This window comes from Notothenia rossii (genome assembly GCF_949606895.1).
Source record: "Notothenia rossii genome assembly, chromosome: 2".
NCBI classification, from domain to species: Eukaryota; Metazoa; Chordata; class Actinopteri; order Perciformes; family Nototheniidae; genus Notothenia; species Notothenia rossii.
Genome location: NC_136904.1, coordinates 7,792,626 through 7,849,630, shown reverse-complemented (window position 1 = coordinate 7,849,630; position 57,005 = coordinate 7,792,626). Strand labels below are relative to the sequence as shown.

At 40.0% G+C, this 57,005-nt stretch overlaps 2 protein-coding genes across 5 annotated transcripts; both read right to left on the bottom strand.

Annotated features, from left to right (window-relative positions):
- Positions 1-17,081: 17,081 nt before the first annotated feature.
- cyld (cylindromatosis (turban tumor syndrome)) lies at positions 17,082-48,226 on the bottom strand. Of its 4 annotated transcripts, XM_079666150.1 has the most exons (17): positions 47,892-48,226; positions 46,139-46,674; positions 43,010-43,321; positions 40,443-40,548; positions 39,078-39,179; positions 38,419-38,535; positions 33,871-34,259; positions 31,969-32,134; positions 30,314-30,455; positions 29,322-29,444; positions 28,605-28,696; positions 28,169-28,235; positions 25,647-25,779; positions 22,904-23,012; positions 22,580-22,698; positions 20,412-20,628; positions 17,082-19,037 (listed from the first exon to the last, which is right to left on the bottom strand). In XM_079666150.1, exons 2-17 carry the CDS (start codon positions 46,628-46,630, stop codon positions 18,853-18,855), a joined length of 2,871 nt encoding a protein of 956 aa, XP_079522276.1. In that variant the 5' UTR covers positions 46,631-46,674; positions 47,892-48,226; the 3' UTR covers positions 17,082-18,852. The 4 variants fall into 4 exon arrangements, with proteins under 4 accessions (XP_079522276.1, XP_079522278.1, XP_079522277.1 ...); XM_079666152.1 differs by lacking the exon at positions 38,419-38,535; XM_079666151.1 differs by lacking the exon at positions 39,078-39,179.
- A 965-nt stretch (positions 48,227-49,191) lies between these two features.
- Positions 49,192-56,770, bottom strand: nod2 (nucleotide-binding oligomerization domain containing 2; the record flags this gene model as incomplete). Its single annotated transcript, XM_079666552.1, is given in 11 exon segments — positions 49,192-49,454; positions 49,704-49,787; positions 49,918-50,001; positions 50,604-50,687; positions 50,769-50,852; positions 50,957-51,040; positions 51,120-51,203; positions 51,784-53,560; positions 54,461-54,587; positions 56,262-56,740; positions 56,743-56,770. Coding segments are annotated over 11 exon segments (2,988 nt in total). The 3' UTR covers positions 49,192-49,381.
- Between the last annotated feature and the right edge of the window lie 235 nt (positions 56,771-57,005).

Here is a 57,005-nt window from a genome sequence, read left to right as displayed (position 1 = left end):
ATTATGTTTCTGAGATGAGTTTTATTTTCCCTCACCATGTCTCATCCTAAATGAATCATCAATTGTCTCGTGTCTCTGTCTTTATCTAAATTGTATTATAAACTCAAAACGCAGCACTATACATCTTCAGCACTGCTATCACTGCGAGTAATTGAACATATCAGTTCACAGAAGCTAATAAGCCCCAGTTTTTTTAATGTAGGAAGTGTACATTGACAAACGGAGTGCATTTATTTCTTCCTGCCTTGCTTATTATCAGTAACTTGTAATATAAATATGCAAATCCGCTGTTTGAACTTTACAATCCTCCGCTGAGGCTATTCATCTCCTTTAAAGTGTTCATTTACATGTGGAGAGCCCCCATGCATCAAGCCGTGTCATTTTGAAAGCAAATATTAATCAATTTTGCATTGTGGATTGCCCCGGAGCAGTGTGTAATACATGCGGTGTCTTTGCAGGGATGGATGTGTGCAGACTGCTGGTGATAACTGGAGAGGCTTCACTGTTACGAGGAGAATCACTAAGCTTTATCATATTAGGAGCACACATGCCCTCGTGTGACCCACTCAGACGCCCCTTTCTCATATCTTTATTTACTCAGAGAACGTCTCTAAGCTAATTCCCCTTATCCATTTAGATGCACCCAATACATTCGGTTTTTATCATATTCAATTTAACATTTAAATAGATTTATTTCTGCATTTACCTGCATATTATTCTCATTCGCAAAATTCTCTTGCACTATTTTACATCTTATGTTTTAAATATATTATATGTTGTAGTGTTGGATGAGCCTTGGCCTTAACCCTTAGATGCCCGAGTGACTGGACCCCACACACTTCCATAAGTGGGTCAAAAAGGACCTGTATTAGAATAATATGTGTTTTTATGCCATTTGTCATTTTGGTTAAGAAAAATCAATGTATAATATTTAGTATTATATTTTGGTTCACACTAGAAATATTTTATATTTAATTTTTCACTTTTTATAATTTTATAATTCTTTTTTACATTTTGAAAAAAAAAATAGATTCCATAGAAAATGCATGCGGGTCATTTTTGACCAACTTATGGAAGCCTGGGGTAGTAATACAAAAACTACAGTTTCTTAAAATGTAAATAAAAAATTTGACTGGCATGATATCCAAAACATGTTTTTTGAGGAATAGCTGGAATATGAAATGATACAAAAAATTTATTACAAAGATACTTCAAGAAAACCACCTCACCAGGTCAAAAAAGACCCACTTATGCATATGGGTTAAAGGAGCCCTCCTTTCTACTAACCCTAACCCTAATTTAAATCACAACAGAGCTGGTCAGCTAACCAATCAGAGCAGACTGGGCTCTGGTATCAGACAGAGGGTGAAAAGAGCAGCACAGGCCGTATGAGAAAAATAAAGATCGTTTTGAACATCAAAGCATGGAGACGTGTTACAATAGAGACACTAAATATCAGAGGTGGGAGTAAGTCCTACATGTGCAAGTCATGAGCAGCAAGTCTCAAGTCTTGACCAACAAGTATCAAGCAAGTCCCAAGTCACTGTGGTGAGAGTCAAGCAAGTCAAGTCAAGTCATTTCTCAGGTCAAGCAAGTCAAGTCAAGTCATACGAAATTCTGATGAATAAGCCCAGTTTCCGCATTTAAATCAGTTAAAAGACAGTGGTCATGAAAATGGATTCAACCCACACTATGATCTTCATTACATACACAGTTAATCATTTGAAATCTAATTTAGACCGATGACAATCATATTAGATTCATATTAACCCCAGAACTGTAGACAATATAGCTAGGACTCAAAAAGTTAGTTAAAAAAGGCAGAATTCCAGGTAAGCAAATCATATATGGCATTTGCCATTACACATATTTAATTTAAATTTCTGTTAACACTAGAACCGCGAACAGTGTCAGCACCTACATAGAGATCATTTTCAAACCATTTAATTTGTTCCTCTTCATAATTTCCTTATAAACTAAGCAGGACGATTTAAAACTCACTTAATTGGGTTAATTTAGAAATGGCTTCAGTTTATCATCATAACAGATCAAAAAGTTCAGATTCATTTTACAATAAATCAAGGAATGATGGACTTCTACAAACAAAAACAACATAATTAAAACATTTAAACAAGCTACTAAAAGTAGATGAACTACATTATTCAAAGGTTTCCAGTAACTTCTGATAATAACAAAGGGGAAATAAACGAGGCATCTCTTTTCCTCTCTCTCTCTCTCCTGACAGCCCGTCAGTATCAGGGTTAGTCAAAAATGAATCCCTTGGCGGTTCTAGTGTTCATTTACCCCGTTTTGTCTTCTCTTTGCTTAATCGATTTGAAACCAAGTCTAACGTAGCTTAAACTTAACGTTAGCTTTCTAGCTAACACAACACAGTCACGTAGCCTACCTTTCTCTGTGGGTTTTTTTTGTAGTGACGAATGAAGTTGGATGTTGTGGTGGTCCTGTCACTGATCTTTATGCTGCAGACCCTGCATACCGCTGTTCCCTTCATATTAGCGTCATCGACAAAATAATCCTTGAATCCATAACTATTTTTGGAGTAAAGCTAGCCGCTGCCATGTTAATTGAGACTCCTGCCTTCTAGTGGGTTGCCAGGTTTGCGCGCATGGCATTATAATCACGTTTTTGGAAAAAACTAAACGTAATATCCCACTACAAAAACAAACGCAAATATTTAATTTTAAACAGTCAAGTCCTTTCAAGTCATCTGTCTCAAGCTTAAGTCAAGTCTCAAGTCATGAATACCAAGTCAAAGTCAAGTCAAGTCTTTTATCAATGTTAGTCAAGCAAGTCTCAAGTCCAAAAATATGCGACTCGAGTCTGACTCGAGTCAAGTCATGTGACTCGAGTCCCCACCTCTGCTAAATACTAACATGAACCTGAACGTTAGCAGGATAGGGCCTCTTTATTATATTAATTTGCGAACTATGCTGTAGCCAGAGGGGGAAGAACTACACACATTCTTTACTTAATAAAAGTAGAAAACACTATGGTCTTAAAATATGTAATCACAAGTAAAAGTCCTGAATTGAAAATGTGACTAAGGTAGAATTGCAGAAATATTATCAGATAAATGTACCAAAAGTAAAATGATGCTGCACAGTGGCAACATTTCTATAGGATATGGATTTTTTTTGTTTTTATCAACAACAAATGAATGGAAAATCATTTAAATGTGTAATGTTGTTTGTACATTTTGAGCCTTAAAAAAATAATACTGGGTAGATAAGGTGTACGGTACTGCATCGTATTTATCCTGTGTTTTTTCATGTATGAAGTAACTAGTAACAAGCAGGGGCGGACTCGGACTTAAAAAATCAGCCCGGGAAACTCGGTACCGCAAGTCAATTGTCAACGGGGGGGGGGTATGTGCTAGTGAATTGTCCGACCGGCCCACCGGTAAAACTCCCGGTATTCCCAATGGCCAGTCCGCCCCCGGTAACAAGTAAAGAGTACAATTTTATCCTACAAACTGCATCGGAGTAGAAGTATATTTGGCACGAAATGGAAATTCTCAAGTAAAGTACAAGTATGTCTAAAACAGTACAGTACAATACTTCAGTAACTCACGACAAAACCTTTTAATCTTTCAGAGTCTTGAATCCATGTCCTGTGATTTTCCTTGTACGTTATTTGTCTTGCTCTGCACCAGGAAACGCTCTTTTAAAAAGTTCCAGATATGACTTTTCTAATGGATGTTAACAAAGAGTCTGCAGAGCCAGCTGGCCCGTCGGCTTACTGGCAGCGGCGCATGTGTCCATCCAATCATCCATATCGCCTAACCAAGACTGGCACTGCCTATAATACCTACTGAGCCACTCATGGTAATCTTTCATAAACAGGCTGAAGTTTGTCTGAGTCATGCAAACTGGTGTGTTTCAGCCGACATGGTCTGTAAATGTTAATACCAGTCAGAAGTCATTAACCTCAGTCCACTGGGCCGCAGCATGGCTATTCAGTTTCACAGGAAGCTACATCAGTTTCACTTGAGTGTAATGCGTTGGGATAATACTGTGACTTCTTGTATTCTGGCTCGTCGCCCGTGTGATTTGCCTCTCAGCGTCATAATGTTGCACTAATGAGCTCCCAATGTTGTGTCATGTTTTCATATGATGCTCATATCGTCTGCTGGAGATGGGGAGAGGCCGTCTTTGGCCTTGTTAGAGAGCTTTAGAAGCAGAGATGGATTCAAGTTTGTGTGTGTCCATCTGCTGGTGCCGTATGCACTGAGCTCCTCTGATAATGGCTTGGCTTGGAAATGTGTGAGTCAGTTTTGGGCCTATCTGTTGTGAGTTGAAAGATCTTTTGAATATGGTATTAGCACTTTTTGTGTATGTAGGGACTTCATTGTAACTACAACTTTGGCCCAGTCAGAGTATCCCAACCTCTTCAAGATGGATTTGCACCCAATTTTGTATAGAAAATCATGGTTTCCAGATTATTCATTTGACTGATTTTGGTGATCTGCTGTCTTTTTCCCACAGTGCTTCCATGAGGTTAACATTTTTGTTTTGTTGTGAAATGTCTTTTAACAACTATTGGATAAATGGTCTTGTTATTTGGTTGAATCACTCGTTCCCAAACTAATCCAATGATTGGATTACTTTTACGAAAACGTTTGATTTTGACCCAACATCGACTTAAAAAACTTTTACAAACCAAACCTCTGCAAAACTATTTACAATCCCATCAGTCTCATGTGTAACATTATCTCTGCTTAACATCCACATATTAGTCTTGTAATCGAAGCAGTCTCCTTTACTTTTTTGATGTAATTTAATTTGTTTTTCCATTCTTGAATTTCAAAATCCAGCCAAGAAAACAAGTCTTTCACTGCCTGAGTGCTAGGCATTCACCAAATGCTTTGTAATGTTAGCTGTTAAAGATACTGCACAATCACATTACCTCATTACTATATAAAAAAAACACATACAGTATTTGTTTCAACCCACATTTACATTGTACCTGTAAAGGTATTTATTTTCTGTTAAGTTTTAACCCGCAGATAATCACCTCGGTTCAAGACTAAGATCAAGAGCATGTTAGCGCGTTCACATATAGCTCCACAATTCAAGGTTACTGCATAGCTTACTTACATAGCTGACAGCTAACCTTTAACAATTAGTCACAATTTCAAACATGTTTACTTAAGGTAGAGGCCTTACTATACATAAAGAATAATATCCAAGCTGAAATAATTATGTATTTTATCTTAAAGGTGGGGTAGGTAATTTCGGAGAAACCAGCTTGAGTGCGCCAGACTTAGCAAATACACAACCGGAAAAAATCGGCCACTTCCTTCCAGAGCCCCTCCTCCAACACACACGAACGCGCACATGACCAATGAGGGCACGAGATAAGTTTGTGCACAGATGGAAGGCTGACAGGCAGGTAGGCCATCCAGTTACTTTAGCCGGGCCGGCTCAGATGATTGGTCCTGCTTTTTACAGCGTCACGGCTTCCACAGATGAAATGTTTTTATGGATCTTTTGTCAAAGCACTTCAGATATTCATTGCTATCGGGATGTTAAGAGCATTCCATGGAATATAACAAAAAGTGTATCCCGAGCCGGTTTCTCAAACTTACATACCCCACCTTTAAGCGTCTTTGAGCATTAGGAAAAGCGCTATAAAAATCCCATGTATTATTATTATTATTATTATTATTATTTAACAGTACGTATGCAACACAGCAAACAAATAACTATCATAAACACGGTTGCACTGCATGTTTGGCCAATCAAAGTGCTTTATGTTCATGTTTTCTGACTGTGTGTAAATTTGCAGCCAGGCTTCACAGAACAGCCTTGACAAGCCATCATACTGACTAATACCACACGAGTCCATGCTGCTGTTTTCATAGACAGCCGTGTAACAAACCTTACCAAGCGATTTGACAGGCTGGAACAACAACGCTGATAAAGCCAAGCTAGCAACTAAGTAAAAACTGAGCATACAGCAAATACAGCAGCCTGCCCCCATTTCCCTAAGGGCTCCCTCCTACTCAATAGCGTCAGGCGCGGCAGACAAACGATGATAAAGTGATCCTCTCATGACTCTGACAGGCCGACAGACAGCAGCAGGCCGGCCCCCGCAATAACGCCAGTCAGCCCGGCTCAGAGCAGTGGGACACGCGCCTCATCTGCAACAATGCAGTCAAAGTAAACACCTACGCTCACAGTCATGCTCCTAATTATTGCCAACAGCTTGTTAATAAATAAAGGCATATTGCTGCTGTCAGATCAGTGGCACACGCCCCGAAAAGACTTCTAGATTAACAATCCTGTGTTTATTGTGTTTGGATTTATTTAGGGTTATGAAATGCTTTTTTGATGTTCACAAACCTCAAAACCCAAATAAAATGGTTTGTTCTGGGTTCTAATCCCAAATCTTAGTTTTAAACTAATATGTCACTAAAGCAGTTACGTTGTTTTTTTATATTTTCGGTCTGATTCGAACACAAATCAGGCTTTATTTTTCTTCTTTTTGTCTGCAATTGAGAAATACAATAGGTTCTTAAATGTAATATGTCATTCTTCGACACATTTAAATGAAGGAAAGTGAAAATCTGCAGCTACAATTACACTGCGATAGTTTCAGGACAGTCTAGTTTTTCCATGGCTTTTGTTTATGATACATACAGTATATATAACGACCTTTCTTACTATGTAAATCTGACTTTTTGCTCCATTTTTTCCATGCATACTTTGAGAGGAAGCCAACAACAACAGCATAAACCAAACAGTGTTATCCAAGGTGAAAAAGAAAAATATGAAAATAGTGTTTTTGGTTCCAATCTCTGCCTCTGCTTGGCCAAGGCCACCTGAAAGCAACATATTTGATTTGAAGAGGCTCAGGAAATGTAACAAGGCCACAAGGAGACTGGTACAGCCCCAAAAAGGTCAAGCAGACAACATAAAGGAGAGGGCCACTTGTCTCCAGTGCACAATAGCCTCCAGGGGGCAAACAGCCTCCATTTCAACATGCGCCATCCATTTCTCGTTTAATTATAGTCATATTGCTGTGTCCAAGTCCAGCGTTCCTTAACATATTCTTTGTTTTGAGTCCTTTTTGTCTCAGGTAATGGAATGTCAGCTCGCTGTGATTCCCGCGTGTCGCAGAGTGTTGATCAAAGTGACCTCTGCACCCCTCTGCTCTCACAAATCAATACACACAGCCAACAGGAGCTGACAGGGCGATGCACAACATATAATAAATGACAATTCACCATCACAATGGCAAGAGCATATCTGACAACTACTGCTCATGGCAGTAATTTTCATGTGATGCCAAGCTGTTATGTTCGAAGTGGGATTCATTTGCCAGGACTGTCTCACACAGATGCTGATATTACAAGGCTGACTTGTAAGCACCTCATCCCCCAGTCATACGTTCGGACTGAAGCTGTCCCGGCCAAGTGCTGACAGAGGCTCCGGCATTACAGTTGTTTCTTTTTTATTGTTGCTGTCTGTCAAAGGGAGCTTATATTGAAAGCAATTTTCCTCTTAAGGGAGCAAATTGTTCACAGAAAATTGTAACTGCCATCGCTTGGAGATGATTGGCTGCATCTTTTGGTGCTGGCAGCCAGGGATGGAAGGATTGTATATGCGGGAGGGGGGAGGAAGACGTTAAAAAAAGGAGCAGTGCATGCATATCAAAAGATGTGTTGTGAAAAATGAGCGTGAAATCTCACACGCTCCGGATGATGGAAATGGCTGTTGTTGTGCCAGGTGGAGGGGAAATAGAAATGTGATGTGTGATGTGCAAAGAGGTAGAGGCAATGTGTTGTGAGGTTCGGAGATTTTTATTATAAGCTATACGCTGTGGGACTATCAGAAAAAACTGACACTGTCCATTTCCCTTCATGTTTGGCAGCTTTGTAAGGATCAAGAGGATTTGCTTTCTGCTGGCAGCTTGCCCGTCACCTGAAACAGAAAAGCCAACTGAAGGAGAGGGACTCGTTGGGCCTAGTCAACCGAAACCATGCCAAGTGTCAAGTGTCTGCTACTCGAGTTCAAAATCTATTAGAAAAACGTTAACTGTAGTGATAACTGTTGTTTTTAAGCTTTCTTAATTTAATATTGCGCTTATTTTCACCCAGTTGTTTGTAAATATTTCTGCTTGTCACATTATTCTGTAATTTTTCCAATGATGGCTTATGGTTATCATTTGGGTAAAAGAACATCATTATGTTAATATCTGCATAGACTGGTGTAGGAATGAGTCTTAAAGTCTAGAGCATTTGGCCCCATTTGGTTCCCTTGTCTCAAATTCAACCGTTTTTTTTGTGTGTTTTTGGTTAGATATTTTTTAAATAATATCTCACAAGCAAAATAAGTCTTCATGTTTTGTTCTACGACATAAAAATGTCAGTAAATACCTCACTGGTGAAGATCCTAAGCTTAAAGTGGGTCTTTAAAGTTACTAAATAAGACTACCCAACGTCATCACAGCGAACATTAGCCGCCTTTAGCTTAGCGTTAGCGATGCACACCCATGTGACCTCGCCTAATGTTAACTTTTTACATTTATGCTTCAACTGTTAAATTAAGTGGTGTTAATATGTGGAGATTATCCTGCTGAACAAAACGTGTAAGTGTCATAAACGCGTGATTGTTACAAATCTAATTTACTGCTAAATTCCTCAAATTAAAGGAAAAATCGTATCGCTTTGAGTCGAGGGAGTCCGAGCAATACTGCAAAGCGACGTCATCACTCTCTAACGCGCTATACTTCGGCATGAATGTGTTTGATGATACAAGTTTACCTTCCACTGCTTAAGACAGCGGGACATCACCACCACTTTTGAAATATAAGCAAAAACAAAAGAGTAAAACGAACAGTACTCTATCTGTTGCTGGAGTCTCACTGTAGTTGTTTCTGCTCCATCTCTGTCTGTTCTCCAGTAAGCCCCCCCCTCTCACCAACAGGTCCCTGCAGCTGCAGCTAATTGCCCAGAGCCTGACATTTCTCTTACTATGGACATAATGAGTTATGAGTATCAGACCTCTCTCTCTACACACACACACACACACACACACACACACACACACACACACACACACACACACACACACACACACACACACACACACACACACACACACACACACACACACACACACACACACACACACACACACACACACACACACACACACACACACACACACCTTCCAACACATCCCGATAAACCTATTTGTTTAGGGGCTGGCTTTCCCCATCCATTAGTTGATATTGTTTTTTCTAAACATGACATTGATTCAATTTACCCCCAATCAATTTCAGATGGTTCTGACATTCAGATATGACCTTAAAGCAGGCACACCAAGAACTATGATTAGGATTAAACTTTTGTTAATGAGGTGATTTCTCTTCACACAGGGGGCGTGTGACACGATTCAACAGGACTGGTCAGTAAAAATTAGATCAATTATTGTGAACGAACCCGCTTTAACTCGATTACCCTATGCACCCGCTTGTGTAATTAATAACCCCCCTCTCAGCTGCAGGGAGCAGTTTATTAATAACAGTCTATATCTGTGCTCCTTAATGAAATGGCAGGCGCCGGGCCATCCGTTCTGCAGGTAATGTCATAATCAATGGTGTCCAACACACATGTTAATTACCATAGTTATTAATTGTTACAGTTGGATCTGAATGCTACATGCTGTCAGCCCCTTTGTCGTGCTATGTATGGCAATCAGTGGATTGAAAATGGCAAATCTAATTAGCCATTCAGCGAGCAGCCTGGGAATCCAAATGAGACGGTATCAGCAGTGACAGCTGGCAGCCGAGGCGCCGCTCACACTGGGCCGCGAACAAAACCAGCATTATCCACTGCCCCGGGAACAACAGGAAAAGGCATGTATCGCAAACTAATAAATACATTCACAGCAGCGGCCTGCCATATCACACAATGGTCTAATGAAATGCCTGCTTGATGCCTTTGTTTGGGTACAAGGAGTGTTTATGCATTTATCTGTACAGGGCGCCCATCCAGCAGGCAGAGGAGAGTCATTTCAGAGAGGTGATACACATTAGAAAAAAGATTCAGGCAACACATATGTAGAGGAGTGAAATGCCTTCTTTCAATTGTTGTTATAAAATCATTTACTGGAAAAAATATCCAGATTTCTAAAAGGATGTTTAAGATATTGTAGCATCATGTTAACAAATGAACGTCATACATAAAAGTGAAATATGTGAGTATTTCTTTTAACTCTTATTCCATCTGCTTGTATATCTTGGAAGTATGAATTTATCCTGTTTTAGCATATCTCTTAAAGCAAGCTAAATAAAGCTAAAACATTCAGAATAAAATATTCCCCTCAGAATTGAACTGTCCTTTGATCCTCACATGACTTTTTGCTCCAGATAACTTCAGGTCCCTTTGAGCAGATCTGTCCAATCTGACTTTAGTTGGTTAAAGGGGGGTTTATTAAAGGTCATTGAACAGGACGTACTTTTACTTAAGCCTAATCACCCTCACGGTTGTTTTGTACTCATTACCGGGGACTATAATAAAGAGTACAACATTTAGCTTAAATGTCAAAGGTCACATACTGGAAAGATTTTATCTGGACTTAGTATTTCTGTGTACATTAAGCGCTGCATGATATCCCAGCTGCCATGGGATCTACAGCATTAGGACATCAAATAATTGACTATTCATAGGTAGAAGTTCCCTGTGCTGTACAGCCTGTAGAGAGTGCAGCACACACACACACACACACACACACACACACACACACACACACACACACACACACACACACACACACACACACACACACACACACACACACACACACACACACACACACACACACACACACACACACACACACACACACACACACACACACACACATACACATACCATGTATACATCACTTCAGGGGACATTACATTGACTTACATGCATTTCCTGGAGACTTAACCTAACCTTAACCATAACCAACACATGCATAACCCTAACCCTAACCCTAACCAAGTCTTCACCCTAAAATTAATGATTCCCCTCATGGGGACCTCCATTTTGTCCCCACAAGGGAGGCGAGTCCCCACACGTGACTGTGTTAACAGATTTAGGTCCCCACAAGTATAGTAATGCTAGGCCACACACACACACACACACACACACACACACACACACACACACACACACACACACACACACACACACACACACTAAAATAGGTTTGTTTTCAACTTTGTGAAGCTACACTTTCTTCAAATAAGTAAATGCCTTTTATTTGCTAAACTTGAGAAAAAGTATGGAACTTTAATAACATTCATTCTACCTGTGAGTATGTGTTGTTTATTTTAAACCTGCCTCTTCAGGGCAGGATAAACAAGTGGTGAACACAACAGTTACTTCTTTTACATCCAGCAGTTACAGAGCAACATTATCATTCATTCAGAGTTGTGTTTGTGTCCATCTGCTGAATATAATTCCTGTGTTCACTTATTTGTAGCTCTGTCTTTGGTCTCCACCGGCTCCTGAGGGATACATGTGGCTCTTTAGGTGATTAATGCTCCACTGTGTTCTCAGGCTCGTCTCTAACTGTGCCTGTCTGACGCTTGGAGTGGTGTACAGTGTTTCAAGAGTTTTAATCAGAAAACAGTTGCTTCTCTTAGGTTTCACATTTGTCCCATTTTACGATATACTGTAATAGTTGATTAGGGCTTTTTTCTTCAGAACCGGTTTATGGTGAAATCTTCATGTTTTATTCTTAGATTGTGTTGAAATGTTTTGGATTTTCAGGATAGTTTTAGATTTGAATCTTAAATATCTTACCTCCAACATCTTGTGGGAAATAAATGTTCACTTTGACATCCTATTCTTTAAATACTTTTGTTTCTTTGTAGGATAATCCAGACATAAATACAATCAATATTGTGTTTATAAAAACATGAATAATAACCATTGTAAAACGCAATATTAGTAGCATGTTAGCTAACATACCCTAGCTAAGCTAATTTGATGACTACTACCAATCATCTGTGCTCATCTATTACAAACGCTACAAACACACTCAAATATATCCCTATGCTGTATCTGTAAATGCATGTTTGAAAACTGATTGGCAATACCAAATCACAAAGTTAGTCTTAATAACAACATTAAATTAAAAGATAGATGTTGTCATTTCTGTTGCTTGGAAACACTTCACCCATGTTGAATTCAATCTTGATGGGGTTTATTTTCCACACAAACTCACAATTACGGCTTGACGTTTATCTACTTCAGAGTCGGGTTTAGAAAAATAAAGTTTTTATTAGTGGAAAATGTCTTAGTTAGAATGGAAGGCTAATCTGCAAACACACACACACACACACACACACACACACACACACACACACACACACACACACACACACACACACACACACACACACACACACACACACACACACACACACACACACACACACACACACACACACACACACACACACACACACACACACAACCATCCATATTTAAATCAGACAGCAGCTTGTGTCTCCATCCAGAGAGCACCTGTAAATAATGCAGTGTTAAAGGTGGCAGCCAGGAGAGAATTAGAGGGCGAACAGGTGGAGATGGGACCCCTCCAACTCCACCCCCCCCCCCCCCCCCCCACACACACACACACACACACGCACACACTCTCTTCCTCCTGTGCACCCACCCACCACGACACACACTCCAATGCCAAGTCTCTCAGTCCTCCGCAGTGTGAACACCACAGGTGCTGAGCCGCAGCGGGCCCTGGGGGGCAGCCGGCCTTTCCTCTCGCCATACTCAAAGCAGTGATGGGCAATAAAAACACTTCACACCTTAAGTGAAAGATACGACTTTAAATATTTTACACACATTCTGCATATGCAATTTATCCACACCTGGCTCTTAGCAGCAACAACATCTGCTAGCTGTTGCTTTAGAGGCAATTAATTTCTCATCCGAGCGGCCAGGGTCCTCTCGGAGAATCTGGGAGAAGGACTTATGGTTTCCTTACTGTAGATGAGCACAAATGTAAAGATTACAATGCAGTTAGGACTCGGTTCCCACGGGACAAACCAAACCAAACTTTTGGCATTAACATTTAGTTTTACAGCAGAAAGTGTTCCACTGTGTCATTCAAATGTATACATATTTATAACTTTTCTTTTAATATCTTATTCAAATGCATTTCTTTACATTTAGAGGGTACAATGAAGTAAAGGAAGTGTCTTGGTGGATGTGGCTCAGTGGAATAGTGCACCGATCTTTGGATCAGGGGAGAGCAAGTTCGAGTCCCACTGCAGTCAGCATGATGTTGTGTCCATGGTTATAGACAAATTGCTCCCGTTGGGATGACCAGAGTACTGAATGGATGTTAGTCACCTTGGCTAAAAGCTTCTAACAAGTGACACGTCTTACTGTATCTGAGTACTATTGCATATAAACACATCAGAATGCTTTCCTACCTGTTACTTAATTATATGTTAACCTGAGTTTTATTTCACAAAAAAATTGAAAAATATCATTGAATATTATTATAAATCGATCAAATATGAATTATTGTATATTTTTGCTGGCTTCTTGGATTGATAACATCTATGGATGCCTGCACACACAGATTTAAAAAAAGTGAGCGACAACAATGACAGCAGACAGAAATGCTGATTTTGTGTCCTGACATCGTTAAGGCCAGAAGCATTTGTGTCCCCTTTACTGATGAATTGGGCAGAAAGCTAAATCTGTGTGTGAATGTAATTTTGGACGGGCATCTGTCCGGGGAAATAAGACGGATCTGGGTAATGATGAGAAACAATTGTCTGCTGAAGCCTGCAGAGAGAAACTTTTGATTATCAGATCGCTCACAGTGACTGAGTAACTGCTGAGTTAATACTTTTGGCTATAAACATTTAGGTTGATTACACTACTTTGACTTCATCAGAAACTGACCTTTGAAGACAGTAAATACGACTGGTTATCATGATGGAGTTAAAACAACACCTAAGTAGTATATTGAGTTAGGACTGATTTGCTTAAGAGCGTTTATTCTCCACTCTTTTTCATCTTCAGTGCCGGAAATCACTGCCTTCCTGTTGTCTTAATGACCTCAGACATTTACCTCCCCTCCGCACTGATACGATTCCTTTGTTTAGTGCCGTCGTTTCCCATGGGAATGAAAGTAGGTGAGAAACTGTCCTGCATTCTCATAGTGGGACACCATATCAGTCTCTAAAAACAGTTGCCTCTCTCTCTAGTTTCATTCAAGCAACCAGTCGTGGGAAGTAAATAAAGTACATTTACACAAGTCTTAATGTTTTGACATATTTGTACTTTAAACTTCTACTCCAGTACATTTCAGAGGCAAATATTGTACTTTTAACTCCACTACATCTACTCACACTAAAAACACACAATATGCTATTGTTTTGTATTATACACAGTTTGTGGTGAATTTTGGGGGGATTTCAGGGTTGATTGTTTAATATCTCAAAAGGCATTCATCTGGGGAGATCTGCTTTTTTAAGTCACTTTGAAAAACCTTATTGTTTAAGAAATGCTTATATAAGATATTATTTATGTTTTATTATTTCTTATTTATTTTAATGTGTATTTGATTTGTTTAGACACTCTTGTTCGGTTATTTTGTTCTTATTTTTTGGAGTAACTATGTTTAAAAGGTGCTATATAAAAACATTTATTATAATTATTTGAATATTTTTGTTTCTTTGTCTTAACATCCATAAATCAAATCCACAAATCTGTATTTAAAATGTTTTATGCAGCGATTAAAACCATATAACAACACAAGTAGTACATTAGTTAGCTTACCCTAGTTAAGCTAATTTGGTGAACACTTCCATTCATCTGTCCTCATCTAACACGTCATAAAAAGACCTATGAAATATATTCTTATATATTGCTGTCTTTTCCCATGGGAAGTAAGTGATAACTGTCCTGCATTCTCAAAGTGGGACACCATCATGTGTTTACTATGACCATACAGCCTGTGTCTGCTGCAGTGATGTGAGAACCACAGCAGTGAAATGTTGACAAGGATATAAAAGAACAAAACAGTCCTCTGTCAGTGGGAAAGAAGAGGGAAGTCAGACAGGGAAGTGTTTCTGTTTTGAGAGGATTTTACAGTTTAAGGTCAAGGAGGTAAAAGGTGTTGTTGTGTAGGATCAGGATGTACATTATGGAAACTCTGGGTTATAATGTACTTCCTGTCTTCTATTTGTTTGGGTTTCCCTTCTGTTTGGGTGAAAGGAGAGCGTTGCAGGTGAGGTTAAACCACTGTAATCCTGTTTCCTGTCAGAGTGTGGAGGGCGGGGTTAAGGTGTTAGATGGACACTGGTTGTGCTGGCTGTTTATCATAAACACAGCCTAGCCCAGAGAGGTCCATCTGCTTTGATTTTATTTAGTGATTCCCCCCAGGGGCCCTGAGCTGGAGCGGGAATAACAATACTGGAGCCCATCTGTTCCTGTAGAACCAGCCCCGGCTAAATTACCACACGCTACGAGCGGCTGGCATATGCTGTGGCATAAAGCTACAAGAGGGCATTGTGTGCCAGCTGTTCTGTTGACAAATACTTATCAGGCACTTCTGAAGTCAGCTTGCTAAGCTGGTTTCAAGTTTGACTCAAAACTAAACGGGGTAAGGTGTGGAGCGGGGTTCCTGTGGGGGAGACGCATGTGTATAACACACACCGATTTATCTGTCGTTGTCAAGAGATTGTCTGGGGAATTGGGTCACTGTGTGTGGATGTAATCTGGACATATAGGCCAGATACCAAGTGGTCACAACAGACCGCGGTAATCTTGCTTCCTGTAAGCATAACAGACTGGGATCATATTGTTGTTGTGTTTATAAGTCAGAGGATCATCGCCGTGTCAGGAGTATAAATTGGGCTCGATCATGGTAATCCTCTCAGGAAACAATAAGATCTGGATAACACACAGATAAACACTGACAATCACACCAAAAAGCCAGGTTTACAGGGACTTACTGCTAACGCCTCTGTGAACTCAGGAATAAGAACTACTGTATATGATCCTTATAATTATGATATTTAAAAGATGTCGTGTTATTTTTATGACATGTAATAATATGAAAAGGACACTTTTTGTTGGTAAACATTTCGGACACAGAATACTTTAGCTTTCTTTGACTTACTACAGTATATTACTTTTTATTTTAATCAGATATTTTTGACATAGTATCATGTAACTTTTTTCGACATACTATACTAGAGCCAGGGAGGCTGTGGCGCAGTGGACTAGTGCGTTGGTGTTTGGATCAGGGGTCACAGGTTCAAGCCCCACTTCAGTCAGCATGTTGTTGTGTCCCTGGGCAAGACACATCCCCCCCATGTATGTAAGTCACTTTGGATAGAAGTGACATGTAATAGCCTTTTATCTGATATTTCTGACACATAGCTTAATAATGCTTTTTTTTCCAACACTTTCAACTGTGTTGTTTTTCTCTGATCGTACATATCTTTCCGTCTTATATTTGTTTATTATCCTTCAAATCTACAGGTAACCTCATTGAGAACAGGCTCCTTTAATCAGTGGCGTTTCTAGACCAATTTGACTGCCCAGTTATTTTCCGAGGGGGGCGCTATAAATGCAGGACGAAAAAGACAAAGACAGTATGAAGTAATTGCGCATACACCTAAGAAAACAGTGCAATACAGTTATTGGTATTTGTTTCATTACACATTATTATACGCTTACCTTTGTGTGCTGTTTGGGTCTGTGGGACACGTTTCCAGTGTTTACTAAAAGAAAATGTATGCAATTTAATTATTTGAACCTGCTTTATTTGGGGGTGGACCTCCCTGCCCCCCCCCCCTAGAACCGCCCCTGCCTTTAATCAAACCTGTGAGTTAATGTTGAAGCAATATGATATGAATATATACTGCATGTAGAAGTTGTATGCTTAGCATCACACAAAAAGAGAGTTTCTAAGTTACTTTCTCTCTGGTGCCTTTAACCCTCATGTCTCAGCATGGTGTTATTTCAAATGAATGTATGAATTTCTCTCTTTCATCACACCACTCACAACGTGTACCCTTCAAAACGGGCTTTATTTTGTTAACATTTACAGGAACATCACTGACATTAATTTTCCACCTGTTAAATATGTATATACTGTACAGATGCAAGAGAAAAAGGAAATCAAAACCCCGAGGCTCCAGTCAGAGACGACATTCAGCGGAAGGAGTTCACACAGGAAGTCCCGACAGTGGAGACGACCACAGAGCAAAATGGAAGTGTCAGCTGGAACCTCATTTATTAAAAAAACGCCCGTATACTTCACACTTTTGTTTTATACTCACAACTGCTTCAATTTTCAAGTTGTGATTTGGAAAAATATATATAATGCTGATGCCAACATGTGCAGTTTCTTGGTTCAATCCAATGGTGTGTATATAAAAACAACTACTTTTCGATCCAATATGCTTTAGGTACTTTTAAATTGGATTACAATGGAATATGTAAATGTTTCTTTAAATACTTATATATATTGCGCACAAGGGTTACCAGCCTTGTGCGTCATCATTTCAATCCTTTGTTAACTTTACACTGTTCAACGTGTTACTATTAACATTCAGTAGTTGCTATGAAGAAACTACACTAACTCCTTATACTGTGAAAAGGGACAAGCAGTACCCAAAGCAGTATCACCAACCCTGTTTCATTTCCTTAAAAAAGGGATAACACACAGGTTTATATTAGGATTAGAATATAATAAATAATATTGTTTAGTTATCTGGTGCACGGCTGGAAACATTGCATGTCACATCTTCATGGAAGGCAGCAAAAGTCAATACTTGCCATGATGGGCAAAAGAAAAAAGGCTTTGTAAACATAAAATATAATTTATATTTAGTCATCAACACAATGAGTCAGACACTTAAAAACACCGCATGTGAAATTCCTCACATCATACTCCCTTAATTGAAAGAAAACAGCCAGGCTTTTTCCAGGACTTCACCTCATTGACCCCATGAGTGCATGGAGTGCTCTACAACGGCAGCCATTGTACAAGTCTCCCTTCATGCATTTATCTGGCATCTCCTCGCCATTTGCAATGCAGAGCGCTCTTTACCGGGGGAGAAGCACATTTGTATTCTGTAACACAAAACTGTGAAGTCTCCCGACCAACAAATTAGCACTCGGTGTGACTTCCAATGGGAGGAAAAAAAGAAAATGTTTCCTGATAGGTCCACTTGGGGATGGAGCAAAAAGTGCAGCATTGTTAGAGTGAGATGTGCAGTACGACACTTCTACAATGGCTACTGCTATCTGCAAAGAAACATGTACTGTAAAGACATTTACACAGCATGATTAGGGGGGGGGGGGGGGGGGTCGGGGGCTATAGTGCTGACGGTACCACCTCAGGAAATCTATGCTACTAAGAGACGTTCTTTGAGCAGAGTTGGATGAGGCCACTGTATGATGTGTGTTAGTGATTAAGAATAGCACGACTCCTATTTCCTTAAGGTAGATGAGGTGGAGGAGGTCATCCCACGAGCTCGACTTGTTTTCGTTGCACGTGTTTTTTCAGACGCGGCAACGCAAGCATGCCCAGTGCGTCTTCATAAGGCCTCGCTCCATCTTCCACCAACGACGCTCAGCAGTGAGACACAGGGAAGCTACATATGAAGAACACAACACTTCAACTAATGCACAGTGCAAATAGGCTTCTCCCCCCCTCTCGCTTTCATCTCTCCCACCTCCAGAGAGGAGAGCTGGGCTGGAGAGGGTTAACTTTGTTGGTCTTTCTGGGAATCTCCTGTCCTTGGGGAGGGGGTGTGGCTGGGGGGGGAGGTTTTCTACTTGTACAGGCTCATGGTGGGGCTCTGGTACATGCACATGTAGGCGTCGCAGAGCAGGCGGCGGGCCTGGCCCACGATGCTCTTGGGGTCCAGGGAGTGCAGCTCCTCGGGGCTCATCTTCAGGTACGCCTCCACCTCGGGGCAGGGGGACACCTGCGGGATGTTGAAGCCGTTCTGCCCTCCTGCAGAGACACGAGCACGGACATTAGATACCATGTGATCCTCTGTTACTAAGTGAAAACTATGTGAAAAGGATTTGATGCGCAAATCAAACAGAGATTGCCAATTAATTATGAATTATGAATTATGAATGCAAAATATATATATTTTTTTATAAACTCCTTTTTTCCAGAAATCATTAGTTTGTTGTCATGACGATTACCCGCCTTATTTTTAGGGAAATAAAAACAGAAACTAGAAAAGTAAAAGTATTAGTTCACGAATCTATCCAGTGGCATCACGATTGGAGGGTGTTACAACTGAACCGGTTCTCCTTTAACCTGCTTGCACACACGCACACACACACACACACACACTCACACATTTAAGTACCCAAGTATTTTAGGGTAAAATAATCTGTTGAAAACTAAATGCATTCAAAACGCTTCACCATCTATGAGTCACTCATTCGATAATCGAGTGAAAAATGTGTACGTTTTAAGCAAAAAATGCTAAATCCTAGTCCCAATGATGAATATGGGACATTTCTCTTTGTATTAACAGGACAGAAAAAGTCACTGTCATGTTTATTTTCTGACATTTCACTTGTCAGACAATTACTCCCATTATTGTTAGAAATAATGTGTATTTTATTTAGGAAAATAAGTTATAATAGCAGTTGCCCTAATGTCAGATAGGAGCTACATTTCCAGTTGTACTAAATCCTGATAAGTTGAGATATCACAGGAAGAACAAATATGTTATGCAGTCTCTCAAAGTCTTCAAATGTAACACTACGATGAATTTGGTGCTTGAATATTTCCGTGTAGTGATTCATGACTTCAGCATCTTCCTCAGCGAGGTCTTATAAAACCATCTGTGTCGCTGCGCAGTGTGAAACTGTAACAAAAATCAATGTCCTGTACATATCCACCGGGACTCGTTTCAGGGATTATATATATCAATATTCCAATTACTTGTATATAGACTATTCTGCACTATTTCTATTATATTATATTTACTTCCACTATCTTGTCTTTTGTATTGTGTTGCACTGTTGGAGGAGGAGCCTGTGACCTAAGATGTTCATTATCATAACTACACTGTAGCTATGCACGCAAGCCTTGAATTCATGACAAAGGTTTCATTTTCATACGCTCAAAAGCAGCAGTGGAGTTGTTGGCAATAGAAATGCCAACAGTGCAACATTAACACATCAAGAAAACATAAAGAAAGAAATAAGGAAGTAAAGTAATGCAACTACCTTCCTCCTTTTTCTTAGATTTATTTTAAGTGTATTTTTTTGCACCATTCTACAGACAACTAAATAACCCTGGTCTGACTAGCGATGCAAAAGAAAGAGATAACACGCGTCAGAAGGCCGTGATGACACCCACCGTCGCGGTCCGCCATGCTGTCGAAGAAGAGCCAGGAGGAGTCCGCGCTGCCGTACTTGACGAAGGCCACGTAGTGACTGGTCTCGATGCACAGCACGGCGAACAGCTCCATCCTCTGGCGGGGGAACGAGCCCTGCCGCCCCGAGCCCTCCTGCAGCTCCTTGGGGACGGACAGCTTCCCGTGCCGGTGGGCTTTCCTCCTCGGGTGGAGATGGACCTGAAATCAGTAAAAAAAAAAAGCATCACACTGTTACTGTGGCGTATCAAATCAAATCCAAATAGTATTATAGCCCCAAATCACAAGAAAGGCCTCAAAGGGCTGTACGAGCAAACACAATAGTCAGAGCATAACAATTGTTAAAACATTGTTCATCAACGTAAGTATTGCCCTGTTGAACAGTATATGAACTATACGTCTCAAAACTCACTTATTCACTCGAGCTGAACTTAACTCACACTTGGATTAGGACTACTGTTTGTGGTTCTTGTTTTCTTTGTTTCGTGTCAAGCGTTTTTTGAGCACTGGGAAAAGCGCTATAAACATTTAATGTATTATTATTATAACATGTAACAGATAGAGGCGAGGAATCACTGTAAATAAAAGCTTTGAAGTACATTCGAGGCTTCATACCACCAGATGGGCTATTAAGCTATAAATCCAACAATATTTCAGTATATTATTATCTGTTTATAAATCAAGGCAATGCATAAAAAATACATTGATCTCAGAAAGAGAGAAGATGCCAGATTTTGCTTTCCATCTGTAGTCCTTAGGCACAAAACAATAAAAAAACTGTAAAAAAAATGGTGTTGTCACGAGCACACTTAAAACATAAATGTATAAGAAATACAAAACAGATGAAAGTGCGGATGTATAAAGTATTAAAACTGGCATTATAGTGGAATAATTATAATAAAATAAGTTATTTCCACTAAAAAACTGTCAAATGTGTGATAAACAAACTGCTTAATATACTTTCCTTTGAGCTATATTGGTAGAAGAGTGCGTTCATGTTTTAAGCTCAGTTGGAAGCATATTCCGATGCTTGATGGCCGTGAATCAGAAAGCAGAATGTGTTGGCAAATAAAATGAACGCACCATGTGTTACAACCTACTGTAGAAGCTGCAACATAACTTCTGCTCTGATTCCTTTGGATTTGGCGCCCCCAAGTGGACGATTTTAACTCACACTTAAAAGGTCCCCTATTATACTGTTTCTCATCAATATATTACAGGTCTCAGATATATACAGAACATGTCTCTGATTGGCTCCAAACACCAAACAGATCATTGCAGCATTACCCATAATCCCCTCTGTTTCAGCCCTGTTTCCAAAGTGCTGATTCTCTGTCTGTTACTTTAGATCAGGGGTGTCAAACTCAAGGCCCGGGGGCCAAATCCGGCCCGCGACTTCATTTGATGTGGCCCTGCAAGAGCTTGCAAAGAATATAATACGTTTATTATACGGTTACATGCCACTTTACAGAAGCAGGATGCCCATAAACTACATGTCCCACAATGCATCTTGTTTTGTGACAGGCACACTGAAGAGACTTGCAATTATTTGCCCTGGATTTCTGCTTTCAGACGTAGTTAATTACTAAGTTGTTACCCTATCCGATAATAATCCAATTCAGATGCAATAATGTAATATAATACATTATTTTATATATATATTATATATTTATATAGTTACAACCGGCCCTTTGAGTGCAACCTTTATGTGAATGTGGCCCGCGATGAAATTGAGTTTGACACCCCTACTTTAGATGAAAATAAGGAACCCCTCCCCACGCCCCTCTGAGAGAGAATTTGGTTAAAAAGAACACAATGGTGCTCTAGGAGGAGATTCAGGTGATAAGGTGGGTGGGGGGGGGGGGTTACCTTGGTTGCTGATTGGCTAATGGCTACACAAGCCAAAACATCGTTATGACATCATAAAGTGGCCAAAATCTGATCAGCTCATTTTCGGACAGGTTTTTATAGAAATGGATCAGGACAAAAAGAGAGAGAATCTTTGTTCCTGAAACTTTCAGAGTCTCTTTCCACAGAGGGGACACATGTTGATGTAGAAGAGACATGAAGAAGTGCATTTTGCATAATAGGTGACCTTTAAAATGTTAGCTTCCGTTGAGCTGGTGTTGCAGCAATGCGCTCTGTGGCTTACCTGCGTATTGCACTTTTCACAGAACTGTTTAATCTTTCCCGCTGTGATGTCTCCGTCCTCATAACAGTCTCGACACTCGTACAGAGCCAGGCCTCCGCAGATTCGACATTCCCTCGGAGCTGGATGACAAAGACACATTTATTCTGGCTGCACAAAAGTTCTTTAAGACAGAAGAAAGAAAGAAAAGGGTTCCTTCATCTCGGGTGAGTAGCAGTGACAGCTCAGAGGGATTTCATTACCAAATGCCACGCGGCTCTGAGACACCATCGATCGGAGAAACACGTCACACTTAGACACTGGAAAAAATGATCAGCCACAACTCACTGTCTTCAAGAAGGTCTGTGATGTCTAACTCTAGAGAGGGGAAAATCTTGTTGAACATTTTGAAGTCTTTGCCAAAGCGAGGCATCTGGATGATAAGGCAGGAGGGAGCCTGAGGCCAGGAGACACAGAGAGGAGAACACTTTATTTGGACATCATCATAGTAGATTGGATATATCAGAAAAGCTCAGAGCAGAACATGTTAAACATAGGGATGTAACGATACCAAAAAACTCACGGTACGATAATATCGCAATAACAAGTCCACGGTACGATATTTATCGCGATATTGAAAAATAAAGGGGAAAAACAATTATTTTGACTTTTTTTTTTTTTTTTTTTTTTTACTTGAGCAAACGTTGTTTATTAAATAATAAATCTGATTTGTACAGCATTTTAGTAGGATAGTAATATTTTAAAGTGTCAAAAATATAATAACCAGACCCTGCAATAGAATAAATCAAGTTTCACTTTAGTTTTTCAAGTAACTCAACTCTAACTCACTCACTCAGCATCATCAAGGTTATCTTTTAGGAATATGAGCATGTCCACATCTCCAGGTAGAAGCTGGGATGTTTGGGCGTTTACAATATCCCCTGCTGTGGAAAAAACTCTTGCTTGGTACTGATGTTGCTGGGACAGAGAGATATGCTTTGGCCATGGGTGACAGCAGTGGGTCAAACTGTGCATTGTCTCTCCACCACTTCAAAAACAATACAGTTTTTGCCAAGAAGGTGAGGCTTATTGACAGGGCGAGATATAAATATACTGTTGGTACTTGTCAATGTCTCTAGGTATGTACATGTAGCCCTGTAAATACCATGTCCTTTATTGTTATCTGTTGTTTTGTGTTCATGTTGTAACCTACTTGCTGCCATGTTGGACAGGTCTCCCTTGAAAAAGAGATCGATGGTTAAATAAAAGTTTAAAATAATAATAATAATCGCAATATTCAATATATCATTACATCCCTAGTTAAACATATAACAGACCTTAACAATTAAGTCTGTTAGAGTATGACAAAAATGTGCTTGAATTTTAAACAATGTTACATGTATGGAGAAACTAACTCCATAAATAAAATAAGCTAACCTCGAGAATTAAAGGTAATGTAAATATATGTCAAAGTATTCAATTTAGGATCCATTTTTTTTTATTGCTTGCATCAATAAGTTGTCTCATCAGCAGTGGAAGCTGCTTTTGATCTAGGAAGCGACATTTCAGTCCTGCAATAGAGAGGCGAAGTCCCGCCTATCTACTTCCGACCCATGGGACCTTATTTCGGAAAAATGATGTATTGAAGTCAATGGGGAGAGAAAGATTATCTTTCGATCCCGTTTGAATTGTGCCACGAATTACACATATGATGTTTGTCAATCTTAAAAAATCATTTCCATGTCAAAAAAGTCACAGTTTGTCGCAAAACTGTTGAAATATAAGACTATGAAAAATACGCAACTAGAAAGACTACAAATCCCAGAATCCCGGTCCCGCATGCTGGCTCTTACGGAACCGACTAACTCCCCTTGTGTGTATGTACAGCTCTCAACATGCCCAGACTTGAAGTGATTTTCACCTCTTTTAATACTTTCCGCCTCATTCTGAAAGAAAGAAGTGAAATGTGCCAACGTGAGGCCGACTTGGTGTGCGGTGCGAGATGGGAGATGTAGTTCATTGAGCGGTTTCACACACAAAGAAGCGTTACTTCACAGTTTTAGGACATATTTTCATTTTTTTGACTTGCAATATTATCTTTTAAATTGAAAAACATCATATGTGTGATTCGTGGCACAATTCAAACGGGATCGAAAGATAATCTTTCTCTCTCCATTGACTTCAAAACATACTTTTTCCTAAATAAGGTCCCATGGAGGTCCACCGGAAAGGGAGGGACTTCGCCTCTCTATGTAGTTTCATTTTTTGCTCAAAATCTCTACTCCAAGTCTCTCTCAACACCAAAGGATAAATCTATTTTAATACACTTTGTTTTCAAAAAGGAACAATAACTAATGCACCCATGTACCCTGACAAAAAACTAATAACATACTATTAACACAAGGGGGAGCCATTACCTTTCCACACACTTGAAAAGATAAAAATTCCGTATGTGCATTTTAAGATGAATTAGAGGTGTAACATGTATTTAGATTTAGTTTGATAAGAGTAAGATCCCAAAGCCATCCAGAAGTTAATAGCTTATAGCACACTATGTATTTAAATATGTCAAAACCTTACACTCCATTTACATTACCAGGTCTGCTTTTATTGAATAAATACATTCAACATAATTAATACTGCAACTCATCGAACGAGACTTTGGTATTATATTCGACACACAAATGATGCCTTGAAGACATTTATTTGAAACTCTTTAAATTAAGATAATGTTATTATTACTTTATGGGACACTTAAAATCTATATTTAAATAATCTCAGTGTGTTGTGATTAATCTTGATATCATATTTTATTTTGAAGGGAACTGTTACTTTAAGTCTAACTAAACACATCAGGTATTCAAAAGGAAGCCATTTCCCCATGAAGTCATTTTGTAGCACAACAAATTGGGAACACAACCTGGGTGGTCTTAACTTTCCGTAGATTCGTTTATGCTCAGATTCTTTTTAAGGGTTAGGCACCAAACTAACAAACTGTAGCAAAGATAATCAGACAAATCACGTCACGATATCACCAATCTTTCTTCTCAAATCAAGCTAATCCGGTGGTACAAAACAAGCTGAAACTCACCTCTGCAAACTTGAGGTCGCTGTTGATGAAGGACCATTCGAGCAGCTGCTGGATTGTGGGAACTCCCACTTTGTCCTTCTTGTCCATAAAGATCTGATAGAAGTAACAGTCCTGCACCTTCTGCCCCGCTGACCTGCAGAGCAACACGAGGCTTTGTTCAAGTTCACATCCTTCTCAGTAGATTGGGATAAAATAGCAACTGTAGTCTGTGCAGATATTAAAAGCATTTCCTGTTGTAACCAAGTGATATGTAGCTCACTGGAATAAAAGCAGATCTGTTCCTAGCTTATTGTTACGTGCCGTTGTGTGTGTGTGTGTGTGTGTGTGTGTGTCTCTCTCTCCCTGATTGTCTCCAGGTGCAGCCTCTCCCTCAGGTGCTCCCAATCCCCAATCAGGGCCTCCATAAAGGACCTGAGGAAGGCTGCAGTGGCTCTCTCCTTCTCCTCTGGCTGCATGTGTGCAGCATGGTGTCTGTGTGCAGCATGGTGTCTGTGTGCAGCATGGTGTCTGTGTGCAGCATGGTGTCTGTGTCTCTGTCTCTGTGTGAGGCCTAGTTTAACGTGTGTGTTGCTCATTGTTAGGAGTAGCTGTGCCATGTTTAATGTAGTCACTTTCTGTTTAAAGAAAGTTGTTCTAGTTTATTCTGCAAGTCGGCTGGTGAGCCCTTTTTCTTTGTTTGATTAGAAGTCCATCTTGTGGCTTCACAAACCGGTTTCCTCTCCTTTTTCTCTTGCCCGGTTGTTTTTGTGTTTTGTTACTTCCCTTTGGTTCCCCTAGTCCAGTAGGGAACGTAACACTTACCTTTTGGGAATTTGATACAAAAGAGTACCCTACTGTAGCACATTTTGATAAAACCTGTAAATTAAAGAACTACTGTACAGAATTTTTCAAAAACTACATTTGTAAATAACTTGTTAGGACTTATCTATGAATTGGATATACAGTACATGATCTAACTAAATAGCTTGATTAAAAGCAATCGGGTGTTTTATTTTTTATTTTCAAGCAGTCAAAGTCAACCTCACAAAGCCTTATGATGAAAACAGGCCGAGATATGATCACCACATTTTCTGCCACATCTGCATCCTGTCACTGATAAACTGTTGCACCAAATTTCACACTGCTTTAAAAACGTGATACGTGTTTCAGAGGAGTCGTTAAATGACAGTTTTCGGCTTTGGCAAAACATAACTCCTATTAAAACACTAATGCACAACCTGTTAATTCAGTAGACCTGATTCGGCTCATCTGAATGGCAAACATCCTTAAACATGACCTTAGAGGGAGTTTTCAAAACGCGATCAAAGAAACTCCTACAGTTAAACCACACAGTCTCCATCTCCATCTGAGCTCTGCAGCAGAAGTGAAACTTAATGCCCCGGTTAATCTGCATACTGCAGATTTAAGAAAAGGTCTGGTATGGTTCTGTGGTTTAGCGCTGATGTGTTTGGAAATATATTTGCAGAGTCTGCAAAGCAGCGTAAAGCAAATATTATCTTCGTGACGCCATGAGGTACACAGGGATTGTGTGTTTCACATGGCTTCTTCTCGGTTAAATTCAACATTATTTCTCTTTTGATTTAAAAAGTGCACCTATCATGCTATTATAGGCATATATTATGGATCTCAGATATATACAAATATAATAGATATCCCTCATATCCCTCTGTTTCAGCTGTTAGAGAAACGCGGATTTTGGGTCCTTAGCTTGAAAAGAGGAGGCGGAGCTAATGCCTGATCAGAATTCTACCGGAGACAAAAAGTTAAATTCTGCTGTGATAAAACACCATCATGTTCTAAATTACATCAAGGATTATTTCTGAAACAGTATGGAGCTCAAATGCTTTTTCTCTTGCGGGTTTATCACAAGGTGAGTTCCTTTTTTTATTTCCTGCTTTTTTCTCCAGTACAGGTTAGCTCTGAGTGTTAGCGAGGCTTGCTAATGGAAACACAGACGAGATTACGTCCAAAACACGTCAGGCATTGTTTCTGATAGCAACTTTCTGTGGGTCCACCATCCGAAATTACGTTATATCGGCAGCAAATCTGTATCCGCTCGTTGTAGCCCCGTTTTTAAAAGATTTGGGTACGGAGGAAAAGAGAAAGGGTTTTATTTTCTGACGCTGCGTGAGTTCCCCGACACACCGGGGACACGTATTTATGTATACAAGACATCAAAAAGTGCATTTTTTCATGATAGGTCCCCTTTAAGACTGGGAAGATACATGGGGCAAAATCAATTGAATAAGAGGAACAAAAGATATATACTTTTGCATTTTCCCAAGAAACGTTTGCTTCCCCTTGCGAAAGACTTCAGCTAAAAATAAAATGTACGAGGTGAGGGAGAGGCTCGTTTTATGGACACATTTTATTTTGAAATTGGCCCAAGACATTAAGACATCAGTGCTTGACTTTTTCATTCCTAACCTTTGAGTTTCTTCTCCACCATGTCTGTCCCCAGGCTCGTTACTTGTGTCATTCTGCACATTATTTATAAAAGGGGATTTGAAACTAGCGCTTACCTTAGCCTGAGCAGCGGGTCCACCCTCAGTATGTGATGGAAAAGGATATTGAGGAACTCCTCAGGATCTGCAGAACAACATGAACTTAAATGAGATCTCCGTTTACATTTCGGTGTTTGAATCCAGTGCAGACCGTAGGAACTGAAAACTCAAGAGCATGAATGTGTGTGATATTTTAAAATAGCGGATTAGTTGTGTAACTCGTGACTGATAGCATTTCATTATATTTTACCGTTCCTAAAGAGTTTGTTTTATCCTCAGAAAGGTATTTTGATGTTACATGTATAGCAGATAATTCAATAAAAAGTTCAATCTAAATTCAGATTCTCATCACCAGTACACAGAAGATGAAATGTTCAAACCCAATGAGTAACGTGGAAGAGTGAGACACATGTTTAAAAAGACCACTAAACTATTTACCGTCTCGTTCTCCTACCTTTTTCTTCAGATGTAAACCCAGAAGCAGCTTCTACTTTCTCCAGGATCCTCCTCAGCTTCATCACCTTCGTGGCACAAACATACCCATGTCTGCAGGACCAACAAGAAGCAAGTTACGACTCAGCAAAATAAATGACATTTGGTTTTATAACATCAGTTCAGCATCGGATGTTACATTACATGTCACATGTTAGACGCTTTTATCCAAAGCATACATTCAGTAAAGTGGGCAAACCCCACAGGAGCGATTTGGGGTGAAGTGTCTCAGGGACACAACGACATGCTGACTGCAGTGGGACTCAAACTTGCTATCCCCTGATTCCAAGTCCAGCACACTATCCACTGAGCCACAGCCTCCCATGTTACAATCAGGGTAACATGATGAAGTAAATAATGCATCCTACAGTATTTCACGTTCTGGTTTTTTTCATTTATCTGAAAGCGTGTGCAATTTAGCATTCTAGTCTAGAACAGCTTTTAGCTAACAATAAAACAAAAACATTTAAAAATGTAAAACACAAGCTTATAACGAGCCAGACAAATCTTTTAATATATAAAAAATATTTTAGATTATATTAAGTTTAATTTATCTGATTTTATATTATGTGAAAGATCTTGTTTAAAAGTCACAGAGAAACTTAAGCTTTCTAGTTTTGACCAGTCTTAGGTATCCTGCTTGGCATCATTATGTTTGCATTAAATGACGTTGACTCACATGCGCAGCGGGTTGACGATCTCTGTGCGCAGCAGCTCTTGGGTCTCTCGGTAATATTCCACATCGGTTTTAGATCGCGGCCTCAGGAGAACCGTGTCCAGAACGGAGCTGAAGGAGAACAGACTGCAGAGCACACAACAATCAGTATTCATGTTTCTTTTATCTATCTATCCAGTGTTTCTCAAACTTTTTCATACCAAGGACCACTTAACCAATAAAAAAACACTCGCGGACCACCTAACTCCACAAATATAAAAAAACACATTGTTTTTCTAGAACAGATTACAAATCGCCTGAAAATGATACAAACAAGTGGTAACATGTGTGATGAAGGTGTTGCGCTGGGCTATATCATGCAATCGAAAGTGAAACTTAACCTCGCTCCATTGCGGAAATATTCCCGCGAGAGTGCGGAAAACTTTAATTAATTAATTAATTAATTTCAAATGTGAAATGTTAACAATATACTCACGGACCACTAGGGGGCGCTCACGGACCACCAGTGGTCCGCGGACCACACTTTGAGAAGCACTGATCTATTCTAAGATAAATTAGGATTTACTACGTTCATTGGCTTTTTTCAATGAAAACACTTATTATTGATATATTATTTTGAATATAAATCCATGCTATAACAAGGGAAGCTTCCCTGCTGATGGACGAATGAAGGATTTCTAGAGTGGTCCAATTTAAAGCTAAACAACTCCAAACTGGTGGAAGTGCCTTTAAAGTGACCTCCTGTAGTTCGGTGAAGACGTTTAGGTTGACTGCTTTGTTCAATGGCCCTTTGGCAGAGTTGGCAGTAAACAACCGATCTACCCACTGCTCTCAGCGGGAAAACACACTCCTGTGAGAGCCAGTGGGCAAAGTCAAAAACAGTTTACCAATAAGCCTCTGGGCAAACTCAGCGCTGCAGGCGGAGGAAGCGCCACAAACTCAATCAATAGAATAACACGGCATGCACTGCAGCTCATCTACTGAAATACACTGACCAGAAGAGTGTTGAATCCAGGTAGCAGGAGTTGTAGTGGCCCTGGATGCCTTTCTTTTTCCCCACCATGACATCCAGACCGTCGTTCTCTGTGCGTGGAGGCGTGTTCTCATGCACTACTTCACTGAGGTACCCCCCAAATGCTGCAAAAACAAACACAGTAGAGGTTTAAACACTTAGCCTTAAAGGGTCCCCTATCATACTGTTTTTCATCAATATATTATAGGCCTCAGATATATACAGAGCATGTCTCTGATTGGCTGAAACCCCAAACAGATCATTGCAGCATTACCCATAATCCCCTCTGTTTCAGCCCTGTTTCCAAAGTGCTGATTCTCTGTCTGTTACTTTAGATGAAAATAAGGAGCCCCTCCCCACGCCCCTCTGAGAGAGATTTGGTTTCAAAGAACACAATGGTGCTCTAGGAGGAGATTCAGGTGATAAGGGGGGGGGGGGGGGTTACCTTGGTGGTGATTGGCTAATGGTTACTCAAGACAACACATCTTTATGACATCATAAAGTGGCCAAAATCTGATCAGCTCATTTTCAGACAGGTTTTTATAGAAATGGATCAAAAAGAGAGAGAATCTTTGTTCCTGAAACTTTCAGAGTCTCTTTCCACAGAGGGGACACATGTTGATGTAGAAGACACATGGAGAAGAGGGGACACATGTTGATGTAGAAGAGACATGGAGAAGAGGGGACACATGTTGATGTAGAAGAGACATGAAGAAGAGGGGACACATGTTGATGTAGAAGAGACATGGAGAAGAGGGGACACATATTGATGTAGAAGAGACATGGAGAAGAGGGGACACATGTTGATGTAGAAGAGACACGGAGAAGAGGGGACACATGTTGATGTAGAAGAGACATGAAGAAGAGGGGACACATGTTGATGTAGAAGAGACATGACGAAGAGGGGACACATGTTGATGTAGAAGAGACATGAAGAAGAGGGGACACATGTTGATGTAGAAGAGACATGAAGAAGAGAGGACACATGTTGATGTAGAAGAGACATGAAGAAGAGGGGACACATGTTGATGTAGAAGAGACATGAAGAAGAGGGGACACATGTTGATGTAGAAGAGACATGAAGAAGAGGGGACACATGTTGATGTAGAAGAGACATGGAGAAGAGGGGACACATATTGATGTAGAAGAGACATGGAGAAGAGGGGACACATGTTGATGTAGAAGAGACACGGAGAAGAGGGGACACATGTTGATGTAGAAGAGACATGAAGAAGAGGGGACACATATTGATGTAGAAGAGACATGAAGAAGAGGGGACACATGTTGATGTAGAAGAGACATGAAGAAGAGGGGACACATGCTGATGTAGAAGAGACATGAAGAAGAGGGGACACATGTTGATGTAGAAGAGACATGGAGAAGAGGGGACACATGTTGATGTAGAAGAGACATGAAGAAGAGGGGACACATGTTGATGTAGAAGAGACATGGAGAAGAGGGGACACATGTTGATGTAGAAGAGACATGAAGAAGAGGGGACACATGCTGATGAAGAAGAGACATGAAGAAGAAGGGACACATGTTGATGTAGAAGAGACATGAAGAAGTGGATTTTGGGGGACCTTTAAGGGACACAAACAGGTGCCTTTTATCGTCTCGTTTCTGCTGCTGACTTACCGATGGAGTTGCAGCGCTCGATGGGGTTGGAGGAGTGGTGCAGGGACGGGAAGCGGGAGTCGGGCCGGCAGCACTTGAGCTTCACAAACAGAGCTTTTTTGGGAGGGCAGGTGAAGTACCGCGTACCTTTGAACGTGCCGTCAGTGCAACCAGGACACTCCTCCTCCTGCAAGAGAAAGTCAAGGTCATGTCATGTCATTACTGTAAACATTTCATATGTTGGCAGAAAGAGGCATTGACTGGAATGTATTCTGACTTTTTTCCAAATGCTTTAGGTCTAATTAAGGATACTTTGTAACTTTGTTTACCACTTTGATGAAAAGTGATTGTGAGGAATATGGTGCATTTAACTAAATCTCAGTTTCCCAAAATATAAAAAATACATTAAATGTTTTCAGAAAAATTCAGTCACACGCGATGTGAGAATGCACTGTGCATGCAGGTGGTTGTAATTTGACTGAGTTTCCTGAATTTAAACTAAACGTATATGCAGGAATACTGAAGTCAAATATAAAACCTTTTAAGACCTTTTTTTAGACCCTTTCCATACATTTTAAGACCTCATCGCCACTTTGAGTTCTAACCGGTTACCTTGGCGACGCACTTTACCTCACATTGACTATATACAGTATTGATTATCCTTCCTCCTTATCTTCCAACCATTTGGACGCAGACTTGCATTTCCCCATAACGATGTTGATTAACAACTGGCGTAAACGGACCTTCACAGGCTATCAAGCAGTGAGCGTGCGATGTCCTGTTCAGATGACATCACATCCAACGGGATGCCATAAATAAACTACACAGAATCACACTACACACCTACGCAATGATTACATTCAGGCAGACTGTAGAACACAACCTCTCTGGACCATTTATATACTTATTGATACAAGCTACAAAATGTAATACCTTGGAAAATGCAGTTTAATACTTTTTTATAGCCTTAATATTCACTAAATTGATTTATCAACTTGTAATACTTTTTAAGACCCCGCAGACACCCTGTATGAGATGTTTTCAAATGATCTGTACATGTGATGGAAGAGGCCACTGCTGAACACAAGCATGTTACAATTTAATTTAATGGGCAAACTACGGCCATGCAATAAGACCTTGTATTTTATGCATTTCTTCTGTCGAAACTATTAAAAAGATAATTTTCTGAGGGGTAAGAATCCCTGATTCCCTTGCCTTAAACTCCCTTGGAAATTTCCCAAAAATTCAAGGGACATTTAATTACTTTTGCAACCCTTTCCACCAGTCGATCAGAGTTATTAGTGGCAGCATTTAGCAGCTGTACTTCAGAAACAGAGTGAAGCCTGTGGTGGGGGGTTCAGGTTGAAAGGCTTTTTGCAATCACTGGTCAGAGAAAAGCAACCAACAACAGCAGTGATTACTAACAGAAATAGCTTGAACTGACCTTATGAAAAGAGTGGTGAGTGAGTGGCGCTGATTTAAACTGAAAATCACTTGATAATCACTTGAGACGATTGCTTATCAAGAACGCTTTGAGCACCAGGAAAAGCGCTATATAAATCAAATGTATTATTATTATTATAATAATAAGCTGTTCGCTGCGGCACCAATCACATTATGGTCCTGCTTGATTAAGAGCTCTAGAGATACGTTTAGATGTAACTGGTCAGTAGGTATCTGAAGATCAAATCAAAAAATCCTGCATCGAAAATGTTTGGAAAAACAATAACTGGCGATACTAAGTCTGTACAACCCGTCTTATGTCAATACGAAACCAAGTCAAAGTCCTCGTACGTGTCAACCTACCTGGTAATAAACCTGTTTCTGATTCTGATATCATTTATTCTATTTTTTTGATGTTCATATTGTAATTTATTACATTAACTTCTTAAGTGTATTCAATTATCCTCTTCCAATGCTCACCAGCTCCAGCCCAGCGAGCGGCTCCAGCAGGCCGGGGGGGAGGCCCACCCAGCGGATGACCCCGCACAGAGGGGGGTTCTCCTTCACCTCCACCAGAGAGCCCACCTCCAGACCGGGCTGTCCTCGGGGGGGCGTCGAGGGCCTCGGCGAGGGGGGTGCGGCGGGTGACGGGGGCTCGGGCTGCTCCCCCATCACCGACTGCACGGACAGCGACAGGGGGCCGTGGCTCATGCTGTCGATGGGGCCCGTCTTACGGTTCAGGCTGAAGGGGAGCGAGTGGAACTTGTTGTCAGTGGACAGCGTGGCGGAGGGTGGGGCTCGGGAGGGCGGGGGGGACTGGTTGAAGTCGGGGGGTGTGTCAGTGAGCGACTTGGCGGGGTCCTCCCCAACTGAAGGAGGGAAAGAAACAAGCAGAAGGTAAGGTCTATTTTTGTGTAAAGACACAGCAGGGTGTCTGGACACTGTTGTGGAGATGTTGGTATTTTAAAAAAGTTATTTAACTATAGCTTCACAATTATTTCAAACTAAATAAACACAAATATATATTACAAATGTATATATTTGATTTTTTTGGCAATACGGTTTGTCTTTATGTTCTTGACAATAAAGCTATCTGAATTTGAATTTAAGTTTAATCAAGATAAAAATCCCTATCTTACTGACATTCACCACTAGAGGTCAGCAAAACTAGATTTCCATGGCGTTTAGTTATGGTGTAAAAGGAAGAGAGGAGCCTGCACGCTTGAGGAATTTGGCTTTAAAGATTAGATATATTTAAAAAGTCTTTGTCAATGGACATCAGTTCTTCCAAACATGCATATCAGGCGGGTTCATTTTAAGAATATTCCCTGGTCTGCGTTCGTTGATGATTATTTTCCTTAATTCCTGAAGGACTCAAATATGTGGGTTAAGTGTGAAAATGCTTTTCATTGATACGAGATGTCCGTGTGCAGACTCCTTCTACCGACTGATGGTATTCTGCTAAATGCTAAAAAAAAATAGCTATGAGTACTTCCTTCAATTTACATGAAGTGTCACATTTAAATGTTGTGTACAAATCCCAAAACTCAGATTATTTCTTTTAAAACAATGTGTTAGTGAGGGGTGAGCCACTCCACCATGACATGAGTGATTTGGATACATGCTTACTCTGATCAATTTTGAGAGAAGTGTGGAGGAAAGTCTGATGGCTTTGCGACAGAAATGAAAAGCACCATAACCACACAAAACAATAACCCAAAATGTGGAAAGTGACCCTGAGGGAGATGAAAATGATTTCACATTCACAGGATGAGTAAGCAGTTGTGAAAACAGCCCATCAATTATTTATGACTGACCCCCACTAATTATTGCACTCGGGTATTTTTTTTATATTTTTTTATTTTGATATACTTTATTAATCCCCGTGGGGAAATTGTTTCTCTGCATTTGACCCATCCTAGTGTTAGGAGCAGTGGACTGCCATTTTGAACGGCGCCCGGGGAGCAGTGTAGGGAACGGTGCATTGCTCAGGGACACCTCGGTAGCACTTGGTCTTGCCGGGACTTGAACTGGTGACCTTCACGTTTTCTGTTTTGTCATAACAGGAGGCAACACAAATTAGATTCATGATGTTGAGGTATGTCTTTGTTCTGCTTCTAATTCATTGGTGGATGTGTGTCAGTAGGGCTGCTCAATTAATCGTATTTTAAATCGCGATTACGATTATGGCTTGCAACGATTACGAAAACAACGTAATCAAAATAAAACGATTTTTTTTTAAATTATTATTATTATTACTTTTTTTATAATTTTTTTTTTGGGTTTTTCAGTTGAATAATACTTAAAGTTCAGGGTAATCAACTGTTAAAAAGATAATGTTCACATTTTTTTTCCTCCAATAAATGAATGTTTTCAAAGTCAATTAATAATCGCATTTAATAATCGCAATGACAATTATTGACCCAAATAATGGAGATTATGATTTTTGCCATAATCGAGCAGCCCTAGTGTGAAGTGTGAATAGGTATGCAGTTATACATTTTTGGACGATATATATTTTTCCAGAATGTGATAACGAACAGAATAATTAGAGTTAATATCCAGAGTGCTGTGAGCCTCCACCATCTTCACTACAGGAAACATTATTATTCACAACTGGCACGTATTGGGGATGACATGAGCGAAGTGATTCCCCGCTTAAAAAGAAAGAAAAATGACACAATGGACTTACTGCACCAGTCAGGACCGACACTAGACTTAAAGGTATTTAATAATGCTTTGGCGTGCAAATAGTACTACACAGACATATTCAAACTGTGTCTGAAGCCAGTTAAGGAGCTATTTGCAGCGCTGAGCATTATTAAAAGCCTGAGGGCGACACCGATTACTCCATGCAGGTGGAACACCACAGTCAAATGGTGATGAAGCACAAGGGTGGTGGAAAGGTCTTTTAAAGCAAGCTACTGCAACAAACTACTGATCGTTGTTTTTATGCAACCCACCTATGGGGCAGACTTTTTCATTTATTGTTTCCCACAATACAGTAATTACAGTACATAACGTACATATACTACACATGCTTTCAGTACGTTTACTTATGTATGGAACTCTATTTCTACCACTTGGTAAAAAATAAAGGGAAATTCAAAATACAAAAACACTCTTTAATGGTAGCTAATTATAAAAATCATATTTATACTAATCTCCCATAAACCACTTCTGTAAGCTACTGAGAAAGTGTCTCTGTTCACAGATCAGATCAGTTGTGTTGGTGGTATTTCTTATACTAGCCAGCGAGGTGCAGAAGGATGATTGATTCAGCACCAATGCTTTGTTTACTTGCTGCTGATATGATCGTAAAGGGATCAAGTCAAAGATATTTCATAATTATGAGGCATTAAAGTATGTTAGGATGCTGTGCCGTGTAATTCAACCTTTAACTAAATGAGAAATAGACTAATGTATAAGTATTTAGGTAAATGATAAACTAATAAGAAGAAATGGGAAAATAATTGCTTCATGTAAGAATTCAGAAATTTGGATTATATATTTTATATACCGGTATATGTTTTTGATTTCTACAGAATAACCTATACATTGCTGCTGATGATAGTAATGCTTCACAGCAAGTCAACGTTGTGTGAAGCACTATTTTTTTTAATGTTGGTAGGTTTCTGAGAAATAAAACAGCAGCTAGTCTTAGCCTGTCAATTTCATTGATGTAACGGTACGTCCACACGGTTCTGTCGCGTTGAAGCTTGCGGGTGGGCGTGTCTGGCGTGCGACCAACAACCAGTGGCGGTGCCAGAGTATTTGTGTTGGGTAGTCTGTGGTAGGGCTAACACATATAGTGGTGCGGCTCAAGTCAGTATTTGCAATGTAATTACATACACGCTATATCGCCCCCCTTGACAGTGAAACACCACAGGATCAGTTTGTGTGTTGTGGACACGACCCGTATATTTTCGCAAGCCGTGTTCTCAACATTTAGCATTTTGCTTATTATTTAATTTAATTTGCTTACTTTAACATAATTGTTCATGGTGGGGCTAAGGTGGGGCTAAGGTGGGGCTAAGCCATTTCTTGGTATGGCTGTAGCCTACCCCGGCCATACCCTGGCGCCGCCACTGCCAACAACCAATCACATTAATCTCCCGCCCCGGACACACAAGCACGTGGTTTGATTGGCTAGACTAGAGCTTGTACTGTAAAGTTCAACTTTTGAAGCTTCGACGGAAGCGTCAGCCGATCAAATCATATGCCAGTACAAGCTCTAGTCTAGCCAATCAAACCACGAAGCGAGCAAAGCGAAGTGACTGAACCACAATGCAGTTCGGCAAAGCGTGAAGTCACCCCATTCAAAGTGAATGGGAAGCGTCTCCGTTGAAGCACGCGACGGAACCGTGTGGACGTTACGTAACAGGCAGCGATTTTATTCTATGACTTCAACTTGTTATTCTTTAAATCAGTGATGATTTTGAAATGCTAAAAACATTTAGTGTTTATTTGTGCATATTCAGCATGAATACATATAACCCTTTGTCTTGAGTTAACCTTAGTTTTTTAACATCAGAGAGTGGATGATAACTTTAAAAAAATAAACACAATGATATTACACAATGATAGGTTTTAAACTTTTTGGATACTATAGGAAACTCGTTAAAGTAACCTTTTTTTTTTTTAACTAGTTTTATAACAAACCTTATTCATTACAGCAGATACCATTTTGTTATTATTACTGTAGATCACAAAACTCCACTTATCATTAAAACATTGCTATGTTCCACGTTCTTTTAGCAGGTGGGAGACAGGTTTCCATACACAACTTGTATTTGCCATTTTGGAGAACCTTTCTATTAAGAGCAACCCAAAGAACCAGAAAAGATTTGTCTTTTAGTCCAAGAGTTACCCGTCATCCTGCCAATGTTAGGAATTTAAACTTTAAAGCACAAATAAACATGTGCTTTAGTGATTTGGATGATCAAGTAGCTTGTTGTAAACAGTAGCTTGTTGTAAACAGTAGCTTGCCGGTGAGAGGGTTGACGTCCCATGAGTTCCCGTTTTTACCTTCATCAATGTACCATGTGCTTTTGGATTTGGACTGGGCGGGGGGGTCAACAGAGCTGCCATTTAAAGTATAGTAAAACTCAGACTTGCTTCTACTGCCACACTGATGACCTAATCCTGTAAATAACACAAGTACATGAAAAAAAACACAGAAAGATAAGAAGAATATGTGTGTGCTGTAAGGAAAGCAGGGAAGGGTAACCTATCGGGAAAAATGTCAATTAATCAGCAACTGTAGGCAGTTTGTCTCCATAAAAGAAAAACAAAGAGAGAAAGCAATCAGAGAACAGATTCACGTCAAATGAATGAAACTGCAACGGGAGTTTCTCATGTATTGAGCAATATGGAGTAAAACCGTTATAATGATTATCTGTATAAAAAGGGGCTTTCCATCACAACTCGTCTGGAGGTTGTTATTCCTAAACTACTTCAAATTTGACAAACGGTTTCAATGAGTTCTCTAAAAGAAAGAAAAGACTTCCTCTTTCCGGAACTAGCCTCAGAGGGATCTTCAGAACTGGCAAATCCCAAATTGTGACATTTCTTTTTTTACTATCCGTACTAAAATCACTTTTGTTGGAAAGCCCCTTTTGTCAAGAGTAATCATCACACCCAGAGGTGTGTGTGTCAGTGAGGTGAGTATCGTAACACCGGTGTACCTTTGCTCTTTGGTTTGCTTTGGCCAGAGGACGCCTTTTCACTGTTGGTGCCTCTGGGGGCAAAACTGTGCTTTTGCAGCCTTTGGTCCTGCATGGAATAATCTGCACGGCCCAGAAATAGATCCACATTAGAGCCACGACACGCTTATCAGCCTGCGAAAAACTACCATGCAGCAAAAGTCTTCACAGCGCAACTGCAACTTGTGTTCGAATTTACATTGACCTTATTCCATTTGACTTCATGGCTTTCAACGAGTCACTGCAATTCAGTATCCAATGAGAAGTTCAAAGACCCTATTTTCATGTCCTTCGCTCAACTTTTAAGTTATGACACTGAAGTCATAACATAGCATACAACACTTCATTGACGATGGATGCATTGCTTTAGTTAGGGTCCAGACTAAAGATGTTTTTTACCTTTCACTTTGGACACACGGTAGGCAGAAGTCACAAAAGAGGATTGCAGCTTCTAGTATCACAAGCATGCAGTGTTGGAAAGTAACTAAGTACGTTTACTCAAGTCCTGTACTAATATTTAAATCATAGTTACTTAGTATTTCAATGATATGCTTCTTTATAAATTTTGGAAACAAACATTGTACCTTTTACTCAACTACAGTTTATATTTAATATTCTTATGTTTGATTTGATATAAATTCGAACTATCCTACCAATATAGCTGGTACAAATAATCAAAAATGGTCTCAATATTTACAAACTACATTATTTAAAGGCTATTATGTATTTGTAAGCGAATAATATAAAATTCTTTATTAATACAATACTTTAATAACAGAAATTGTGCATAAGGGGTGCTTTGACTTTTGATACTTTAAGTACATTTAGTTGACAACACTTCTGTACTTCTACTTAAATAACATTTTGATTTCAGGACTTTCATTTGTTTGAGTATTTCCAGACCAAAGTCTTTCTACTTCTGAAAGCATGACACATTAAAACATTTGATTTGGGTGTAGTTTTGAAGCTAGCTGTATTTAGTAATAACACTTGACTTCATGTATTGCTGTTTAGAAACTGCAACAAGAAGGTTTCAAAGGAAAAATGAATGAACATTTGCTAAATAAAGAATCCTAGTGTTATAAAAAACATCTGTATGCGTGTCTGAAAAGTCAGAGAGGCGTCAGTCGCACATATAAACATTCAATATGCCAACGTGGAGAACAAAGAGCCCGAGTATCTCACTTGACTTTCAAAAAACAAGAGAGACATCAACACAAAAGGCTCTCTGTTCCCGCTGCGAGCAAAACACAAACTCCGAACGCTCAGAGCTGGTTCAAGAGAGGGACAGCTCAATGTTTTCAGAAACAACGCTGGAAGTTTTGTTACAAATTCTACGTGACTCACCTGGCATTACGTCACAGATAGGTACGAGTCGAGTGTGCTCCAAACTGGCAAAATTACACAGCAGCTTCCCATCGATCATACCATCCCAGTCCCCGATGGGATTGTCCTGAAAGAGTTGGAGACATGAGAACCATGTAAACTCTGCCAGGCGTTCTTCATCTCTGACACACACGTGCTTCTTCCCCTCCTACTATCTTCTCCATGCTCTGTATTGTTGTGATCCAAACTGCTCATCAGATGTTCCCCCTGACAGCTCTACTTTCTCCACAGCCACACTATTCTCCTCCCTCAGCTTAAGAATCCAGGACTGGAGGATATTCTACGTGAGCACGGTGCCACTAGCTAGCGGAGGCAGGGCGAGGCTGGACGCAGAGAGGCAGAGCAGTGGGCTCTCCTCACTGCTGGCCCTCTGCCATGCTGTTGGGTCATACAGCACTGAGTCTTTACCTCACTCCCCGCGTGACTGCCTTGCCTTTGTGTGGGTGGCTCAGATGCACTGAGTGGGCTGCTGCTGCTGCTGCTGCTGCTGCTGCTGCTGCTGCTAGTGCTGCTGCTGCTGTTGTTGTTGTTCTAGGGCTGCTCGATTATGGCAAAAATCATAATCTCGATTATTTGGGTCAATAATTGTAATTGCGATTATTAAATGCGATTATTCATTGACTTTGAAAACATCCATTTATTGGAGATAAAAAATGTGAACAGTATGTTTTTAACAGTTGATTACCCTGAACTTTAAATATAATTCAACTGAAAAACCACAACAACAACAAATTATTCCAAAAAAAAAAAAAAAAAAAAAGTAATTCATAATAATAAAAAAATTATCGTTTTATTTCGATTACGTTGTTTTCGTAATCGTTGCAAGCCATAATCGTAATCGCGATTAAAATACGATTAATTGAGCAGCCCTATGTTGTGGGTGCTGCTGCTGCTAACGATCAGCCGTCAAATGCCTCACTCACAGGAGTCATAAATACTAGCCCTGCACAATTTGGAAAAAATATCTAGTTTGAAAATGAATATTGCAGTTATGATATGATTCAGAATATTGGGGAGAATTGAAATGTTGTGCATATTAAAATCATCATATTGTGATTTATTTAAGAGGATCTGTAGCAAATATAAATTATATTCAAAGTCTGTAGAATACAATTTGTTGGCCAGGATATCAAAGCAGCTCTAAAATACTTCGTTAAAGATTAAGCCTTTAACAAATATTGTGTTTCCTTTGAATATAGCACTGCTCGATGTTGCCGTGTCGCTAAAAGTTAGATTAGTTATGCAGCCCTCGTACAGCGGATACCAGCCACTCTGACACCCACAAACCAGACATACTGTAGTGCCACAAGGTACAGAAACATGGTTGTCAGCAAGTCATGATAGAAGATATTTAGTAACATAATTTGCCTCATCTGTTCAAATTGAAACTAGCATGGTGCTGCCCTCTACTGAGGCGAGCAACTCAACATTTGACACACATTACATCATCTCACTTTAGAAACAGACACTTCAATGTAACACTGACCAGGTGATGAGATCTGAGTTCTTTATGAAACACTGAAAGCATTAAATTATGTATATTTTCCTCCACTTTGTTACCAAATGACACTAAATAAAACACTGTTGTCATGTGAAAGCAATTCAAGCCGCTCACAAAAGTTACTGATTGCTTCCAAAACATCGTCAAACAAATGACTCAAACCAATAGTCCAACTAATAACCATAAGAAGTTCTGGTTTTAACCAGTCTATGGTTTTAACACATGGATGAAGTTGTCTTTTATGCTAAATGAGTTAGCCTAGCTGAAATGAGTATACTTCCCAAAAACAAGTCATCTAAGAGACAGTGTCATCCCACAGGCCACAAGACTGATAAACACCTGCACTTTTGAAAGAACATCCATAACGTCTGTTTGTAACTTATATATATCAATATTCAAATTACTTGACTATTCTGCATAACTTCTATTATATTCTATTTTATGTTATTTACTTGCCCTGTTATCTGTGTTATTGTGTTGCTCTGTTGAAGGAGCCCGTGACCTAGGGCTGCTCGATTATGGTAAAAATCATAATCTCGATTATTTGGGTCAATAATTGTAATCGCGATTATTAAATGCGATTATTCATTGACTTTGAAAGCATCCATTTATTGGAGAAAAAAAATGTGAACAGTATGTTTTAACAGTTGATTACCCTGAACTTTAAATATAATTCAACTGAAAAACCAAAAGAAAAAAAATTATTTAAAAAAAAAAAAAAAAAAAAGTAATAATAAAAAAATTATCGTTTTACTTAGATTACGTTGTTTTCGTAATCGTTGCAAGCCATAATCGTAAACGCGATTAAAATACGATAAATTGAGCCGCCCTACTGTGACCTAAGATGTTCATTGTCATAACTACACTGTAGCTATGTACACAAGACAATAAAAGCCTTGAAACTTGATTGTCAGGAAGCAAAAAGTTTCAGAGCTTAATTTCTCAAACTTCGCTGAACAAAAGCAGCCGATCCTTTGTGAATTTGTCTCTTATTGTTCTCGAGTTATTCAGTTAAGGCGTTACTCACCATGTCTACTCCCACATAGTAGCCCAGGCTCTCATTCCCGGGCAGCAGGTCACAGAAGATGATGGTCCCTCTCTCCGGCCCGTCCCTGGTCTGCACCAGGACCCTGGAGTTGATCTCCAGAGGAGGGAAGTCCTGGTCGTCTTCCACCAGAGTCACGTGGTCTACCTCCAGCTCACCCAAAGCTTCGTCATCGTCATCCTCCCAGAGTTCAAGCTTGTCCAGGGCCACAAACACACCGCACTCATCCTCACAGCGGAAGAGTTGGCGTCCCTGGTAGGATCCCTCGGTGAAGCCCTGGCCCCGGCCCTCCTCCTGGGAGAAGGAAGTAAAGAACAGGGTTCATACACTTTTTCACCAATGACTTCTCCATGACCTTTACCTCATTTTCAATGACCTTTACCTCATTTTCCATGACCTTTACCTCATTTTCAATGACCTTTAACTCATTTTCCATGACCTTCCCCTCATTTTCCATGACCTTTACCTCATTTTCCATGATCTTTACCTCATTTTCCATGACCTTTACCTCATTTTCAATGACCTTTAACTCATTTTCAATGACCTTTAACTCATTTTCCATGACCTTTACCTCATTTTTCATGACCTTTACCTCATTTTCCATGACCTTTACCTCATTTTCAATGACCTTTACCTCATTTTCCATGATCTTTACCTCATTTTCCATGACCTTTACCTCATTTTCCATGACCTTTACCTCATTTTCAATGACCTTTAACTCATTTTCCATGACCTTTACCTCATTTTTCATGACCTTTACCTCATTTTCCATGACCTTTACCTCATTTTCAATGACCTTTACCTCATTTTCCATGACCAAAAAATTACTCTCTCACCAGTACCACTGAAAACGGTTTATTTTAACATGGAACAGGAAAATAATGTCTGCAAATGAAACATGTTGAGCCTATCTAAAACAAATCAAATAGTAGGCTGACTAGCTTCTACAGGCTAAAGCAACTCAAATCTCTCACCAGCAAAACACCTCGTCAGTTAAATGCCATTTTACGTTTCATTACGATACCATACACTACTTATTATCATTATAATATTACTATTTCGACGATTAGATAAAATATAAATTATATTTGATGCAACTTTAATTACATTTCCATGACTTTGGGAAAAATATTGTTTTCCATAACTTTTCCAGGATCCTGGAATTAGCATTTTGAATGTCCATGACTTTTCCAGGTTTGGAATGACCGTAAGAACCCTGAAAGAAAGGATGGTGGGAAACAGTGTACAGAGAGAAAAGGAGCAGCAGGGATGAGCAAGTCATTGTCATAAAAAGTAGGGCAGGTAGCGAGGCTGCTTACTCAGCATCCTTCAGGGAAGTCAGCATCAGAGAGTGTATGATCGATTACTGCAGCAGGGATATGACTTGCTGCGATGATGAATGCTTTCAAAAGCTCGGGTACAGATACTAGATGTTCTCACAAAGCATGGCGTAACAGATTGTGCTTCTTTTCTCACACGCAGGCTTTACAGTGGATAGCGTCATTTCTACTTGGTAAGGGCACAGAAACAGAGTGGTATCTGAAGCATATGTGCTGCTCTGAGGCCGCAGCTACTGTCTGCCCACTCAGGAAGACTCCAGCTGGACTCAGGAGAATAACAACAACTTTGTGCTGCGATAAGCAACCCTTTGTATTGTGTTACTTACTGTACAGCATGAATGGCATCACATACGCACGTTAGTATCCAGATAAAAGGAACAGTTAACAGGAACTCAAATCTTATCAAAACTTTTCCGGATCAGCTTAGTTTGAGTGTTCTCCGAAACAACATTTGTATTTGTCGATCTCCACATTTAAAAAGGTTAGAGAAAGACCGACATTCGCAATCAATGTGAAGGACATAACCCACGAACAACAGAGTCCGACGCTTCGACACCTACGTAATTTAATCCTGCGTTTTCCACACGTCAAAATAAACACGACGGGTGATGGGATGTGACATTCCTATAGCAACCGTCCCACATGTGAATATTTAGCATTTCATTCTGCCATGGAAGCTCTGCCTTGTGCTGGTATCGACAGGAAGCTCCACACAGAAACCAAAATAGCTCGACAATAGTCAGCACAACGATTTGTTTCAGGGTTGCATCAACAACAACAACAACAACAACAAGTGCAAGCTGACAACGCAGAGATGAAAGCAGAGAGACGCGGAATAAATCTATTTGCACTCTTTGCAGTTACGCCCTTTTATGTATACTAAATTCAATTGAGCCTAAAATAGCAGACTCACACTCCAGGAACGAATTGGTTGCTCACAAGATCACATACTTCTTATCTGCTTATTTATTAGGTACAGGAGTACAAAGTCTTTATCGCATTGCAATTACCCTGATCCCTTTTTCAAGTGAAGGCTATGGGTCAGAGCACATGGCTGCACGTCTGTTACTCATAAAGACAGATAGTGTGTTTTACTTGCAGGACTATGTGCAGCTTTAATCATTAGACAGGATATAGGAAGTGTGGGCCAAGTATAATCACCCAGCTCCACGTTGCTGTGAAGAACAGTCTAGTGTTTCTGTCTCCTTCATTTGTATCGGAGACAGTTAGACAGCAATCTGTCTTCTCTGGGTTAACGGTGATTAGTAAGAACAATATGATCATTCATTTCTGACAGCTGCTTTGACACGATTAGTCTCCTGACATTAAAAACTCTTAACTCAGCGCCGCAGAAGTGTTTGGTTGTAATTCTGCTTTGTTCCACGTCTGTACACACAAGGCGCAAGTTGAAAATAATTAACTTGTCGGTTTTTGGCTAGTTTCTTAGTTTTTAATTATCAAGATTTACAAATATTTATAGAGGGATATTTTCCAATTTTTGTTCTAAGCAACTTAAACAATGCCTCTAATATGATGTTATATATATTTTCACTGCGCGAGAGGTCTCAGTGATCATAGAGATCTCTTCCACTTTTACCCCGTTACATCTGGGGTTTGTTTGGAAGTTGTGTGAGGGACAGAGGGTGTCGTATCCGTATTCATATTCTGTACAAACTGTAGTCCCCTGAGACCAACGTAACATTGTTGACATTGGGCTATATAAATAAACTTTGATTGAAACCTTGAAACACAAAACACCACAAGTTCTCACCAGCAGCTCTACTCCGAACCAGATTCCAGAGAGCGCTCTATCGGGCAGCAGCGAGCCTTTGAAGCGGACCACCCCGGGCAGAGGTTCGTCCCCCGAGCGCAGCTGGACCCTCACCTTGGACCCACAGTCAATATCACGCACTCGCTCCAGCCGGGACTTGTTGCAGAGCAGGGCGTAGCGCTCCTCGCAGTTTGTGATGGGGAACAGCAGCTCTGCCAGCTTCTCGTCCAGCTCCAGGACGTCCCGCTCGTCCAGGCTCAGCACCACGTTGGTCTGGTCCAGGATGCGGAGACTTTTCTTGCCCTTGTTTGGAGGCAGCGTTCTCCCCAGGCTGTTGCGCTCCTGGCAGGCCTGACCGAGGCTGCCGCGGGGGATCCTCAGGGTCTTCTGGGGGGTCTTCTCCACCGTACACTCCTTGATGACCATGTAGAAGCGCCAGTCCTCCCTGAAGCCCCCGCTGGGCTTCTCCTGGCTCCACAGGGCGGAGCTCATGGCTGCATGCTAGGCAGGAGGTCCAACATCAAGGCAAGCTTGACCTGCGGGAATTATGAGAGGAACATTTATTTATTAGTTTGTTTGATTACTTAAAATGCGTTATTCCTCAGCCCTCTGTATGCACATTTGATTCCAAAACAAACGATACAAATTGTTATCATTAAATCTGAGATTCAATAACTGTCAATAAAATGAAATACTGAGTTCAGTCCCATATTAAATGAACTTGAAAGGGTTTTGAACATATTGTCTTCTGTGATTGTAATGTTCTGTTCCCTTGTTTCTTCTTTTAAGTATTTTTCAGTGTTAGTATTGCATACGGAGCAGCTGTGATAAAAAAACATGACAATTAAGTTATTATATTGTATTCGTTGGAATGTATAGTTAACAAGCCATGCTGAAATAAACTACTATGGTTTAATTAATGAAGGAAATATTAGTATCACAACCTGATAATGATGAATGGTGAGTACGGAAATGAAAGGGTGAGACTTGTACATACATATCATGAGAACTTGTGAATCAATAATACTAACATAACGCCATCAGATATTTTAATATATGGTGGTAACTTCCAATCTGATTGGTTGTTGTGGTTTGTGATGAGAAATCTAACATCTCATGGTGATCTCTACTGCCCAGTCACACCTGCTCAGTACACCAGTTTTTCTTAGCAAGCCCTGTTGTGACATTACTCACATCTACTGATTTGATTGTCCTAAAAATAGTGAGCAGACGGTTGACATTTTCTCACAACCAACTCTACCTCAAATACCAGACAATTGGATTTCCCCTGATGACACCTCAGATATGATTATGTACCACAAGGCAGTCAAGAAAGAGCACACTACATCCGTCCTTTGTTCGAACAATGCTAACTAACTAATTCAATTATTATACTGCTGTTTTCAATAAATGTGTATAACGTGTGCTAACCACATGTTAATATTGATGCAATTACACAGCACATTGCCACACAGGTAGAAAACTGAAAGTAATGTCAACCTGATATGGGCTAGCTAACCCTAACATGATTTGACATGTATTTACCGTGTTTATTGAGATGACAACATGTTTATTAAAATGTGTTGGCATCACTGACTCGTTTTCAGGATCATTTTCCCTGACAACCAGCAGTGTGTCATCACCAGGCAGAAGCTGTCACTCAAAGGCCCTTTAAGAGAGGGAAGTAGCTAACGTAGGATAAAATGCACAAAATACTAATTTCCTTTCAATAAAAACGACATGGAAATCTTACCTTTGCTGTGCGTCAGTTCAGCACGAAGCTACAGATGACATGCCATTTCAAATATCCATCTTATTTAGATACAGGCTTCTGAAAACAAGCTCCCGTAATAACCTCTGATTAGCTGAACGGCTAGCGTCCTGAGAAGCTAAATATCAGGCTAAAGTTAGCATAGCGAGCTGATAAACAGCAAACATGCTGGCAGAAAACTGCCACCCTCTACAGTGAGATTTCAGCATTTAGGTAAATCTACTCTCCATGGGAAATAGGTTGAATAAATACAGTGTATCGCTACAGAAAGGAGATATATTATTTACAGGAGACGACCTCACAAAACTTGATGTGTGACGCCATGCTCTCCCCAACAGACATTGGTCAGTCGTTTCATTCTCAAGCGCTGATTGGCTGTTCATTGTGTTTGTGTAATCAAGTCCCACCCTCTGGGGTTTTCCCATGAATGGCAGCACACGTAGTTAGGTTGAAGTGTAGATTTCAGGACAGAGGATGCTGTCAGTGGTGGAAGAAGTAATTACTGTGCTTCCTTTTTGTTCAATTGTTTAAAATGTGTACATGTCGTTAAGCTGTGCCGTATATACTTCACATACTGAGACTATGTCCATGTGCTCTGGAAATACGCGTAAATGATGGCAAGATATTTGTGGATTTTTCTTGGATAATGTATGTAATAATGAATGTTCTACTAATCAACTTTTGTACTGTTCAACACAATACATGAATACTTTTATCCCTTAAAACATGTACTATATATTAAGATAAGCAAACACATTTCACATTATTAAAACTGTGAGATTGTGCTTAAAATACTTAATTTATAACTTTTAATATAATGTATTTAATGTAAAGTTCATTTGCTTTTATATATGTGTTCCATTTGAAATATTGCAGTTTTTTTACATGATTACATTTTTAACGGAGAATTAAACATTTAAGTATTTACTGTAATACATTTACTTAAATAAAAAGGAAAAATACATTGTAAAAAAAAAAAGCATTATGTATTAGCAGTCTTGCATTAAAATTGCTTGATGTGCAGAAATTGCCTCCTTCAAAGTATTATACATCATTTTATACTAGGTTACATATTGCATTATTATTAGTGATGAATTCATGTAGTAGAACTAATTGACCACTCCTTTAAATACTGTCGAGATCATCACATGTTTTGGTTGAAAGCATAAATGTAGTGCAATATAACAAACATGACATACTGAGGTAAAGTATAACGTAAAATAGGATAAAATTGTACCTTCCAACCTAAACCTAAAAAAGAAAAAACAAGACACAGTAAAGGTTGATTTAAATATTTTGTGTATTTAGAAAAACTCTGAAAAGGAACATTTTGTCCAAGCACCAAACCAAGATACACAAGAGCAAACACATTTTACTCCTCACATCTTCACATAAAACATTTCATATAATAAATAACAACACAATCTTAATGCAATACAGTGCAAACAGCTATTGTCTAACTTTTTACAAAATCAGAAGGTAAGTCTTGACTCCCGTTGTTTCATCTCCTCTACTTCCTCCAAGCTGAGGTCATTGTTTCTCAACCTGCAGAGTAAATACAAAGAGACACAAATCGATAAATGAAACAACCAGTTGTACATCCAGTTTGGAAATGGAAATGAAGCTTAAAATTTAAATATCAAACGTTGAGCCAAGTAGGATTCAGTATCAACAACCACATATTTTCTTTACAAGGAAACAAGCAGAACCAGTAGCCTATGCCTTAGCCTTAATCCAGAATGTAAACAACCACCAGGCATGCATGAGTTAAGCCACAGACTAAACATTACGCACCACACTGATTTCACATGGGTGTTGTGTTGCATCGCTTGAATCAGACGTTCCACTCCTGATCTGGTTATGTGGTTCTCTGTCAACCTTTTGAAACAGGAGGGTGGAGCAATGTAAATACTACAGTACTAATGACACAATTCATATTGTGTGGATAAAAATGGCATGGTGTTGTCAATACAAGTATAACTTGTCTCCAACACTCACCAACACTTACCACAGCTCTTCCAGTGACGTACAGTTCTTGATGATGTTGGACAGGGCACATGCTCCGGCACTCCCCACTCCATTGTCTACCAAGCTGTCATTACATTAAATTAGAGTTATAATCAGATAAAGTTCTCCACAGCTGCAGGAACACGTACTGCTTAAAACATGCTATATTTGAAATAATTTCAGACTTTTAACTTGCTGTTAGACAGCCCTTTCCAAAAGGGAATAGAGCCGTTATCTGTGCTACTTTAAAGCCGCCAGACTCCATTAACAAAAAATACACCTTGCAGCACATGAGGGTTACTGGCCTACCGCTGCCTTGTTATTGAGTGAATTTGGTGGTCCACAATAGCTCTTCAAGACTCTATTGACACAGAATAACACAAAGTCACTTATCGATGAAGTCAGCGTTAGACCAGCAACTTCTGTGTTCTGCGAGGTCAAATTGTTGCTGTGGTCACTGGAGTTTGGTTGCTTTGAATAGAGCAGGATCATGGAACGTTGATAATGGAATTTTGTGGCTGCTTCAAAAAAAATACATTGCTCTGCTTTTGTGTTATTACTCCTTTTCGTTTCTGAACATCACCTACTGTAGATTATACACTCTGGATCGGTATCTTATACCACCCCATATCAAACCATCCAAACTATAGCCAAACCAAACGTAGCGTTATTCAAAGCAAATGTTACCTGAGCCACACCAAGGTTTTGCTGTTCTCTAGGGCAGTGGCAAGGGCTTCTGCTCCTACGTCTCCTATCTTGTTGCCCCATAGCCTGGGGATATAAGGATTGTAGGTACGTTTATAGAAATATCCCACCAATGAGATGCATTCACTTGTTCAGGAGGACTTTTACCCTAAATACTGCAGTGAGTGGTTGCATTTCAGTCCCTCTGCCAACTGCTTTGCTCCTTCTTCCGTTAGATTATTGTTGCCTAGCCTGAAAGAAAATAGAGAAGTTCATTTCCCATCCATTTTACAGTAAATGTACTGTATGTGGTATTAAGTTAGATTTAGTGTGACAGTTAGTGTGTATGCGCTGACCTCAGAGAAACAAAGTTCTGCTTTATCTTCAGAAGGCGAGAAAAGTGCTGTGTGCATGCATCCGTTAGATTGTTGTTGAAGAGCCTGCAGACATGCAAATGGTCAGGAAATGTTATTGTTCAAACATCACTTGTGATTTCCTGATCATCTTGACATCACTTACGCAATTTTCTTGAAGTTTTCACACTGGATAGTTTTAGCAAGTAGTTTGCGGATCCCCTCGTCTGTGATGTTATTATTTCTGAGGCTGAAAATTGAAGTATATAGGAAACTTGAGCAGTGGTGGAAGAAGTATTTCGATATTTAATGTAATAATACCATCTTGTCGAAATACCAAAAGTCCTGCATTCAAATTGAAAGTTAAAATGTTTTGGCACCAACCTAAAGTTAAAGTGCTACGTATTCTGAACGGTCAAATACAAATATATATATTCAATTAGGATATCATATTTGATGCAATAACGACTATGTTAATGTAATAATGCGGCTGGTAGAGATTAGGTTTATTTCTTTCTAATTATAGTGCAAACTGAATAATTAACTTAATAGTGTATTAATATATGATTCTGCAGAAAAGCTACGAACTCAATGTGTCAAATAAATGTTTTGGCATAAAAATGTACATTATTTCCTTCTGAGATTTAGTGGAGTTGAATTATATAGTAGCATAAAATAGGAGCATAACATCTTGAGTAAATGTACATAGTGACCTTCCATCATTTCACTTGAACATGACATGTATTCTTTCCTTTAAATAATGCTAGTGTGGAAGCTTTGTTCACAAAAATGTACAAATGGAAATAACAATCTTAACTTGTCATACTCACTATAGGGAATTGCAGATGTGCATGCAGGGGAGGAGCTGCTCCACTCCAACGTCGCCCACAGAGTTGTTGTCCAGCTGCAGGCCGACAGGATTCCTTAAATGCTGCAGCACATAGGCGAGAGCCGTGCACTCTACAGGACCGATGTTACAGTAGGTCAGTTTCAGGTGGTCCACCTCCAGCTTACTCATGGCCTCTTTAGCAACCCTGTCCTCCTGCATCTCATAGATGCATTTGATAAGCCAGACGAAGCCTGGCATTGCATGCATGCTCTTCTTCTCCCCCTCTACGGGCTGAGGGATGGACTTGAAGTGTTTCTGCATGCCTTTGGATAAGCATTTCACCACCTGTCTGACCCTCTTGTCCATCACAGCGCTGGGGCAGCAGTGGAGCCACAGGTTTCGATGGCGCTGTGACAGAAGTCCAGACACAAAGGTGGCTGTGATTTGCTGATTTGGCGTTTCAGCGGCTGTAGTCTCCCCCCCTGAAGGCCGCTGTGGTTGGTCGGTAGAAGGCAAGCAGGCGATGAAGCATCTGCTGCTCTGACCTGCCGCCTTCATTTTCCGCGTCTCAAAGAGCTTAGGGATAGTCGAGCGGTCAGTGTTATCCGACAACACGATGTACAAAGCTGCAAAGAAACATTGCATAGTCAAGTGAAGGAATTCATAACCTTCAGCGTGGGTGGATATATCTTTACTCTGCATGAGAAAACCCATGCAGATGTCCTTCTCAGTCACACCACATGTCTCCAAGTCTGTGCCTGAGAAGATGTAACAGGTTGCTCCTATCCCATCAAAGGCAAGCTTCCCAAGATGCAACACAGTTTGCAGATGCTGCTCAAGCCAACATAGCCCTGTAGTGTTCTTCAGGGAGCTTTTGTGCTGGAAAAAGTTCTGCAGGATCATTAGGTAAACGTCTGTGATTGTTTGTAGGCTGCCCTCTCCGCAGCCTAACAACTCTTTATGGCACTGTGAGACGATCCAGCACAGGACCGGACTATGACACAGTCCGAGTAACGCAGTGTTTGTCCGCAAGGACTCCAAAACCTTAGCAGCCACATGGGCGTCGCTGTGATGCTTCCTCACAAAACAGTCAATCCCACTTGGGGAAAAGCCTTTGAGGAGGACCTCTTTGCAGAGATGTCTCTTGAACAAAGGGCCCACCGCCTCTGGGCGACTGGTCACCACTTTCCTCACACCCTTCATTAGGAAACCCTGGATTAAGTTGAAGAGTAGGATGTGAACAGGAGCACGCTGGGTGGGGCAGCAGAGCCTGTGCTCATCTGAAAAGCTCTGCTTCAGCTCATCCAGGCCATCGAAGGTGAAGAGGATGAGATGTGGGTGGTCCAGGATGAACTGGAAGATCTCCTCCTGCTGTCTGTCCGGCCAGCAGCAGTGCTGAAACAGCAGCTCCTGTAGAGAGAGTTCCCTTTGCTCGGAGTTCAACCTGCGACAGCTGAACGGGAACAGAAGGAGGAAGTCCTGCAGCGCTGCCCCCCGAGCCCAAAGCAGGTGCAGCCTCTGGAGTAAAGTGCTCTTTCCTCCGCCCGCTTCCCCCGACACCAGCACCGTGTCCGCCTCCTTGTTCACTGTACCCACTGCACCCACTATGTCCTCCAGGCCCAAAGGTCCATGGACATCCACGCAGTTATGAGCGAGTTCCAGCTGGCCGTCAGTGTAGATGTCGTCCAGAGACATGTGGCTGGTCCCTCCATAAGTGCTGAGGAAGCAGGACTGAGCGGAGATTGAGCTGCTGAGCTTCTTCTGATACGTTAACACCTCTGTGACAGGAAGCACACACATAACAGACATTAAGTACATGAAGCATATTTTCGGATGTGTAATTAATTAGCTATATCATTTGTTTATGTATAATTTGTATGTCAATAATATTTTTGATGATTTATTTGACACCGCTTAAGTTTGAACAGTATAATCATTCTCATGTTTCATTTCATCATTATTATTATTATTATTTTGTATTATTGTTTAACACTAGGTCTGTATTTCTGTGTCTACTGTTAAATGCTAACTTTTAATGTGCTAAAGAGTTGTCTTTTTCACACGTTATTTCTCAACCCGGTTCTATTTTGGGAACTTTGACCACTTCCCTATATTTAAAAGACCTCTGTATATTTTTGCAGATTTCTTACAAATCCCCCTCAAGAACAGGGATGCACATCTGCTATATTTAGCTCGCATGGAATCTCCTTTTACAGTAATCTTTAAATATATAATTACATTCAGTTTATTCACAGAGTTAGTGTTCCATCATAAGAAAGCATTGAGTTGTTTAAAAGGGGAAAACCAGACTTGAGATTAGGGGCCCTCACACTTAATAAAAAGTATTTTAAATATATTTTACTCACACGTTAAGCATTTGGGAGAGTACATTTGTATTCTAAATAAACATTTATAAGCTACAAAACGAAATACCATGATAATTAAACTAACCCTTACCAAAACATTTATTCCATTAGTTTCAATATTGGTTTGAAATAGGTAAGACATACTGAACAGATGGTAATATGAGAAAGGGGAAATAATGCTACTTGGAAATGACCAAGGGCGTTATCTTTGTGTTTAGTTTGTTGGTTTGTTTGTCTGAGTAGAAAACTAAAACTACAAGCTTGCCTTTAGGTGAGATAACAGTTTTCAGCATGATTATAACAATGGCATACCTTTGGGAGGAGTCAATTTCTCCTGGTTCAGTGGAGATACAGGTTCCTGTTTGTGCTGAATGAACTGTAGTACAACCTTTGCTGCGGATTCTCCTTTTGATCTGACATGGTCCAGCAAACGCCTCGCCTGAAGGACATATGAGTGGTATCAGATTCATGAATAAAATAATACTTTAACAATTTGGCAGGGAAAACAAGTATCAGCTTACTGAGTTGTTAGATAAAAAGGTTGAAATCTCAGCTATGTTAGCAACTATGTACGCTAAGCTAAGTGTATAGGGTAGGGAGGCGTGTGGCGCAGTGGATAGAGCCTTGGTGGTGGGATCAGGGGGTCAGGTTCAAACCCCACTGCAGTCAGCATGTCGTTGTGTCCCTGGGCAAGACACTGAACCCCAAATTGCTCCTGTGGGGATTGCCCACAGTATAGAGTATGTAAGTCGCTTAGGATAAAAGCCTCTAACAAGTAACATGTAATGTAAAGCTAGCACAAGAAGACAGACAGCTTAGCTTAGCATAAAGACTGCAAACAGGGCGAAACAGCTAGCTTGATGGCACCTCATTCACAAATTTACATACAATATATGTGCGTAAAAATACACATTACCTGCTGCTATTACTGGTTAGTGTATGGTTACATTTGTCAAGAACTATGTTTGCTGTTTTCCCACTTTCCTATGCTTTTTGTGTTATGCTAAGCTAACAGGGTGCTTGTGTTAGCTTAATATTTAATGAAATGAGAGTGGAATTAATCGCTTGAAAATTAAACTATTACCTACTGTAAAATGAGCACACATGCATTTCATTAAAGTAGCCTATAACATAGCCAACTGTATACTCTGCATAAGACTGCATTGCTGAGCAGTGTTTGGGTGACATCAGGATATCTGGGACAAAAAATGCTTTTTCATGTTTAAAAATGAACAACCAAACATGTGATTGCATTTCTACAAATGTCCTTTACAATAAGCCATCATTTTGATTTGTCTGAGAAACATTTTTAAAACCTCTTTGCAATGTAAGCTCTTAAAGAATGCAGCTAAAAAAACAAGGGCATAACAGCAAAACTGGTTGTACCATGTTTTGACTCATACTAAATATTTTCCGTATACACTAACACGAAGATATGAGACTCTCCCATTTTACCTGAAAGCATCAGGTAGGGATTATTGATGCGTTTGAACGTCCAAAGTTTCTAAAGTATTGTACCTGGCAGCATTTTTGTTTTTAGAAACTGTAGCAGAGATCCATAAGTTATACAAGTAAAACATTAAGGGAAGTGTTCAACATCTGTGTTGAACATGTACATCTAAAAAGCTTCTCAGACTTTACCCACCATCACCAGACAGATTCAGTTCCTTTATAACGTCCCACTTTGCCATTGAAAAGGGATTCACTTACTTTTTCCATTTGATGCCACTTAATACTTTTACTCCACTACATTGATTTGATAACCTAAGTTACTTTGAGGATTTAGATTTTATCAGTGAAGATTCATTTAATTGATCCCTGTGTGAAATGCATAAGCTGCAACACACATTAATGCAGCTATAATTATGATGTATATTGTACTAAAATGGGCCATGCCAAATTTACTTTACGTATATGTTGCTACTATAACTTTTCTGATGGAAATATTTTTTTTTTAAAAGGATATTTTCTATAAAGTATTTCTAGGTTTTGCCAGTAATGTCACAGATCTAACTACTTCCCCCCCAAAATCCAGACAATTGAACAGGTACAAAAAGAAAAAAACCAGGAAGTTTCCAAGGCAACAGTTTAAAAATGTGTACACACAATGTACCTGCTGACAGGGTGTGTGGATAGGAAGCTGCACTTCACAGCAGTCTGCTGAAGTGAAGTGTCCGGATGTGACAAGATCTTCTAAAGCACCATCAATGCATCCTCGAAGCTTTTCTACCAGGCTCGGTCTCTGAGTCAGAAGAGTCTCAGTACACGTGCTCTGGTGTTCTTCTTTTTCCTCCAGAGTAGAAGAGCATCCTGAAGATGAGGTGCCAACTCCCTTTGTATCAGGCAGGACTCTTTTAAAAGCAGCAAAGAAGAGTCCACATGTGTCCTCTCCCTTTGTGTAAACCAGATCCAGCAGCTTTCTGGCATTGCAGTGCAGCGCCCTACCTGAGACCTGTATGTTCTGGTAGTCCTCCCATGTGAGTTCCCCTTGAGACAGCAGTATGTCCAACACCTGCTCCAGATGTTCTGCTGACCCGCTGCTGCACAGTGCATTCAGGATCTCTGTGCGTTGTCTCAGCACAAGCTTCTGGACAAACATGCTTTTGGCATGTCAGCCTCCATACTCAATGACATCTATTGTGAACTGCTTCCTGTATCACAAAATAGAAAAGCACACGCCCACAAGTCATCATGCTGCTACTAGTCATCACGAGTATGAATAAGACAGCCTGGGATTGGTTTGTTCTCATTAACATTCATACACACCAATGTTGTTAGATGATGAACACTTGTTAAAGAAACATGGAACACACAGTAACTAGCAACATTAGACATTGTTATATTACAACTCACGTAA

Coding starts and splice junctions, on each gene's coding strand:
- cyld (XM_079666150.1), bottom strand. CDS start 46,630: ATGAGCTCCGCCCTGTGGAGCCAGGAGAAGCCCAGCGGGGGCTTCAGG. Junction 29,445..30,313: donor CTGGATTCAACACTCTTCTG/GTCAGTGTATTT, acceptor TGTGCTCTGCAG/TCTGTTCTCCTTCAGCTCCG. Junction 23,013..25,646: donor GCGACCTCAAGTTTGCAGAG/GTGAGTTTCAGC, acceptor TCCTGGCCTCAG/GCTCCCTCCTGCCTTATCAT.